This window comes from Vitis vinifera, chromosome 6 (assembly GCF_030704535.1).
Source record: "Vitis vinifera cultivar Pinot Noir 40024 chromosome 6, ASM3070453v1".
Taxonomy (NCBI): Eukaryota; Viridiplantae; Streptophyta; class Magnoliopsida; order Vitales; family Vitaceae; genus Vitis; species Vitis vinifera.
The window spans coordinates 18,630,239-18,702,327 of NC_081810.1; the positions used below are offsets into that span (position 1 = coordinate 18,630,239).

Genomic DNA, 72,089 nt, shown 5'->3' on the forward strand with positions numbered 1-72,089 from the left:
TGACGGCTTGACTTGGTCACTGAGCTAGTTGCACTATCATATCCTCAGGTCTTGCTCGCCAAGTTGTTGGTGAGTCCCCCTAACAAGACGACCCCTCCCCCGTAAGGTGCCTCTTGTGACCGGGTGCCCATCAGCATGTCTTTGATCAAGGCCCTCTAAGCCAGGCAGCGTGCACCAATCATCTGACTAAGCATCTGGTGCATTAGTGTGCCTTCCCCACACTGATGTGTGAGCCTGTGCTATGTTTAAGTGCCCATAGCTTGGGCTTGTTGCTTGCTTCTCAGCTTCCTAGCAACGAGCCATGACATTGCGCCCATGGCTGATCCCTCTTGGTGCATAAGGCATTGCGCCCTTGTGCTGTGCGTAGGCATCTTGGTGCGAGTCAGTTATCGCTTGGAGCCATCAGACCATGGCATTGCGCCCATGGTTTCATCAGCTGGCTCACCGCACAAGGCTTAGGCGCCCTCCTGCCTACGCGGGGAGGGGGTAGGCCGTACCAGGCCTCGTGCCGTTGCGGCCACGGGGTGCACACCACACATGTCGTGGAGCCCATGTGTGCGTGCTTGAGTCGCGTCGTGTGTCTTAGGCATGTCCAAGGCCGTGCCATGGTGCCCCCTTGGTGCGGTCAAGGCTTCTCTTGGTGGCTCCCTCCTTTGAGTCACCTACCCCCCCTTAAAGAGCATTACGGGTCGTTTTCATTGTTTCTTAAGGAGACATCAATATGTCTGAGGAGACATAATGGAATAATAATTTTAATTTATAAACTAAAATTCCAAGTTCCTCAACCTTCATCTGCACCACCTAAGTCAGGTGCGCGTGCGATGCTCATCTGGTGCACACACGGTGCATGTCTGGCTCGCCCACAGTGCGCACGCGGTGCGCGTTTGGCCCACTCGCGGTGCGTATCTGGCTCGCCCGTGGTGCGATCGCGGTGTGCGTCTGGCTCGCCCATGGTGCGCGTCTGGCTTGCCTATGGTGTGCGCGCAGTGCTCATCTAGCTTGCCCACGGTGCACGCGCGGTGTATGTCTGGCTCGCTTGCGGCCTCCTCACATGGCTTTTGGAGTTTAAACCACCAAACTTCTAGGATTTCCTTACTTTCATCCTAGGGTCTCATAGGTGCAAGGCCTACCCATGAGGCCTATTCCTCCATGGTTAAGTCAAGGGGCTAAGGGGCTGACCCTAAGCCTTTAGTATGCTTAATTTTGTCGCACCAGGAATATTTCTTGGATGGGCCAACCTGACTCAACCCAATTTGTAGCTATTAGGGTATAACCTAGAAGGTGACCCACCAAGCCTATTGAAAATTAGGGCGTTACTTAAAGGTAGAGGGCCTATAGGCTTTTAATATTGAATTTACAATTTAAAATAATTCAATTGGCATCTACTTAACTATGTTTGGTTACAAAAAATTTAAAAGAAAATGTAACATAAAGAAATATATATATATATATATATATATAAGAAAAAATAAAGAAATATAAAAAATATAATAAAGTTAATAAATTATTTTTATATATTATATTAAATTCATTTCACCTTTTTTTTTTATAATAAAACCAAATATGAAAAAAAAAATCATTTTTATTTTATTTTATTTCCTTAATGTTTTGATTTTATTTTATAATATTCTACAATTAAATTACAATGGGAAATCAATAATTATCAAAACAAACTTTTTTAAAAGATTTTTTTTTATAAAAATAATAATTTATTTAACTATTATTTATTTTAATTAAAAAAACATATAAATAAGTGGAAAACAAAATATGATAAACTTAGGTGAGATCGTGTTTATTGTTTTTTTAGTAGAATTTATTTTTATATGGCAATAATATGAAACATATAAGTGAGTGGAAAATTGAATATTATAATTCTTATATAAATGTGTTTATATATATTTAATTTGAAAAGTAAGTTGTTTTACTTTTATAGATGGTTAAATGGCCTATAAATGGTTAAATGGCCTATATACCAAATTGGAAATACATATTTGGAAGATGAGGTGCAAGAGCTTGAGGTATATATAACAACATTGAAGGCTAAATGGCCTATATATGGGTGCAATCATGTGTGATGGTTGGAGTTGTAGGACTAAAAAGCCTATCATCAATTTCATGATTTATTATGATAGAAGTATGATATACCATTCTTCAGTTGACACTACCAACTTACCTAAGACAACATACTACATCTTTTCCCTTATGGATAAAGTTGTAGAGGAGGTTGGGAAGGAAAATGTTGTTCAAGTAGTCACTGATAATGAGGCAAGTTTTAAAGCAGCCGGTATGTTGTTGATGAAGAAGCGGAAGCATTTGTTTTGGTCTCCTTGTGCAGCCCACTGTATTGATTTAATGCTTGAAGATATTGTAAACATGAAGTAGATTAAGGAGACATTAGATCAAGCTAAGATGATCACAAGATTTATTTACAATAGCTTGAAATTAGTGAATTTGATGAAAGTGTTCACCAAGGATAGAGATCTGTTAAGGCCAGGAATAACCCGTTTTGCCACTGAATTCATTTCACTTGAGAGTCTTATACGTTATGAGGTTGATTTGAAGAGAATGTGTACAACAAATAAGTGACGTGAATTCAATAAAGATAGGAGCAGAAAAAGTCTAAGAGATGAGGTATCCAACCTTATATTAACTGATCGATTTTGGAAGAAGGCAGGGAAGTTCAAACCATCATGGAACCTCTCGTCAAAGTATTGAAATTGGTTGATCAAGATAAAAAAGCCACATTATCAATCATTTATGAAGCAATGGATAGAGCTAAATTGGTTATCAAGGCATCAGTCAAGCAATGGGAAAAGTATTGGGAAGTCATTGATAGAAGGTGGGAAGGTCAATTGCACAGACATTTGCATGCTGCAGGTAATAAAAAAATTCTTTATATATTTTTTATTATTTTTTTAAGTACAAATTATTATAAACTGATCATTATTTAACTTATGACAACATATTTTTTAAATCCAATGTTCCAATATTCAAAACATTTCTCCAACCATCCAGAAATTAAAGTTGGATTAAAGAAGGTTATCAAGAGATTAGAGCCAGATTTGGATAGACAAGCAAAAGCTATTGACGAGGTATAATAATAGTTTGTGATATTTATATAATGCATTTTGTATATGTAATGTGCATTAACAAAAAAAAATGTTAATGATGTAGGTGAAATTATTTATTGACGACCGAGGAGAATTTGGAAGTGCACTTACAAAGAACGCAATAAATCAATCTCTTCTAGGTACTCAATACATTTACATTTATTACAAATAAGAAATTATCATCATTTTTTGTTAAATATATCATAGTGATTAATAAGTATGCATTTTCTTTATTATAGTTGAATGGTGGAACAACTATGGCGACGAAGGTCCACATCTACAAAAGATTACTGTTAAAATTTTAAGCCAAACTTGTTCTTCATTAGGTTGTGAAAGAAATTGGAGCACATGGTCATTGATTCACACAAAGTTGCGCAACCGTTTGGCAATAAAAAAGTTGTATCAGTAGTTTATGTGCACTATAATATGCGACTTCGAGTTAAGAATTTGATGCAAGAGCTAAACAATGAAGATTTATACAATCCAATTGATTTGAATCATATCTTTAATGATGATGATATATTAGATGAGTGGATACAAGAAGGAGAGGAGCTTATTTTATCATATGATAATTTGGATTGGTTGGATAAAGGTCTTCCCACTAATGAAGAAGGTAGAGAAACAGTTCATGAAGATGATGGTGCCACAAATCGTAAAGTTAGTAGGCGTACAAGTAATGCTACACAAGAAAGAGATGTTGATTCCCGTTGTAAAGGTAAGACTCCTAGAACAATTTCTTCAAGTTTTAGTAGTGATGATGGTGACAATGGGGGCAATGCGCGGGGTGGTGGCACTAGTGGGGCAATAGAGGAGTTGGTGGTACTAGTGAGGGTACTAGAGGATATGGTAGCACTGAGGGCGGTTATGTTAGTCAAGTATATCTTAACATGTCATGGGCACAAGGAGGTGAAAATTACTATGCCACACAAGATACAGATCATGGATATCGACCAGGGATATGGGAACAACGAAAGCATTTGGAAAGACTAACTACATTTCCCAGCGATGATGATTATTTTAGTGGGCATGATTATCATAGATCAAATTATCACCGTATTGATGAGCCCTTATAGAATTTGGGTATAGGATCAAGGTCATATTTTAGAGGGGTAGATGATAGATCATATCACAACTTTAGAGACCGTGATAGCTCTTTCAGTACTTTTAGTAGAAATGATTTTGATCGATTTCCAATGATACATCCAGAGGGATATTCAAATACTAGAACACGAGCTTGTGATTCATACGGATATGATCAATCTTCTAGTAGTAGTAGCATTGCTTATTGAGGTTTTATATACTATCAATATGGTGTTGATCCCGAACAACCTTTGAAACCATATTTTCCTTATTATGGATCGTCAAGCCAATCATCTGAGCCAACATATTCGAGTTATGAACAACTCTTTGAACCATATCATCACTACAAGAATTGCCACCCAATTTGTATACTCGTCATAGGACTAATGATGATGATTTTGAACCCTCTTATCATTCAACATGGAATTGATTGTTGTATGTTTGTTAGTAAAAATGTTATTATATTTGAAATAAAATAATTTTCTTTTGTTAGCATTATTATAAATAACTTTGAGCAGATACTTTTATAACTATTTAAATAATGTTAAATGTGAGACAATTTTATTTTATTAATTTTTTGAGCTTATTTAATTGTATATATTTTTATGATGATTTACATAATATTTTTATAATTTTTTGAATTTTCTAATTAACTTATTTTATGTATCTCCCGATACTAAACCGATATGCCTCGGGAACCTTCGAGTCAGTGACCGATATTGCAACTTTGAACCATGGCCCGAATTGTCCACACCCAACCTAAACTAGCATGTATTCAAAAAATTATAAAATGAGAAAGGACCTAAATAAAGAAGAAAATGTAAAGTATAAGTTAATAATAAAAAAAACTTATATCAAACTAAAGTACAAACCAAACATAAAATACCCATTCTACCATTATATGAATAAAACACTGATTCTCTCAATATCCTTCATATTATTAATTCAAATTTTATGTGAGCATTTATAGTAAGATCATTGAAATTTTTTTATTCAACGGATCACACTTTATTACCTTTAGCATGCATTTTCATTAAAGAAATTCAATCTTTCTATTATATTTTCTATTGAATTCCAATATTTATAAAAAAAAGAAAGAAAGTCATAGTACCTCATTTTCTATTAGATTTCAACACCTATTTCCATAAAAAATTCATTCTCTACATCTCATTTTCCATCACATTTCAACATGCATTTCCATATAAAAACTTCAATCAATATATTCAATTTCTATTGAATTCTAACATGTCTTTTTCATAAAATAGAATAATAACAAAAAATAAAATAAACAGCCACTGCATTTTAATTTTCATTGAATTTCAATTTTCATATACAACCCCGTTAAATCTCAATTTACTTTAATTAAATAAATAAAAACACAAGCCATTATCATGATCACAATTGGCTATATTGATTTAATCCATATATGTCTCATTGAAGAAAATTCCCAATCAAAGACCATTAATAATGATTCTCCAAAAACTAGCTGAGCATATGCATGATCCACTACACTGATTTTTAATTCTATCATTTGGAACTTAAATCTTTAAAGAACCTTTGGGCAAATTTGGAGGTGAGGATGATGGTGGGGTGGGGGTGACGGTGTGGCCATTAGCAGTGGTGGTGAGTAGCAGCGTAGGTGGGAAGGGAATGAGGTGGGGGTGACGGTGATGGTGTCGCCGTTAGTGGTGGTGGTGAGCAGTGGCGTAGGTGGGAAGGTAGTTGATGGATGAAGGAAAAAAAAATGGGTATCTTGTTGATGGTTTATGCATGGTTTTAAAGTGTGCTTTTCGGCAGCTGGGAATGGAGCTGTTGCATGGGATACTATGGATTAATGTAGCTACCAAAGGCTAGGGTCAACTAGATGTATGGTTTTTATTAAAGTGCATCAAATTGTCTAACATATAGAATTAGTTATCAAAGCTTATAAATGACATATTTGTTATAAAAGTAATTATATTCTTAAAGTATAGATTTAATAGTGATATATATATATAACTCAAATCTTTACTTCAATTTATGATTCAATAAGTATTGGGAATTTTTTTTTCATTTTTTTTATCCATATATATATTATCTGATATGTTTATTTTTAAAAGAAATAATCCATATTATTTTACATTTGAAGTGTGATGATACTTGTAGTAACTTGAATTTATTTTTATTTTTATTATTATTATTATTTTTATAATAATGAAATTTTTATTATTTATTATTTATTTTTGGTTCATGAACTATTTAAAAGAAAATTATTTTGGCATGTTCGTTACCTAAAAGGAACAACTTATTTTATCTTATATTTTTAAGACGTGGATTTAATATTTATAAAAAACTCTAAGTTTCATTTCAATTTATGGTTGATGATAATTTTAAACAATCAGAGAATCCTAAACCACAAAAAATAGAAGTTCGTGTGATCACATCAAAATTTTATAGTTTATTCTCCAAGAAGCTCCCAAGGAAGAATTAGAGACTACAAGTCGATGAATTACAATGATTTACTTGGATAGTAGCCTACATGTGTTGTGGGCAAAATGAAGGGTCTACAGGAATGTTTGAACACTTAACAAGAAGCGTTCAAACACAACACCCAAATGCTCCTAGTAGGGTGTTCAAACGCTAATTGTATATTTTGCTCAATTTTGTTTTGATTTTATGTTTTTAGGGGTAATTTGGTAAAATTAAAGGTTTAAATATATTTGAAAATTAGACCAAAGTTTTCTTAAGTGTAAAAGAATCACTTTGTTGGAATTTTGCAACCTTTGTGAAGATAGTCATTCAATAAATTTGTGCCTTCATTTCTTGAAGCTTTCAAGATCATGCTTGAAAGTATCATTTGACTACAACAAATGTTTGTGATTCATTTTATGTAAAGAGCTTTGATAGATCCATTAAGGAGTACATGGAGTATTGCATTGAGAATGTGGTAAAAAAGTATAAGCGTTAACACTATAAGACCCTGGGGGAGTAGTCCGGTCAAAGAAAATCGTGTGTACTATTTTATCATATTTAATGGGTTATTAAACGATTGAATGACCATATGTGGTTTTCTACATGAATGTTAGGTAGTTTTTTCACATTATATCCTATATTTATTCATGTGATTAAATTTTCTTTTGTACGAGGATTCATTAATTCTTACTCAATATTGATATAACTAATAAATAAAACTAAAAAAGTTAAGAAATTAATTTCTTAGTCTATATATTCATCCCTTTTAGGTAGTTTCATATCAAGATATTAAATTCTTTTAGAAGCTCTAACTAACCTCCTTAGGTGACCACGATGGGTGAAGTACAAGATTGACACCAACAACAACCATTGATTGTTCTTTTTCCATTTGAAATTTTAGAACCCTTTCTCTCACATGGATAACTCTATTTCTTTCTCCAGGCTTTTGATTGTTTGAACTCAATATTTACTATAATAAAAGCAATAGTACAAACATTCAAAACCCTAAAGAGAGAAATACAATTACCTAAGAGAGATTTTTAAAATCCAAAAAGGAGAAAAAACAATAAATGATCTTTGTTGGTGTCTGATCTTAGAGTTCCCCAATAGTAGCCACCTATGAAGCTCAGCTAGTGCATAACTACGGGTTAGAGAAAATGAGAAGAGGGAGAAGAGGTGGAGGTTATGATTTAGGGGGCTTGAGATTAGGGTTTGTGAGTTTAAGAAATGAGAGAGAGGGAGAAGAAATAGAGATTAAGGTTTGTGGGTTCACAAAATTGAGAGGAAAGGAGATTTAGGCTATGTTTGGTTCCCGAAAAATCTGAGGGAAAATGCAAAAGAAAGAAAATAAAAAGAAAAAATAGAAAGAAAGAAAAAGTGAAAAAAAATAAAAAATAGATTAAAAGTCGATAAATTATTTATATTTGTTACTTTAAACACATTTTATTTATTTTAATTCATCAATATAAAGATTGAATAATTTAAACATACATGAAATTTTAATTAAATTTGATTTTCTTTTATATTTTTCATAAGACAATCAAATATGAAAAAATAATTTTTTTTTTTTTGTATTTTTTTTCTTTCCTTAGTATTTTCCAGGAACCCAACACAACCTTAGGTTTTATGGGGGCTTTGTGGGATTTATTTCATTTATTTATTTATTTTTTAAGGACATGTAACAAATACCACTTGACTAAGATAGATGCACAAGTGAAAGACTTGGGTAAAGGGAGTATGAAATGGGAACCCATAGACACATGAAGCATGCATTGAAAACTCGTACAGTCGTTTACATTTTGACATATTTCACTCATGCACTCTATTTTATTTTTTCTACTTTGGTATATAAATATGGATTAGTATCATAGAAGCATATACATACCAAGTAAAAACTTCTTATGGTCACCCACAAAAGGGGATATCAATTTAGTGGTTTGCAAAATGTTGAGAATTCTACGGTAACATTTTTTCATGTGTAACCCCTCTTTTTTGAAGAGATGAATTTACTCTACCAATAGTTCAGTAGATGATATTGAATTATAATTTTATTCACCTCCCTCGATATTTAAGTTAAATATGTCTAACTATCATTAGTTTGAAATTTTATGAAATATATTCATTTCCTTTCTCTTTTTTCATTTTCACTTCCCTCATTTTAATTCAAAATATGAAAGATATTTGATAAAATTTCATATTCACGGCACTAAAATATATTTAACTCAAATTGTAGGGAAGATGAGTGAAATTCATCCCTTTACTTTTTATATTTTTTTCATCTTTTTAAAAGACCACTTGACTATTAGTAAACTCTTATTAGTATTTTTGTAGAACTTGTGTGACTTATCTTTTGAAGATAAAAGTTTGATTTTTTTTGGGTTTCTTTTTGGATATTTTTTTGTATTATTTTATTTTATGATTTTTTTAATAAAGAAATGTAATATTGAAAAGATTTGTAACTTAAACTTAATAACAATACTTATTTTAATTCTTTTTTTTAAGTACTATTTTTTTCTCTTATGGCATTTTTCTAATGAAAATATAAAAGTTATGTTTAACCTCAAAAGTTTGAGGGAAAATGTAAGAAAAAAAATGGAAAGAAAAAGTAGAAGGAAATAAAAGTTGAAAAAAATAAAAAATAAAATTAAAGTTTAAAAAATATTTTTATATATTATTTCATATTTTTTTTCGTATATTTAAATCTTTTATATAAAAATTGAATAATTTAAAAATATATAAATTTATTAATAATTTTAGTTATAATTGACTTTTTTTTTAGAATAAAATCAAATATGAGAAATTTTTTTTTGAATATTATTATTATTTTTCTAGTATTTTACGAGAATCAAACATAATTTTAGAGTTAAATTAATAATGATTTTAGGAAAATGAAAAGAAACTAATATTATTTAGATTGAATAAATTTTAGAAAGAGAATATAAATTTCCAACAATTTTATTTTTTATTTAGAATGGATTTTTTAATTTAATATTATTTTCATTTAACGAAAAACGACAGTTAAACGGCGTCGTTGTTTGCTGACTGAAAGATGGTGGTAGGAAAATAATTGGAGAGGAGCCGAACCTACTAAATTACTAACTGCATCTCAGTGATTTGATTCGATTTGATTTTAGTAGAAATTCAACGTACACGGCCTCATCCTCTTCCGTCTTCTTCCCATCTCAACTCCATTTTGTTCTCTGCTGCCAACCCTAAGCCATGGATTCACTGCTCGCGTATCAGCTCCTTCGCATCCTATCCCTCACTCTTCTTCTCTCATCGTTCTCTCGTATCTCTAAATCAAGTGAGGTAATTAAAAATTCTTTCTCATATGATTTCTTTGCTTAGTCTCCGTTTGCTTTCCAACAAAATTTAAGGAAAGTTTAACGACAGAGTGGGTTTTGAATCTTTTGTGTTTCTTTTTTCTGTGAGAAAATGGAAGCATCCACTTCACTGAGCTTACTCGATTCAGTGATTTTTTTTCCTATTAATTTTATATTGTTGAAGGAGAAGTATGGTTGTATTGGGCTCTGTTTGGGTACCAGGAGACAGAAAGGAAAAGGAACTTTGAAGAATCTCAAACGTTGAAGAATTTAATGGTTGTATTGGGCTTTGTTGGTTAAATCATGTGGATGTGGATGTGGTTGTGTTAAGTTTCATACTTTGAAGAATCGAATATTGAAGCTTTTTTCTTTGTTCTTTTTTTGGATATTTTATTGCATCCAAACTGAGGATTAGGGTTAATACGGAATTAGGATGTGATTGTTTACAGTTTTGTGATGCTGGAACTGGATTTGGTGATTCTGGATGTGTAGTCTCGTCGAAGTCTGCATCAAAGCTGTTAATCAAGGGAGGAACTGTTGTGAATGCTCATCATCAGGAGATTGCTGATGTTTATGTAGAGGATGGGATCATTGTTGCTGTGAAGCCTAATATTAAGGTAATTCATAAAGTAATTTATTTAATCCATTGTCTGTTGTGTTTCATTGGTTGAATTTGATCCAAAAATGTTAAATGAGTTGCTCAGAGAGGGCTAATTAGCTCTAGCATGAAACTTGATTGGATTGCCATGATGAGGGCTTTTATGTACTGGATTTGACATTTTAAGATTCTTTAGAAAATTCAAATTTCATGGGAGAATGGTGGGGTAGAATGGTTGTTGTGGAGTCTAGTCATCTAAGTTGTCAAAAAATCTTGGATTATTCCAAAAATATTCAGAAACTATCGCTATCCTTATCAAAGGAAAGGTCCATTCTAGCAATCTAAAAAACAAACATGTGGAGCAGAGACAGACACGCCCTTTCATTTTTTTTTTAATTTTTTTATTATTATTATTCGTGCATATCCCAAATGTAAAAAATACTTCCCAATAGAAATTATTTGTAAAATTCCTAAATTACTCTATTTAATTATTGAATGATACACACATGCCTTTTGTTTTCTCAACATGCATATATTTTCCTAGTTGCAAATTCATTCTCAGATTCTCTCCATGCTATTCCTGATGTTTGCTTCAGCTAGCTCCCAAATTCTGAACCATTTGAATGCCAAAAGTTCTTGAATTCCCAATTGTCATTCTGGTCATTGATTTATTTGATGGTTTGGTAAAGCTGTTAAGCATGATTCTATTTTTAAAATCAGAAAATAGTACTAACTTTTATATAAAGTATAAGAACTCTTAGAGGTTTACATTGAAAAAGTAATGGTTTAAAAACAATTTAAAAAAATTGAGGTATCAAAAAAATTTTATTGCCTCAAATTTAAAAATTTTTAAAAGTGATTTTTAAAGACATAAGATAAATATACTTTTTATGCAAGAGGCTCTACTTTTTATATAAAACTTATTACTATTTTCTGATTTTAAAAACAAAAAACAGGAAGTGTAACTAAATGGACTTTTAACTGTTGTGACAGTAGAATATGGTGATAGATAAATATACTTTTTATACAAGAGGCTCTACTTTTAAATTATAAGCTGAATCTGATGTTGATAGATAAAGGATTTTTTTTTCCTCTATGTGAATGGATGATTAAATGGAAAATGGGAATTTTTTGTTAAAATTTATATAAACAGCTCTTAGTTTCAAGAAGTTGATCTTTGTCCAAGGATAAAACACAACTGCTTCAAGAGGTCATCCAAATTATGAATGCTTCACCTACTTTTCTTATTCAAAGTGAGCATACTTCTGATATATAATATATGTATGTGTTCATGTATGTTATACAACTTATAAAAATTTTGTTATTAGGTGCAGACCTATTTAAATAAAGAACTAGTATTTTCTTTTTGAATAAACTATAGTTCATTGAGAATAACAAGAGAGAAATCAGAAAACTAGCAAGATATACTAATGAAAGACAAACTGGATTTACAGAACAGAAAAGATCAAGAAAGGAATAGCTAGATAGGGAGCATGAAGTTGTTATCCACCAGAATAAAGTTCTAAGAAATGCTTTGTTTAACTTAAAAATGAGATCTATTTTTAAATATTTTTCTATTTCTATTCTCTAAGAAATCTCCCTATTTGTACAGCAAGGGCACTGATCATTGGATAGTCCTGGTGTATCGGTGATCATATTTTGAAGCCTTATTTTACAACATTGGTCCTTCACAGGTCATCACATCATCAAGCAAAAATCAGAATAGAGAAAGCATGAAAACCCAATGCTCTCTAGCCATCAACTAGTGAAGAAAATGATGACCGATAGATCAAGTACCATATCTACAAATGCAATGTTGACTTGAAATATGCTCCAATCAAGATGTTAAATCTCTTTGCCAAATAGAGAAAGAACTATGCTTTGGATGGAGCCAACAGGCACCAAGATTTTTATCTGGAGCTCTTTATCAATAAAATGTTTAACTGTGAATTTACCAATATGATTCATTTCTCCATCATCAATCCTATTTTTCCCTCTAAGCTCAAATTCTAACACCATTTCCAAGTTCAATCACGAAATGCTTCATAAAACTAGGCTACTACATCTTCTCTGCCAATCACACTACACAATCCTTGATGCCAACCTCTTTATTCACCACAATTCCAAATAGCTTTAGGAATTTCTTCACATGAGGGGTCTTCTACACGATTTCCAAGTTCAATCATGAAAATGCCTTACAAAACTCGGCTAGTGTAGCTCCTCCTCCAATTTTTTTTTTTCGATAAGTAAACACATATATTAGCAAAAGGCAAAACGCCGCATAACATACAGGGAGTATACGAGGCAACGCGGGCCTCACAACAAAAAGACAAAAGGAACAAAAAACCCACCGACCCTTAACTGGAGGCTAACCACTCTAAGAAACCTATAAGGGAGCGAGGCTCCGCACCACTATACAATTTTACCCACCCTCACACATTACAAACAAAAGAATTCTTAATTTTCTGAATAGCTAACTCCCCCTCCTCCCCCTGAATGCTAATCTATTCATCTCCTTCCAAATCGTCCAAAAAATAAATAACGGAATGGATCTCCAAATTTTCTCCCTCTTTTTACCCACAAAAGAACCCTTCCAACTAAAAACCACCTCCTTTACAGATTCAGGAAAGACCCATTGGGCACCAAACAAACTAAGAACAATCCCCCACAACACTCTAGCCACTGTACAATGAATAAGTAGATGATTTACATTTTCCTCATCACTACCACATAAATAACAATGATTAGGAAGCTGCCATCCTCTCTTTTGAAGCCTATCAAGGGTAAGAATCCTCCCCCAAGTAGCTTCCCACGCAAAGAAAGCTAGCTTAGAAGGAACGTTCTCCACCCAAATGCCCTTTTTAGGAAACATGGAAACACTAGGGCTGATCATCAAACCATACACTTCCTTAACGCCAAACTTCCCATTTTTTCCTTCCTTCTAAAAGGCCGAGTTCTCCTCCAAGGTAATTCTTTGACTCCTTAAAATTTGGAGTAATTCGCCTATCATGATCAGCTCCCAATCATTGAAGCCTCTAATGATGAACCTTAGATTTCAACCTCCTTAACCAGAATTCTGGTCCCACATATCCCCCACTGTGGCGTTCCTTTAGGCAGCCGCAGAGAAGAGTTGAGGGAACCTCCGAGACAGCTCCACATCCCCACAACAAGGGTCCTTCCAAAACCTAATTCTGGTGCCTTTTCCCACCTTAAAAGTCGTATTAGCCCAACACCAATCAGCTTCTTTCAAGATCTCCTTCCAAACCCCAACACCAAATGCCCCATTTGCCTTTTTAGTCCTCCACCCAAATTCCTCTTGCCCATATTTTGCCACAAGAACTCGTTTCCACATCTCGTCCTTGGCCCAAGCAAATCTCCACACCCATTTTCCAAGCAAAGCTTTGTTCAAGGGGACTAACTTCCTCAATCCAAGCCCCCCCTTCTCCTTACCCACACACACCCTCTCCCAATTGACTAGGTGGGCTTTTCTTTCCGTACTTCCCCCTCCCCACAAGAAATCTCTTTGCAACTTTTCAAGCCTTCTTGCCACTGTCCTAGGCATACGGAAGAGGGACAATTGATATAAAGGCATGCTAGCCAAAGTACTCTTTATGAGGGTGACTCTACCGCCCTTGGAGATGTATTGCCGTTTCCAAAGGGCCGATTTCCACCTCATCCTTTCTTCCACCCCATCCCACACACAAGAGGCTTTATTGGACGCACCCAACGGCAGCCCCAGGTAAGTTGATGGCAGCTGACCTACCTTGCAACCCAACTCCACAGCCAATTAAAGCAAACAATCCTCCATATGTGCCTCCTTATTCAATGCAATGCTAAACAATCTTAGGGATTGTTTGACAAAAGGAGTCTTCTATGCTAGGTGTACGTCTACTCTGTAACCAACCACTTTGAAATTCTTGTCAAGCCCCTTCTACAGTAGCTTTTCAAAGTGCATTTAATGATGTCTAACTTGCACAAATTGACCCTCAGTTCAGAAAATGATATTTGAATTCATCCCTATCCCAGCCTTTGGAATTCTTTTTTAATTTCTTCAAGAAAGCACAATTGGGGACATGAATCTGGAGAAAGTACATACACAGTTTGTAAGCTTCTTCATCAAAGTTACCCTCACTCATTTAGAAGAGCAAATCCTCTTCCAGCCACTTAGTCTTCTTTTTTCCCCTTTTATTCAGTGCCTTAAAAACTGCTCATACCTTAAATACTGATTTGTTGATATATGTTCAAATGGCTGCTGTAATGAGCTGTATTTCCATAGTAGTTTGAACGATATGGAACCTAACATACATTCATGAACTTTTACCCATTCAAGTTTCTTCTAGCCCTTTAATTTTTTATCTCAGCATGCTGGTTTCTCTTGATGTTTCTTTCTTTTCTTTATGCTTTCTAATGTGCATCTTTATATTTTATTGCCATATCTAGGTAGGTGATGATGTTACTGTGCTTGATGCCACCGGAAAGTTTGTCATGCCAGGTGAATTTTCACTACCATGGTCATATGATATTTTGTGCTCAGTTTTAAATTCTAAATCTAAGGAGCCATGCAAGATGAAAGCCTCATGCACATTTGAAAGCCTAACTTGTGAACAAGCCTAACTTTCCAAGTCAATGATGGATACTGTGACTCTGAACCATTCTTCTAATGCTCAACCGTAAACTCATAAGCATATCTGAGCGGTTTGACTCCTCTTTGTTCTTCACTCTTCAGATGAAACCAAAAAACCTAAATAAAAAGAGTGAAGGAACCAGAGAGCTCTCTAGAAGAGCAGGAAATGTCTTCCAAGGAGCGATCATCTCTTTCATGCCTTCATGCTGTGCTCATTTTTCCATTTCCATATAAGCAATTGAACACTCATTCAGCATGGTAAATCTTTTAGCTATCATGATGCACTTATTGGGCATATTTTGAGGTATACCAGAGGAACATACTGTAATGTGATAAGAATCCATTGGTTGACCCAGCTGCTGGTGATATTATTCAAGTTTTTAGAAGGAAGACTGTAAATCAGTCTTTTTTCCTTGCTATTGATAAGAGTAAAATGCATTTCCTGTTTAATTTCTTTTAGTTTTTTACTTGTGAAATCTATGAAAACTCATTAATCAGTAAGCTACATGACATGTTAAATTCGAGAGCTTAAAATTGAAGTCCTATGTTCTGAAGTTTTTAGTTTTAGGTCATTTTAATTTAATCTGGAAGTGCAGTTCACCCAATGATTTGACTCCAAGGCATAGGCGTTTGAATCACAAGGCTATTGCCTTCGCCAATATGCCTTTGATAATCCTTTTATTTTGACTGGACTGTTAGTATCATATTGAAGCAGCATTTATGCCTTGACCAATCCAAGAGCTTAAGAGTTCTTGATCTTAATCAGTGAGCCTGCACATAGCTTCACATAGTTTTGAGTTTCCTAATCAATCATAGGTTTTGGAATCTAAATGGCACTGATAAACTATTCATTTCCTTCTCTATCTATTTTGAACATAATACATAAATACAGCAGAAAGAATTATCATGCTGTAACCTGCACTTAGTGACTTAGTTCTTTCGTTTGTATGCTTGCCAGATCCTGCAAATTTGTATTATTAGTGTTATGGTTTTCCATGATTTCTGACTAGGAATACAACCTTTGGAGTTCCAATCCTTCCTCACATGTTATACCTATAAAATGTTGGTCTCTTGTCTCATCCATTGTGTCCATGTGTTCCGCTTTCTTTTCAGAGTGGGTTAACCTCCTCTCTTCCCCCATTTTCCTTAACAGAGCCTTGGATGCATGCCATGGGGTTTTTGAAATCTATAGCTGGTAATAAGGAGTACATGATTGTATATCAACTGTAGGTGCAAAAAGCACTAACTATACATCCATCCTAGGCCTTGTAGGTGGATTCAACAGGGTGCAATGTGGTACGGGGAGCCAAACCCTTTAATACTGCACTTATTATAATTAAAACCTGACTTGTTGGTTTGCCATTTTTTCCACTGTAGACTTGTTAAGTTTAATTAGCATGTCCATGTCCATGTCCATTTCCGTCTCTAAGAACTACATATATTTGATCCATATATATTGCAACATTAAATTTTAATGTTTACAGGTGGAATTGATCCTCACACACACCTAGCAATGGAGTTTATGGGTACTGAGACCATTGATGACTTTTTCAGTGGTCAAGCTGCTGCACTAGCAGGTGGAACAACAATGCACATTGACTTTGTCATACCAGTCAAGGGCAGCTTATCAAAGGGTTTGGAAGCCTATAAAGACAAAGCGAAAAAATCTTGTATGGATTATGGTTTTCATATGGCAATCACAAAATGGGATGAAAATGTTTCAAGGGAGATGGAAATCATGGTTAAGGAGAAAGGTTAGCTGTTTTTTTCAAGTTTATTATAATAACTCTACATAGATTATGACTTGATCTACATTGGCAAATGTAAACCCCATTTGGATTCTTCTCTAAATCTGTATGAAATCCTTACTTGTCTTCTTTTCAACTTACAGGCATCAACTCTTTTAAGTTTTTCCTGGCCTACAAGGGGGCTCTCATGATCAATGATGAGCTTCTACTTGAGGGATTAAAAAAATGCAAGTCTCTTGGTGCTTTGGCCATGGTACATGCTGAAAATGGAGATGCTGTATTTGAAGGGCAGAAAAGAATGATAGAACTTGGCATTACTGGTCCAGAGGGACATGCACTTTCAAGGCCACCCGTGGTAATTCCTTAAAGATGTCCATTTTTTCTTTGACCCTGTATTGCCCTCTGGTGTTGCACTTATAGTATTTTACATCATTAAACCTATTTTTGAACTTTTGCAATGGGGAATCCATGATCAGCTAGTACCCTGGATGAGTATCCTCACCATTGAAAGCTCTCCTTCGTTCAAACTTTTCATTTTACCATATCATTTTGTTGTACCATGTATGGTTGAATTTTTGCAATGAATAATAACCTAGATTTGGAGTTCTTAGGATCTTTCTCTCTCTCTCTCTCTCTCTCTCTCTTTCTATCTCTCCTTTTAATTTTGTTTTTAAATTTTTTTATTTTGTTTTTTTGTTTTTTTGTTTTTTGTTTTTTTTTTTTTGATGAATCTTGAAAGATTTACTAAACCAAAAATAATGTGGAGAGAAATACAAACATGGGCATTCATTTATTTTCTCTCTTTTCATTCTTTTGCTTCTCTAGCATATTTCAGACACATGCTGTAGGACAGAGTATTCTGGTGGGGGATGCATGTCAAAGAGATGGTAGAGAATGTAACATATTAACATAATCCCTTGACAAGTTTACTTGTAATGGCTTTCGGGGAGCTAGTGTTTACTGAAATCATTGTATAGTAAGGATATTCTTTTAGTAGTTAATACTTACTAATTTCAGTAAACCATATAAGATTATTCCTCAGTGAATCACTCTTTATTCTGTTGTTCTTCTAATTGTCTGACAGTTCTTTCCGTTTATTTCCTGGACGTCATGCTTTTATATAATCTGTCTTTTTTTTGGCCCTTATGCAGCTAGAAGGAGAGGCAACTGCTAGAGCTATTCGGTTGGCCAGTTTTGTTAACACGCCTCTCTATGTAGTTCATGTGATGAGCATTGATGCGATGGAAGAAATAGCTAAAGCTCGAAAATCAGGTTTTTTTAACTCTTATATTTACATTACGTGTTTGTTGTGTTAAATTTACACCACCATGGAGCAAAATCTCATGTTATTCTTAATTTTATATAAGTTCTATCTTAAAGATACAACCTTCTTTTATTTTATTTTTGGTTTTTTAGTAATAACTTTTTGGTTCATCGATATTTTGATATTATATTTGTCAGAAAATTGGAAGTAGTAACAAGTTAACTCCAATACTGTTTATGTGGCTGAGTGAGAGAGAGAATGTCTGAAAAGGTCCTGATCTTTATCAAAAAAGGTCTGGGCTTCCCCTATCTTTAACAAATGGTTCCCAACCACTTGAAAATTCCAACTTTATCCTTTATTTTATTTTTGGCTATTTTAGTTTATATATCTATCTATTTGTCTATCTATCTATCTATCTATCTATCTATATATATATATATATATATATATATATATAAATTTCAATGGAAGGAATATCTTACAGTGTTAAATTTCTCAATAGAAAGCCTTGTAGTAGGGTAAATATCTTGTTAGTTGGAAGTCTTATAATCATATGGTTTACTTAGGATTTGAGGACTGGTTTTTTTTATTTTTTTTATTTTTATCAGAAACGAAGAAAAATATATTAATAGAAGAAAAGATACAGGAAAAAGAAAAGTTACAAAAGAAAGAGAAGAAAACAAGGGAAGGATGAGAGGTCCTTCCTACACAAATTGAACAAAGGAGAAAACTCCCAACAATAGAACTCTAAAAACAAAGAGAAACCCCACATTCTTCAAACTTTTGAAGCACAAACCGCAATCCAGTTGAGTTGTAAAACACTTAGAGGAACTCTTCTAAAAGCTTCAGTACAAGAAGCCCATAGAGAAGAATAGAACCGAATCAAATCCCATAACATCTCTTTCGTTCTCCCTTTATCCTCAAAGATCCTATTGTTCCTCTCTTGCCACACCATCCAAATCAAGATAAGGCAAGTGATTTGCCAAAGTGTCTTGCCTCTTAATGAGTTCCCCAAGCCTTTAAAAGTAATAACCAACATGTCCTCAAAACTCCTTGGAGGGACCCAAACCAACCCTGTTAGATTGAACAACTTGTGCTAGAGTCCAATGGTAACAGGACAATGAAGAAAAAGGTGATCAATTGACTCTCCATTACCTTTGCAAAGAATGCACCATTGAGGATAGAGGGATTCATAGGGTCTTCTCAATTGCAACTTATCATTGGTGTTTACCTTCCCATGTGCTACTAACCAAGCGAGGGCCTTAACCTTTGAAGGGGCTTTTGAACTCCACAAGAACTTGGCCGGAAGGAACAAGATAGGACTTGAGACTTTTGACAAGGCCAAGAGAAAAGATTTCATTGAAAACAATCCTGACGAAGACAAAGACCACGCTCTAGAATCTACCAAAGAAGGAGAGAAAAACACAGAACTAAGAGAGGACATTAATCTCTGAAGGAGATCAATTTCTGATTCTGTAAGATTGCGGCAAAAGTTAAAATTCCAAGACAGTGGAAATGAATTGCCAAGGACATTTGAGACAGTGAGGTTTTTCGCAGAAATAACTTTGTAAAGATCAACAAATTGAGAACACAAAGTTTGTTTACCCCACTAGAGATCTTCCAAAAAACGAATTCTCTCCCCATTGCCCACCACTAGGCGGACAAAAGGGGAAAAAAACCTGGAAAACTTGAGCAATAGCCTTCCAAGGACATCTGTGTGACCATCTAACCACCATGTTGGCGTCCCATCCATTAGGATGTGTCCCATATATACTCGCAATAACCTTATGCCAAAGACTACTCCTTTCTCTAGGGAACCTCCAAAGCCATTTCCCTAAGAGAGCAATATTTCTCATAGAAGTCTTCCCAAAACCCAAACCTCCTAACTCCTTTGGTCTACTAACAATCTCCCATCTGATAAGATGATCTTTCTTCCCTTCTTTCGTCCCAGACCAAAGAAAATCCCTTTGCATCTTCTCAATCTTTGAAGCTATTGATACTGGGATTTTAAAGAGGGAGAGGAAGTAGCTAGGGATGTGAGACAGATAAGACTGAATTAAAGTAATCCTCCCTCCCAAAGACAAAAAGGCCTTTTTCCAACCATCCAGCCTCCTCGAAATTCTCTTGACCACTGGATCCCAAAAGCCTATTATCGTTGGGTTCCCTTCCAATGGAAGGACTAAATAAGACAAAGGCCACTTTGACACTCTGCAATCCAAAACTGAGGCCAAACTAGACAACAACTCCTGCCTAGTGTTAAAACCTGAAATGATGTTTTTTTCTAAGTTGATTTTTAAACCAGATACTTGCCCAAAAACCACAAGGATAATCTTGAGGTTTTGAAGATGTTCCATAGAGGTTTTAGAGAAAAAGATAGTGTCATTAGCAAACTGTAGCAAAGACACTCTAGTCCTATCCCTCCCCACAAAGAAACCCTCAGTTATCCCAATTTCCTCTGCTCTGATCATCAACCTACTTAGAACATTTGCCACCAGAGTAAAAAGGAAAGGAGAAAGGGGGTCTCCTTGTCTCAAACCTCTAGAGGCCTTAACCCAACCCTTTGCATTCCCATTAACTAGGATTGCAAAACTTGATGAAGACAAACAACCCCTTATCCAAGATCTCTATTTTTGACTGAACCCCTTCCTTTGTAGCACATGATCTAAAAAGACCCAATCCACATGATCATAGGCCTTCTCAAAATCGATTTTGAAGACTACCCCTAGCCTTTTTTTTCTCATCCACCACTTCATTGGCTATCAACACAGCATCCAGAATGTGTCTCCCTTCAATAAAGGCTCCTTGAGAGCCAAAGATTGTTTCATGAAGAATTTTGCGTAAACGTCCTGATAAGACCTTAGCAATTATCTTATATAAACTTGTAACCAAGCTAATAGGTCTATAATCTGAGATTTTAAAAGTTTGGCTTTTCTTAGGCACTATAGCAATGAATGTCGCATTTGTACTTTGATTTATTACCCCCTTGGTGTGGAACTCAAGAAACACCCTGATAAGATCCTCTTTTATCACATCCCAACACTCTTGATAAACTACTATAGTAAAGCCATCAGGACTAGGGGCCTTTTCCTTATTCAATTGGAAAATTGCCATTTGTACCTCCTCTTCAGAAAAAGGCCTATCCAGCCAGATTGCACTCTCTCTAGAAATAGGGACCCAATCAATTCCTTCAATCCTCCAAGAATCACCTTCAGGTTTGGAATAGAGTTTCCCAAAAAAATTTACAATCTCCTCAGAGATAACCTCAATGTTACTTAAAGTCTCCCCCTTCTCAGAAATTAGAGACTTAATGAACTTCGTGCTTCTTCTTCCAGTGGTCATTCTGTGAAAGAACTTAGAGTTGCAATCCCCTTCTTTAATCCAATACAATACAAGAGACATTCAAAATTTCAGAATGGAAGAAGGCAGTACAAGATGAGATTGATGCACTTGAGAAGAATGGGACATGGACTATCATAGATTTGCCGGTTGTGAAGAGGCCCGTGGGGTGCAAGTGGATTTTCACCATAAAATACAAAGCTGATGGATCAGTCGAGAGATTCAAGGCTCGTTTGGTAGCTAGAGGGTTTACACAGTCCTATGGGATAAACTATCAGGAGACTTTTGCTCTTGTTGCAAAACTGAACACTATCAGGATTCTTCTCTCGTTGGCTATCAATCAAGATTGGTGCTTGCAACAACTGGACATAAAAAATGCGTTTCTAAATGGTGACCTAGAAGAGGAAGTCTACATGGAAATACCACCTGGTTTCGAAGGAAGTATGGTAAAGAATCAGGTTTGCAAACTCCAAAAATCCTTGTACGGCCTTAAACAATCTCCCCGAGCCTGGTTTGATAGATTCACAAAGGCAGTCTTGAAGCCGGGCTACAAACAAGGTCAGGCTGATTATACTTTATTTGTCAAGAAGTCTCATGCTGGGAAAATGACCATATTGATAGTCTATGTCGATGATATTATTCTATCTGGGAATGATATGGAGGAATTACAGAATTTGAAGAAGTATTTGTCAGAAGAGTTTGAAGTTAAAGACCTTGGAAATTTGAAATATTTCCTTGGTATGGAAGTGGCTAGATCAAGGAAGGGAATTGTAGTCTCTCAAAGAAAATACATACTTGATCTTCTTAAGGAGACCGGTATGCTTGGATGCAAACCAATTGATACTCCTATGGATAGTCAAAAGAAACTTGGTATCGAGAAAGAGAGTACACCGGTAGACAGGGGGAGATATCAACGACTCGTCGGGCGCTTGATTTATCTCTCACACACTCGGCCAGATATTGGCTTTGCAGTGAGTGCTGTAAGTCAATTCATGCACAGCCCCACTGAGGAACACATGGAAGCAGTCTACAGGATTCTTAGATATTTAAAAATGACACCAGGGAAAGGTCTATTCTTTAGAAAGACAGAGAATCGTGACACTGAAGTATACTCAGATGCGGATTGGGCAGGAAACATCATTGACAGGCGGTCCACTTCTGGATACTGTTCTTTTGTCTGGGGAAATCTTGTTACCTGGAGGAGTAAGAAGCAATCAATTGTAGCCAGAAATAGTGCAGAAGCTGAGTACAGAGCTCTAGCACAGGGAATCTGTGAAGGGATTTGGATAAAAAGGGTTCTTAGTGAACTGGGACAAACGAGTTCATCTCCGATTCTGATGATGTGTGATAATCAGGCAGCTATAAGCATAGCAAAGAACCCCGTGCATCATGACAGGACCAAGCACGTTGAGATTGACAAACACTTCATCACAGAGAAGGTGACTAGTGAGACGGTTAAATTGAACTACGTTCCTACCAAGCACCAAACCGCAGACATTCTCACCAAAGCTTTACCTAGGTCTAACTTCGAAAACTTAACTTGCAAGCTGAGATTATATGATATATATTCTCCAGCTTGAGGGGGAGTGTTGAAATTTGACATTCAAAGTTAGGATTTTAATTTAGGAAAGTATTTTAGGAATAAAAAAGGAGAGATCATTTAGGATATTTCCTTATGATTCAGTTTCCTATTTTTAGGAGAGAATCAAGCTAGATTGATATTTTCTTATTCAGTCATTTGTGTATATATATGTGTATGGTGCGTACCGAATAAATCAAAAAAGGAATTCAGAAATTCTTCAACCACATAAAAGCTGCATTCCTTAGAGGGAGATCCAACAAATCACTCTCCCTTATAAACTCGTCAAAACACCTCATGTTGAATGTTAACCTAGAATCACCCATCTTCTTAGAGATCCTCCTGATAACATTAAAATCCCCTCCTACACACCACCTTAGGAAGGTCAGACCATACAGGTCTTGAAGCTCCAACCAAAAGTCCTTCCTCCGTAAAGGCTTATTCGGGCCATACACTGAGGTTAACCAAAAAGACCCTTCCTCACCAGAGTTCAACTTCACAGTTACAGAGAAAGATCCTAACACCTTCTCTGTACACTTGAACTTATTTGAATCCTACAACATCACAATCCCCCCTGAAGCCCCACAAGCAGGAAGAGCAACCCACTCCAAGCTTTTGCCTTTCCAGACACTGCTCACAAACCTCCTGTCCCAAATTACTCTCTTTGTTTCCTGAAGCATCACAACATCTGGACTTTGAGTACTTAAAAACCTTCTGACAATCCTCTTTTTCTTCTTGGAACCAATCCTCTTGTATTCCAACTTAAGATCTTCATGTAAGCAAAAACAACCCAGCACAACCATCAATCATACCTAATCCTCTCCTCGGGTTCCAGAGTCATTTTTCCTCTTCCTTCTGAAATAAACCTTATCCGTAGAAAAAGTACTCTTGCTCTCTACTTCTGCACCTTTTCCATTATCTCTAACAATTCTAATCCTCAAACTCTCCAAAATCAACTGAACCTTGACCATCTTCCTAGGCGTAAGTCCCTCAACCTAAAAACCTTCCAACGGGAGGGTGGGAGGTTCTGGCTCTAGGGATGAAGCCTTGCCTGAGACACAAAGCTCCTTTGGGTTATTGAGTGATTCCTTAAGGAAAGGGCAGTCTTTAAAATTTCGGTTAGAGGTTTCTAGGGGAAACGCCACACCTTCAGAACAGGACACGCCACGATGACGACTGAGATCAACAATAGGAGAAATCGAAAAAGGGCCACGCTGAAAGGCAAAGCTTAACTCCAACAGAATTGGAAAAAAAGGTTGACAATGAGAAGGACGAACAGAAGAAACATAGGAGTCGGGAAGAAATTTTGGATCAAAAGCCCCAACCAAAGGAAGACCCTGCTCGGAGAAAGCTGAGAAAGGAGGACGCACCTTGTTTACCAAATTGCAGTGTGAAATCCCCTCGTCTCCCTCTGTCTCCTTGATGAAATCTTGGGAGGTTTTTGGAATAGGAGAAAGAACACCCTTACTGGAGAGTGATCTGCCTTGAAGAATGGCTAGATTTGCTTTCGATGAGCCACCCCCTTCTAGGTTACGCTTCGGGACAGAAGACGACACCTTTAAGCTCGGCGGCCAGCTTCTTGCTTTGCGCTTTGCGGAGATTGAGGAGCCTTTTAGCTTTGACAAATCTTGAGAATGATCTATCGGTATTACCTCCTTTGCAGAGGACCCTGAGCGTAGGAGCTTTGAAGACGAAGGCGTTGCTGGGCCACCATTAGAAGAACCTGCCTCTATTTCGTGGACTGGACCCGCTAGGGGCCCAAAACACTTCGCCCTAAACTGGGCCCTATCAGAATGGGCTTTAAAAAAGGCGACTGGTTTTGTTGGCCCGATAACGCTTCCCGCTGTTGGGCCCAAAATACTCCTTCCCCTTCCTTTCTCCACTTTGGAAGCCGATTTTGAATCTGAAGAATGAGAACAGGAACAATGATGAGGCCTCCAGCTGTGGCACTCATTGTCCCTAGCAATAGCTCGTAGCCCCTCAGCGTTCTTTGGCTTTTAAAGGACGCAACCTCTTGTTGACATCAACTCGTCCTTACTGCGAGTTGACTCAGGCCTGAGAGGGTCATCTCCTTTAGCTTCTCCGGCGACTGTAATTGCAACCGTAAATGACCAGGCTCCATCTTCCACCTCTAGTAGCGCTGGAAGCACGGCATTTGGAAGCATCTCCACCCACAATTTTACCTTCGACAAGTCTACAAGCTTCAGCGATTCCCTCGCCACCTTCGTTACCTTCCCCCACTTCTGCAAAATGTAACTCAGCTAAACCTCATCCCACGGATGAAAGGGAAGGCCTCTTAGTTCTAATCAACCCCTTCCAAATTTTCCACAAACGACAAAGTTTTCTTTTGGCGACCATCTCCTTAGAGCAATAACCCCTCCTCTTACTGTTAAACTCCCTTGATCTTGAAACCAATGAGCTCTCCTTGCAGAATCCACGAAAAAGCACCCCTTGTAATCGGAAATGGGGGTTACAGACACCATTCCTTTCATACCCATCCTTCTCGCGATAGCTTTTCCTACATCAAACCAATCTCGTATTTTTCCTTTACTTTCACAAATTACAGCTCTTGCCCATTTTCCAATTGGCATCAAAGCACCGTTTCTAGGTCCTTCCTCTACAACCACATCTGCATAGGACCGCCCTCCTCTATACATTCCCTTGCTCACTCGAGACTCTTTAAACATCTCCTTCGAGGCTCTTTTAGCTTGAACATACAAGTCTTGGACTGAAGAAATCGCCTTCCTAAGGGTTTCCCACCCATAGCCTTTAACACCCTCAGGAACAAATAGAACTAGAGGTTTTCTCTTTGCAACGATTTCTGTAATTTTCATAAATCTCCCTTTGCCATTAAAACAAATCTCCATCAAATGAGTCCTAGTCTTGCCCCTCATCTTTCGAATGAAACCCTTGGAAGCCTCCAACTCCACAACTTTCTTCAAATGCTCCAACAACCAATCCAACTCCTCCTTTCCAAAACCTAACGAAACCACAAAACCTCGACTTCTCTCTGTTATTGAAATCCATGTACCCCCATTGAAGCCTTCAAACTTTACCTGGAAAGCCTTTCTCTCCACTTCAAAAAACTGATTTCGAAACATCCCTCTCCTGGTGCAACCTTAAGCTCCTTTTTCAGCAACTATGATGTTTGTTCCGCAATCCTTTAGTCTTGCATCCCGTGCTTCCTCTACTTCATCAATGCCATGTATTGGCGGAGCAATATGTCACTTCCCCATCTATTGGTGATCAATGCTTCCTTGTTTGATGGAAAAACTAGTACTGGTTTTTTCTTATTATTCAGTAACCACAATTGTTTTAGCCTTCTCTTTTTTTATTCTCCATATCGTTTCTTGACTATGAATCTTGTGTTATCCCAAAGCATGCAATCATGTTTCCTAGGCAGAGGGGATGCCTTGTGATGGCTGTTCTAATGGATCCCAATTCAACTAACCAATTTGAGGCAAACCAACTGAGAAGACAATATGAGTTGTTAAGTTGGTATTTAGCTCAACTTGAAATCTTGATGCAAGAAAGGGGTATTTTGAAACCGATATCTTTGTGGAATGTTTTTTCCTTCATAAGTCTTGTCATAGAGCAACATCATAATGCTCAAAAATGGGAATTGAACTTTAAGTTTGAGATTTGATGAAGAATACATTGATTGGTTGAGAGTACTGTATAGTGGACTTTTAACCATCGAGAAATCTTAGATGAGGTCCAAAGCCCATAATCTTTTGGGTCTATGTCAGATGCCTATCAAAGAGTCTTGGTAGATGAAAGATTACAAAGCAGAATCATGCAAGATCAGGCCTTAATTCTGCTAGATTTCCAAACAATGCAGCAATAGTAGTGCATGAAGAGCAGACAAAAAATGCATGAAATACTAGACATGTTAACACATCCAGAAACAAGCCAAACAGAACCCTGTCAGCAGCCCAAAATTGTGGTTAGGAGCCCAGATTTCGAAGTTGTGAGTGTGTGTGTGCGTGTGTTTTTTGAAGAAGAAATGGATTATAGGACATATTATAAAGAAGATCATGTGGGAGGTGGCTGTCATAAATCATCCTAGTGACTTTTAAGTTATCATGGAAACCATTGTTATTTGAAGAAGAGAAATGGATTATAGGACATATTATAAAGAAGATCATGTTAGGTAATGGACCAGTGATGTATAACAAGACAACTTGAGCTGAAGTTCTAATACCTTATCTCATTGGTAGCCATTTTTGGGCTTGCATATGGAGCTCAATAAGTGAACAAGCATTGAGGTTTAAGTTTATGACCTCCTGACAACCAAGACTTTGATACCATGTTAAACTACCACATTTGACCCCAAAATCTAAATTGACAAGTAATAGACCAAAAATATATATCAAGACAAATTGAGCTAAAGCCTTAACAATGGTGATGCTTGTGAGGAAAACAGCAAAAATGTCTTACTTGGTTGTGTGCAAGACCTTGTTACTTCCAGAACAACAAAATAAAGATAACTAGTCTCAAATCAGTATGTTTTATAGTACTTTCACCATCAGCAGGTTGATGTGCAGGATGATTATTGGATGCAGTTGTGAGAATGGGGTCTCACAAGAAGCTATTAAGAAGCTTAAGATCAAAACTCGAAAACATTCTAGGCTCTCTAAAGAATTGGTTTTGTACAGTGTTATTAAAGGTGATCGCCTAGGTCGCCTAGGCCATCAGGCCAGATAAAAGTTGCCTTTTGAAGACCTATGCAAGACCTAGTTCTAAAAGGTGCAAAAGTCTGCAAGTCTTTGAGGAATTTGTCTAGCCTCCAGAAAATTCCAACTTTATCTTCTCTCTCTCTCTCTCTCTCATATATATATATATATATTGCTATTTAAGATTAAATCTAGTTTTATTTATTTTTTCAATGGATCTCTTTAGATATCCAGAAGGTAATTTTATAGAATCTCTTAGAAGAAAGTCTTGTAGTAGTTAACACTCATTAGTAGGAAGTTCTAGAAATAGTCTTGATTAAGATTGGGAATTGGTTTTTTAGTGTTAATGCTTCACTTTAAGTCTTGTGTTGTTGAATTGAGTGACAAAGATATTCTGTGCTTGTAGGCAGCATCTTTTGGGCACCTTTAGGTGATATCTGAACTGAACTTCTGATGCAACTATTATCTGATCTAATGATTTTGAGTCTTAATCAGGAGTAACCATTCACTTTTCTTTTGAACTGCAGGACAGAGGGTTATTGGAGAGCCAGTAGTTTCTGGGTTAGTCCTTGATGATTCTGGGCTCTGGGATCCTGACTTCATCAACGCAGCAAAGCAAGATCTCATACTCCTTCCATTTTCTTCTTCTCTTCACTTTCTATCACATTTTTTAACCTTTGTCAACATTATGATCTTTTCATGTTTCAGGTATGTAATGAGTCCCCCTATTAGAGCATTGGGACATGACAAGGCCCTTCAAGCTGCTCTTTCAACTGGAAATCTGCAGGTTTTTTCTCTTGTTATGGGAAAGATGGCTGTAAGATTATTTACCCATAAAAGATGAAAACTTTCTAAGTGGGCAGTCACATCGAAGAACCATCCAAGTACCATCTGCTCTCACGGTTTAAAAAATCAAGTTTTGGGAAAGGCTGGTGATGTTTTCTTTGGATAAAAGTGCTACACTGTGTTGTATTAAACAAAGTAAGAATTTATAAAAAAGAAAGAAAGATGAGAAAACTTCAAAAAGAAAAGAAAATGTTAAAGATTGCACAAAACTAAACTAAAAAAGTCCTTGCAATATAAAACCTTTGCCTTCTCACCCTTACAGAAATAGTCTCAAATAAAAGCCTCAGGGGACATGAAATTCCCAATAAAATGAATTAAAGGTGAGGCTTCTTTCCTTGCCAGCCTATTGACTTCCTGACTAGTGTATCTAGGCTTCAGAAGAAGGAGCAATCCAATCCTCTATCCAGTTTCACGATCCTTTACATAAATGACTATCTCCAGAGCCCTGGATGACTTTTAATCACCTAAGACAAAACTCTTTCTGTATCCAATGGATGTTTCTTGGCAATTCAGGTGAGATGGGCATTGGAGGACTCATTTGGGATTGTACTAGTGAGATTATTTGAGCTTTTTCAAAGAGAGTCAAGTTTAGCTAGCTATTGAAGTGGAAATAAATACTCTATTTGAGGGTCTCAAAATTCCACCTTAGTTCTTATTAACTAAACATCAACTTCCATATTGTCTTCTGTACAAAGAATTCTAAAAAAAATTGGTTAATAAACTATGATATATGTGCAAAACATATTTTCTACATTGAGGATAATGTTGATCCTAAAGCATAATCTTGATATTGTTACTTAAAGTGATCTTTGAATTTTCTTTCCCATGATGCGTTTCCATTTTGCAGCTTGTAGGGACTGATCATTGTGCCTTCAATTCCACACAGAAAGCTTTTGGAATTGATGATTTCCGAAAAATTCCTAATGGTGTCAATGGTAATACAAGTTATCATCACCACTGATATTTGGGAAGTCAATTATTATTTCCCTAGTTATCAAGTTGGTCTCATTTTTCCGTTCTAATTCTTATATTTGTTGCAATCCTGGGAACAATTAGGTATTGAGGAGAGGATGCATCTGGTTTGGGACACAATGGTGGTAAGTTGCCTGGATTTGTTGTTCGTTACTTCAAAACTAATAGCTCAAATTGGAATGATAAATTCCCTAAATAGCATTTTTTTTTTCTGCTTCTCAAACTCTATTTATCTTCCAGGAGTCTGGCCAAATCTCAGTCACTGATTATGTCCGGATAACAAGCACTGAATGGTATGCTTTCAAAGTGATCATTTATGTAGAGGTTCCCTAAACTGAAAAATGTATAAGATAGTGTGTTTTACAATTTAATCTCAGTTTACCTATCAAACCATATGGAAAAGTGAGTTTAACTTTTACATTATTTTTTCAGTGCTAGAATCTTCAACATGTATCCAAGGAAAGGAGCAATACTTGCTGGATCTGATGCAGACATAATCATATTAAACCCAAATTCAAGCTTCCAAATAACTGCAAGGTCCCATCACTCTAGATTAGACACAAATGTCTTTGAAGGAAGGAAAGGGAAGGTAATTTGGTTAAATATTCTGATTAGCAAATTCTAAGTTCATATATACTTCTAATTTCATTTGATACACCAATAGAAAATTTATACGCCATCTTTTGTGGTGGAAATGTTGAGTGATGTTCAACAAAAGAGTGACTTAACATATGGTCACAGGAATTTTACCACTTTAGAACTAGAAGTGAAGGTGCGGACGAAACCTAAAAATGGGAGGCCATTTCGATTCTCCTGGATCACTTGGTCATAGGGATGAAGAAATTGATTATGGTGCTCATATATTTAGAACAAAATGAATGAAGTGGAGAAGTGCCTCTAGGGTGATTCTTAATCATAAATTGTCTAGCAAATTAAGGAGAAAACTTTGTGAGATGAGTGTAAGACAAGCCACGCTTGCCATAAAGAATAATGGAAAATTACAAAACATACATATGGATCTTTCTATTACATGTTTACTAGGTTTTGAAAAAAAAAATGTTATATTCTTTCTCATTATGTTTGTATGTATAAGATAAACATTGATATTCATATTGCATATATATTAGGGTTTGAAAAAGAATGTTATGATTTTCTCAGGGAAAGGTTGAGGTGACAATTGCTGGAGGAAAAATTGTTTGGGAAAATGATGAACTGAAGGCAGTTCCTGGATCTGGAAAGTACATAGAAATGCAACCTTTTAGTTATCTTTTCAATGGAATTGACAAGGTAGATGCTAAATACCTTTCTTCCCTCCAAGCCCCAGTACAAAGATCCAAAGCTGCAAGTTGAATCACAGGTATGATACTTCTACTTTGGCCTTTTAGCTACTTACATTAAAGTTAAAAACACAAACAAATAATGTTCTGGAGGATCTGCGCATCCCAGTTTGTAAAATCTATATGAATTAATCCTAGTACTACTGTCCTTTACCATCAAGAAATGATCTGATGATCATTTTCTTTTCCCCTCTTGTAAGCAATAAATGAAAAACAAATTCAGAGGTTATAAGGTTAAAAAAAGATTCACATCAGGTCACTCTAAATGATTACAGAAGCTTTTGATTCATTCTGAAAATGTCATATATAAATTTTAGGCACACAATATAAGTCTCACAATTCAGTGTGGTAGCATGAAAGGATCGCAAATACAGAGAGAGAAGACAGACTTTTGAAGACATCAAGGCCTAATACAACAATTAATGTAGGTCAGGAACTTCCTCTTCCTCTGCATGTAAATAAATTTAAAAAGCAATAAGAACAATGAATACTCCATACACTTGCATTGCATATTTAGAGTGTGTTTGGCACTGAAAAACATGTCTAACCTTTATAACATTTGAATGATAAAAATTTTCAAGTGTTAGAGAGGTGAAAAATGCTTCCAATAATCACTACCAAACGGGTTCTTAGTTATAATCTAGAAAACTGGTTGGTACTCAAGGCAGTGATGATCCATGTGCATTGACTGAGGGGATATGGATCAAAACAGGATTGAGTATTGTATTTTGCTTTAACTTCTTCTACTATATGATACATATTCTAAAGAGTGATTAGAATAGTTAGGAAAAAGAGAAATGGAGTCTTACCATGACTGATTCTTCTTGTTGTTGATGAGGATATTGCCGTCGAGGAGTGAGCTCCCGTTCATTTCCTAGACTGTTGTTTATGTCAGCCTTCTGCTGCTTCTTATTAGCTCTAGCCTGAGAAAAAATCATGGAATAATTGGTAGCTCCTCCAGTCTTTTGGTCCCACCCTCCAAATTGTGGAACTGACATCCAAGCATTCTTCTGGAAATGGCGGATGATAGGTTAGATATTTGAATCAAGTTAGGGTTAAATCTTCTGTGCAGAAAATGCTTTATCACTTGAACAGGGGATGTTCTACATATAACTGTCATACTCAAGCTTGTATTGGTTAATATCCCCTCAGCCAATGCACATTAACCAATGCAAGCTCGGGTATCGCTGGAGTCTTATAGTGTGAGAATAGTTTTCCGACAAATAATCAATCAAACCTTAAAGTTTAAGCTGTTAGATAATGAGTTACAGAAAGATTAAAAATAACGGCTTATAAACTAAACATAATGATGATTCACTTTCCTGAAAATATCATAGGAATTTAGTATCTGCTAAGATGTATTCTGAAAAATAAAAAAGATGGAGCTACCTCCTTCCGGTTCTCCATGGTGGCTTGAAGAGAGAGGAGGGTGGGAACAGAGAGGCTTAGAATCAAATTATGGGAATGTGAATATCCAATGCTATATAGTTGTCTATATTTAAGGAATTTAAGGGGGTTTTGACATATGGCTTCATATAAGTCAGTCATGTTTCAATGTGTTCTTGCCCTTCAACCATTCACCAGGCTGTCTCTGAGACACAGAGGCCTAATTTACGGTGTTTGGTTACAGAGAAAATGCTTAAAATTAGATTAGATTAGTTATAGAAAAAAATGAAGATATACATAAAAGCCTCCAAATATAGTGTATTTGAAGAAAATAATAGATGGTTGAAAAGGAAGAGGTGCTGCTTCAGCGCTCAGATCCCAATGACCACCCCTCTTTTATGAAATCACAAAAAAATTTCTAACAAAATCCTCCACCAACTGAATCCTATTTAAGAGAAAATCAAAATGTTTATTTTTCTATTGCTTTGCAGCTCATGTATTTCAGATTTTTGTTGAAATAAAATATTTAATAATTAATATATATATATATATTTTAAAATACACGACTTTAAAATTTTAGATATTTTTAGTTCTTTATTTTAAAAAATATAATTTTATCTTAATAAAAATATTGATAAAATTTTCATTCAAGAAGTGAAAGCTACAACATTAGAATAATAAAATTTAGATTAAAAAATTCTCAAAAATAATTTACACATCTAAATATCTATAAGAATAAAAAAATTTCGATTAATTTTGAAAAGTAAAAATTAGAAATTAATACTCTTTATCTAATTAAAAATTAAAAAAAATTAATGAATTAATATAAAAAATTAAACACACATTCCAATTCCAAATCCATAAATACATATATGCATGAGATAAAAACTAGTGAGTAATTAGTGAGACTTAACTTTGAAAATTATATAGGTAACTATTATAAAATTTTTACTATGAAATAGATTTTGATAGTTTTGAGATATTTGGAAATATATTACATTACATTTTTTTTTTCAAATGAAATATTTTTATCTTAGTTAAATAAAATGAGAAGAAACATAATAATTAACCGTATATTTTTAGCATATAAAAATTAATAAATAGATTAAACGTTTAACAATGTTTAGATAATAATAAAAATAAATAGCTGAATACTTAACAATATTCAGACACCAGACAAAAAAAAAAAAAAAAACCCCCAAAGACTTAGATATTCAATTCTACTTAAATTTAATTTAATTAATATTTATTCATATTTTAGATAATAAAAAATAAAATAAAATAAAATAAAACCACTTAAGTTTCTTATATCATGGTTGGAGCAAATAAATAAAAAAATGATTAATTTTGTAAACGGGCTATCTAAAATAATTCCTTAGATTGAGAAAGTGATTAGTAATTAAACTTAATAACTTAATTTATCTTGTTAAATACCATAATTATGTTTGATAAAATAACTTACTATCATGACTTAAATTAAAAATTGATTTAAATAATAAATTAAAATACTTAATTTTTAAAAAATTCTAAACCTCTTTTGTGTTATTAGCTTTTTTTTTTTCTCTCATAATTTCATTACTTAGGCTTGTTTGGTTCGACTTCCGAAAAAAAAAAAAAAATCATTTCTATGCCAATAAGAGCTTATATTATGACTATCAAACAAATATCTTATGAATGATTGGAGCAAGTAAATCAATTTACGAATAGAAAATGATTAATTTTGTAAATGGACTTTCTAAAATGATACCTTCAATTGAGAAAGTGGTTGGTCATTTAACTTTAATTTATCTTATTAAGCACATTAAGTATGTTTGATAAAATAACTTACTATCATAATTTAAAGTTTTAAATAACTTAAATAATTAGTTAAAATAATTAACTTTTTAAAGTTTTGAAACATCTTTTGTGTTATTAGCTCATTTTTCTTTCTTTCTTTCTTTCTTTCTTTTTTTTTTCTCATAATTTTGTTACTTATGCCTTGTATGGTTTGACTTGTGAAAAAGAAATTCATTTTTAAGCTCAATAAGAGCTTCTATGATGTTTGACTTTTGTTTTTTGTTTTTTCAAAAATCTTATGCCTTAAAAACGAGCTTAATATAAAAGTTAGGAAAATATTGTTTCTCGTAAAAACTCTATTTTAGCTTATCTAAGAAGCTTTTTCATGTTTAATATACTTTGAGAATAACAATAATGTTCTTTAAAAATTGTGACTTTGGCTTTAACTTTATTATTAGTTAAAGAAAAACACAAAAAACTCTCTGAAACAAGGTGTTAACATCATTGAGGATAAATATGACAATTTAATGATCTAAAAAAAAGTTTTGAGTTGATTTTATGAAACAACTTTGATGCTTAAAGTAAAATTAAGTAGTAAGTTTAAGTCAACAACTTAAAAATGATTTAATTTAAAGTCATTCTAACGATGCACTAACAAATTGACATGAGTCAAGAAGAGGTTGATCGGTTTGAAGGTATAGATTTGGATGTTATCAACCTCCCTTGGGAGGATGCATAGAATTTCCAACATGTAGTCAGAAACAAAAAAAAAAAAAAAAGTCCTAGGAAAATATCTTGAGGGACATGTCTAAATTATCGTCTAAATATTCAAACAATTTATTAAAACTCTAATGTTGCAAAAGACATTCAAAAGGTCCAAAACAAGACAAAATTTCAAGACATGCATAAACCAATTTTTTTTAACTAATCCAAAAATGTGATAAAATCTTGAAAAAAAAATCATACAATAATCTCAAAATGTCTAATTTACGAGAAAAATTATGGCAAGGTAAGTATACATACAAATCAATTTCAAAATCAAGCAAACAACCCCTTTATTCATAATCAAGTCAGTGCATTCGCTATTGCAAGGGAAAAATGTTTATCTCAATTGGGAAAAACATTTTTTTTTAATATTTTATTTGTCTAAAATAAACTTTAAGAAGTTTAAAATGAAGTAAAAATATCAAAACAATTTTACAAAGTCATTTAGCAATACATTTCGGGTGTAACTAACCCACCAAAATATGATTTGATATCTTACTTTTTGAGTCAGCCAAAATTCTAAAGTCAAGTTCAAAGAGTCTACAATACCATAAAATCATAGAATAAATTTAGGAGCATCCTAAGTTAGTCAAATCAAAATTTTGTTTCATAGGTGTAGTGAATCAAATTTTATGTAGGGGTCTCGCCAAATCCCCATTTAATATACATGAATCTAATTTATGCATTTTCAACCTCACATGAGTATTGATAAACTCATCAAAACAAAGAATTATCCCATTTATTTGGAACCACAAACTTGGATTCATGTTATACTTAAAACCAAAATTTTATTGAAAATAAAAAGGAAAATGCAAACGGGATGAAATTTGATTGCATATCTTTAGAAAAAGATTTTTGGACCTTAAGAACTCTAATTGAAATTTTGAAATGGATTTTAATATTAATCTTTTGAGATAAAGATTTCTTTTTAAAAGAGAAAATATGTGCAAATAACAAAACATAAGAATCAAACCAAGTAAACCAAAGGAGTAGATGAACTACAAAGTTAATGTTTTTTTTTTTACTTTTTTTTTTACAATCAACAAAGACTAAAGATGGTGAAAGTAGAGACCAATATTCATTATTTTTCAATGGCCTTTGAAAGTCAAATTAAAAAATGGATCACCAAGCAACGAATTATTAATTTTTAGATCAAACAAACAAACAAAACATCAATAAAAAATTAACAAAGATCAATCAAACACATAAACTGAGGTAAACAATCGAGAACTAATATAAGATAAACCAAATGCATATACATGTGATTATAATAATATGAATTTAGTAACACAAGCACACAAAATCCTAAAAAACACATGAACTAAGTAAGATGAATCAAGAACTAAAATTACCTATTTTAAAGCTTGAATATAATAACATTAGGATAAACTAATTAATGGAAATTCTAAAAGCACAAACTAGAATTGAATCAATCAAGAACTAAGATTAACAAACTTAAAACATGAATACCATTACATGAGATCAACTAAACTAATTAATTAAAATTTGTAAGAACACATAAAATAAATAGGATGGACTAGAAAATAGAAAAAAAAATACTATTTTAAAACATGAATATAATAACGTGAGTTCAATCAAACAGATAAACTAGAATACAAAAAATACATGAACTACATAGGATCAATCTAAACTCAAAAAAAAAAAAAAATGACAAAACTTAAATCATGAATATAATAGCCTGAGTTCAATCAAACTAATAAACGAAAATTCTAAAAACATAAACTAAAATAGGATCAATTAAGAACTAAAATTAACAATTTTTAAATAAGGATAAAATAGCATGGAATAAATCACATTATCCAACTAAAAGTTAAAAAAAAAAAAAAACACATAAACTAATAAGATGAATCAAGAATTAATAATTAACAATTTTGAAACAAGAATAAAATATCATGGAATCAATCACATTAATCAAATAAAATTTTTAAAAAACCACTTAAACTAATAAGGTGAATCACAAATTAAAAATTAACAATTTTGAAACAAGAATAAAATAGCATGGAATTAATCACACTACCCAATTAATTTTTTTTTTTAAAAAACACACATAAACTAATAAAATGAATCAAGAATTAAAAAAATTAACAATTTTAAAACAATGATAAAATAGCATGAAATCAATTACATTAATCAAATAAAATTCTGAAAACCACTTGAACTAAATAGATTTGATTAAGAACTAAGAACTAAGAACTAATTATTTTTTTATTTTTTATTTAAACAAACAATGTATAAACTAAAGGATCGACATGTGATTACAAAAATTTTAAAAAAAAAAATATCGAAACAAAATACTCAAGAAAACTTACCTTCAATCATGTAAAAGATGCTGCTGATCAATGGTGCGTGCTGTCCAAAAGAGGTGCAGCCTGGTGTGTTTTTCTTTCTCTCCAATGGTGCGTGCCCCTCTTTTTTTAAAAAAAATCTGATGCATGATCCCACGTCTCAAAGTGGCAGCCTCAGTGGTGCGACTGTAGGAGAGTTTCTTTGTTCGATAGTGTGTCAGTGCTCTTTCCTAGTGGATGCACGATATGCATGCGTCTTCGAAGATGAGGGCATGGCTTCTCTTAAAGAAATCTGTGATGATGAAAGTAGTCCCCTTAATGGATGCGTCCCTATTGGAGAGCCCCCTCTTATAGTGTGTGTTGAGCCCCCTCCTTCTCTCCCGTGTGTGTTGCTGAAAGAAGTCGCCTATGGACGCACCCCACTTAAAAATCCAGTGTGAAATCTCCTCCCATTTCCACAGCCTATACGTCATCCCAAAAAATCTAGTGGTATACAGCTCGATCTTCCACTTTTTTTTGGTAAGTCGTAGTTCCACCTTGGTCATCAATATTCTCTCTCTCTCTCTCTCTCTCTCTCTCTCTCTCTATCTATATATATATATATATATATATATATATATATGTAATTTGATATAAATTATTTCATTTAAGCCATTTATAAATAATATATAAGATGACATAATATACCAATAATTCAATTAAGAATATATGATATTAATCAATAAATATTATTTATGATAGATATATCAAGTATATTATCTAATAATATTTTGTTATATTAATAGATAAATAAAAATTTATGATGATAATTTTAGAAATGTAGAATACCAATATTTTTTAATGTTTGAAATTGTAGTTTCATTTTAGTTTTTTCTTTCTTGAAAGTATGTTTAATTAAGAAAGTAAAAATTGTTTTTAAAAAAATAAATTCATAAAGTCTTGTTTGGTTTTAAACTTTCATTAATGTAAAAATTTGTGAAAAAAATATAAGTAAATTATATAATTTATATCTCATGTTATGAAATATATTACTATAATGAATAATATTGTTTCTTTATAATATACATAATGTGATATTATGTAATAGTAATAATCTATATTATATTGTTATATATTATCATATTATAAATTATATCTTATATATCTTAATATTATATTAAGGTTATTTTTTACTATATTTTAAATTTTAAATCACTTTAGTAAAATTTTATAATATATTTATAATAAATTAATCATCTAAATTATTTTAATATAAAAATATATTCTCTAATAAATAATATTTATAACGTTTTCAAATATATATATATATATATATATATATATGAGATAATATTTTATTTATATTATTTTGTACTGGATCTCAAGTCTTTAATTTATATGCTTTTATTATGTCATTTGATTTCTACCTTTTTAAAAAACCGTTTTTTTTTCCTCTGAAGTTTTCTAGAAAATGAAAAGGAAAAAGATCATTCAAACATATTTTGAGAGATGATCTTTGTTTTCTTTGAAAATGAACAAATCTTAAGTTTTAATAATAAATATTGATTTACGACTCTTTAAAGACACGTTTATAATTAGTAATTATGAAATTTTGAATTTTGATGGAATAAATTAAATTAAATTTTAATTTTCTATAATAAAAGGCAATTTGTTTTAAAATTTATTTAAAGTAAACAATTTTTAGATATTTTAGAATTAATTAAAATAATATATAAAATGACATAAATAATTATTTTATGTGATTATACCATAAATCATTTAAAAATTTAAAATTATTCATTTATTAAGTAGTTCAAATTTTAAAATCCAATACAATTCTAAGAACCAATCCAATATTATTTTTTATCCTTCCACAACATGAATGTAATCAAAGTGAAATCCAATAAATCCTAAGAATAAATAGAATCCATTCTTTAATTCTTCCACAACCTCAATATGATCAAAATGAAATGTAATAAATTCTAAAAATGACATGATCTTTAATCATTCCATAACATCACTCCAATCTAAACTCAATGCAATATTGAAGGAAATAGAATTCTTAGTTATTAAGGATTTTTTTTATAGATGTCTATTGAGAGTTTAAGGTTATGTTTAGTTCATGGAAAATACAAAGAAAGAAAAAATTGTTAAGAAAAATGATTTTCTTATATTTGGTTGCCCTATAAAATATTCCAAAAGAAATTAAATATAATTAAAATTAATTAAAAATATATTTTTCTTCGCTTTTGTTTTCTTTTTACTTTTTTTTTCTATTTTCTTTCATTTGTATCTTCCCTCAAATTTTCTAGAGAAGCAAACATAGTGCATTTTTTTTATGGATATTTCTATTTTCTTTCATTTGTATCTTCCCTCAAATTTTCTAGAGAAGCAAATATAGTGCATTTTTTTATGGATAAGTGTTAATTAAGAGGTTGACAGGATTTTTTTTTTTTTGGATAGGAGTCAATAGAAAAGGTATAAAGAAAGAGTGTCCATTCAACTTTATTATTATTATTTTTTTTTATTTTTTATGTGGTTTGTTTTTTTAAAAGAAAGTCATATGAATGGACATATGATGATCGATAAATAGTTTTGAAGAGGGTGTATTTTTATTATTTTTTCTTCATATGATGAGAAAGATTAGATGGATAAAAGACCTTGATTTGATTTCAGTGGAATTTTCAAAAGGAAATATGATTAGGGGAATAGACTACTTTCAACTAAAAAGTTATAACAATGTGGATGGTAGGAACTTAAAACATCACCAATATATCAAAGGAGTGTAGAATGAGAGGTTTTTTTTTTACTTATACAATAATAAATTTTTCTGCAAGAGTTTTTTTTAGGTACAAAAACTTATGAATTAAAAACCATTATTACGATGAGTTAATTAAAATAGAATTAATTTAGAAAATATAAATAAAATTGCATGAATTATTATCATGAGTTAACTTAATAAGAATTAATAGTAATAAAGTTGAATGAAGTTGTGGACCCTGCATTTTGGTTCATGTGTTTTCCATTCGTTGACGAACTCGATTTTTATTTAAAAAATGATTTTTATTCATTAAAAATCTAACTTAGAATCGCCACTTATTTTTGTTTTATTTTTAAAAGGGTAAACAAAATAATAAAAAAAATCCTAAGTGTGACTCCTTATTTTAGAAAAATCGGTTTGTGAAAAATCGGATCGGGCTCAGGGATCAGGTTACTTATCGATAAGATACGGTACGAACTGTAGCACCTCTCTAAGTCCTTAAAGTCGGTCTCTACTACCTATATCTGCTCCCCCAACGTGATTGTTCTGTGCGTTATCTCTCTCTCCCATATAACCATTCGCTCCTGCTCACTCCTCCTTCGTGTAGCCTTCTTTTTCTTTTTCTTTTTTTTTTTTCTTCCTTCTTCACTCAACCTCCTCTGTTTTAGTCTCTCCCGCAAGCCACGGACCTGCTCCAGTGTCCTTGGAGCATGTCATCAGCATCTACGCACGTTCATGGCCTCGGTCAACCTTACAGCTACATGTTCTAAGTTGCTTCCCCAGCAAACAGGGGTCCCCTCCTCGTTTTAAAAAAAAAATATGACAGCTCACCTAAACCTTTCCCTTCAAGAAGCTGCCACCTATCCAGGGGTCTACAGAAGTGAATTTTGAATGGTAGATATTATTGATGATAAGATTTTTTAATAATAAAAATATTATTTGGGTATGAAAAATAGGACAAAATTGACCTTTCTTTATGTTACTGGTTAAATGGATAATAGGGATAATCAAGTAATTACATGTGGTGAGGTTACCTAAGCTAATTCTGTACTTACCAGCTAGCCCAAAAGCTAAGAAAAATCTCCATCCTCCATTCATGGCTCCCTTTTCTTTTCCCTATTTTTAGAAAATTCAACCAGTTTTGGTAAATCAATCTTACAACGTCCTTTCAGTCCACCAGATGTCCCTTTGATTTTCGTCTTATTTTCTGATTCCTCTTCTTTTTCTCTCGTTTCTTCCTTCAAAATCCATCCCTCATCTCTCTCACAATTTTCTCTTTACCTTCTTCTCTTCCTTCCAGTTTCCTTTTTATTTTATTTTTCATGCAGACAGAATCCCCTTACTTTCCTTTGTTTCTCTCTTTAAAAAATTCTGATTTTGCCCTAAAAAAAATTGATTTTTCTCTTTAAATATTTTAATTTTCCTCCTCCAAATTCTGATTTGCCTTTCTAAAATTTCAGATCTTCCCAACCCAAATTAAATTCCGCTTTCCCCCGGTAAAATTCTGGATTTTCTCATCCAAGATAGTCAATTTTTTATTTTTTTTCAAAAGACATTATGGGTGTATTTTGAAAAATTGAAAAGGTAATCATGCATGGCCATGTGAGGAGAGAAGAAAAAGTAAAGTAGATAAGTTGGAAGACAGCATTGATGGGAGAATAAAAGTTCAAAAATCAATAAAATAATATTAGAATAAAATAAAGAAAAGAAATAGTGAGTAAAAAGAATGTAACATTCGTAATCTAAGACATATATATATATATATATATATATATATATATATATATATATGTGGGGAAATTTAATTTATAAAGGAAAATTGGGTTTTAATTCACTAATTTAAGAGAATAAAAAAAAAGAACTCTAAATTATAAATTAATTTTATTTTCATCAATTTAAAAATATTTTACAATATATATACTTTTTTATAACTCAAATAATTATTTCTTGAAATAATATTTTTACTTGTTATGTTAATAACACCAATTAATAAATAAAAACTATAAAATATAAAATATAAAAATAAAATATTAATTTTCATTAGTTAAACACATGTTGGTAGAAAATATAGATATCCAAAAAGAGTTGGAAATACAACAAGAATTAATATTTATTTTTAAAATTTTAAGTTTTTTTAATTGTATTTACTTTTTATATATTTTAGATTTAATTGTATTTTTTATTTGATGGTTGATTTTAACTAACAAATTTTTTTATTCAATTTTATTGAAAAATAAGAAGATGGGCTTTATATAATATAGAATATAAAATCATTATTATTTAAAGGATAAAAAAAAATTTTATTTATCACGATTTGAATAATTTTTTCACAATGATTTGCATCTTATAATAAAAAATTTATAATATATTTATTTGTACTATACTTTTATCAAATTAAATTGATCAATTAATTTTGGATTATTTATTTAATATTATCAAGTAAAATGGTATTTAGAAAATAATTATTTGAGTTATAAAAAAGTATATGTATTTTAAAATATTTTTTAAATTGATGAAGATAAAATTGATTTATAAAAATTAAAGTTTTTTTTTTTTTAAAATTAGTGAATAAAACCCCCATTTTTTTTTTTAACTTTATAATGTAGCCATGGGATTTTATAACATAAGCAAATTTTACGTGAAAGAGGAAAAAAATCAACTTTTCAATTTCCAATAATTATTATTATTATTAGAAATATTTGATTAAAAAAGATGAAATAATCCCCAAAATCGGAAATCTAACCCTTCCTATGCTTTTTCTAAAAAAGTAATCCATTTTTTTTTACATAAATACCATTTTCTATTTCAAGTATCCAATTTGGCTGATTCTTAATTAGTTGGCATCATTACTATTCTGTAATTAGTTAGAATAGTATTAGGAGTTGAAGGTCAGTTGGAATACAGGCTTATGGAAACAAATCTATCCCATTAGTTGGTTCTTATTATTTTTATTATTTTCAATATAGGAGATGGGCAGCCGCGCCCTTTTGTCTGGGGGCCATCCTCCCAACTTATTAAAGGTGATATGAGATTAAGATTTTAACACTTCTCCTACCATCGTCATGACCTGGCTCTCCACAAGCACACCCAGTGCTGACACGTGACTAACAAACCTTCGCTCATCTACCAAACCCATGGCCTCATGCCTTATATATTTCCACAAACCTAGCTCAATTTTCATAGCCACCTTCACTATCCTATACTCACTAAGCCATGGCCATAGATACAAGCCTCTTGCTTGAGTTTGCTGCAGCAACTCTACTCTTCTTCATCACCCGCTTCTTCATTCGTTCTCTCCTTCCCAAACCTTCCCGGAAGCTCCCCCCTGGCCCCAGAGGGTGGCCGCTCCTCGGCGCTCTTCCTCTTCTAGGTAACATGCCTCATGTTGCATTAGCAAAGATGGCCAAAAGATACGGGCCTGTCATGTTCTTGAAAATGGGCACTAACAGCATGGTGGTGGCCTCAACTCCCGAGGCGGCTCGGGCTTTCCTTAAAACGCTAGACATTAATTTCTCTAACCGCCCGCCTAATGCCGGTGCCACACTCTTGGCCTATCATGCCCAAGACATGGTTTTTGCGGATTATGGGGCAAGGTGGAAGCTACTGAGAAAGCTAAGCAACTTACACATGCTTGGTGGGAAGGCTCTTGAGGACTGGTCTCAGGTCCGAGCTGTTGAGCTAGGCCACATGCTTCGATCCATGCTTGAGTTGTGCCAGCGAGCGGAGCCGGTGGTGGTGCCGGAGATGTTAACTTTTTCCATGGCCAACATGATAGGTCAAGTGATTCTAAGCCGCCGGGTGTTTGAAACAAAAGGGTCGGAGTCAAATGAGTTCAAGGACATGGTGGTGGAGCTCATGACCAGTGCTGGGTACTTCAATATTGGCGATTTTATTCCGTCCATCGCATGGCTGGACATCCAAGGGATCCAGCGCGGGATGAAGCATTTACATAGGAAGTTCGACTGGTTATTAACAAAGATGATGGAGGAGCACACGGCGTCAGCCCATGAGCGGAAGGGAAACCCAGATTTTCTGGACGTAATCATGGCAAACCAAGAAAATTCTACAGGGGAGAAGCTCACTATTACCAACATTAAAGCACTCCTCCTGGTATGCATAGTTAAAGCTCGTCTTTAATTTTGTTTTCCGATATTTTCTTTCCGGAAACAGCACTTTTATTGCTTTTAGATATGTATGTTTTTATCAGGTAGCCATTTTAGGGGCACATCACTGTTCTTTATTTGGATTTTTTTTCTCTTTTTCCACTTGCATGATTGTTTTCATATGCTCAGCTGCATGGTACAGGAAAATTGTGAAAAATGATTGGTTCTCTGATCAGACCTTCTGCACCAAGACACACTTCTCTCTATTTTATAAAATCAAGAACATTTATGGTTTACATGATTTTTCGAACTTGAACTTTTGCTAGGGCTAATGCATGGATCTCAATTTTCAATTGCTTTTGATTACATAAATTTCAAGTATGTCACCATATTTTTGTTTCCTTGGCTAGAATTTATTTACTGCAGGAACAGACACTTCATCAAGCGTAATCGAGTGGTCTCTGGCTGAGATGTTGAAAAACCCGAGCATCCTCAAGCGTGCTCACGATGAAATGGATAAAGTGATTGGAAGGAGCCGGCGGCTCGTGGAGTCTGACTTGCCAAAACTTCCATACCTACAAGCCATATGCAAGGAAAGCTTCCGGAAGCACCCATCCACACCACTGAACCTTCCTCGTGTCTCAACCCAGGCATGTGAAGTGAACGGCTACTACATCCCAAAGAACACTAGACTTAGTGTGAACATATGGGCAATCGGGCGAGACCCTGATGTCTGGGAAAGCCCGGAAGAATTCAGGCCAGAAAGGTTTTTAAGTGGAAGAAATGAAAAAATTGATCCTCGTGGAAATGATTTTGAGTTGATCCCGTTTGGGGCTGGACGAAGGATTTGCGCTGGCACTAGAATGGGAATAGTGCTGGTTGAGTACATTTTAGGGACGTTGGTACATTCATTTGACTGGAAAATGCCGGATGGAGTTGAGATCAACATGGACGAAGCTTTCGGGCTTGCGCTGCAGAAGGCAGTTTCTCTTTCGGCCATGGTGACACCAAGGCTTCACCAGAGTGCGTATGCAGTCTGAGCTCAAACCGCTCAGACCAAAACCCAGGCCTCGCTGCTATATGGCATGGATGCAGTTAAGTAGAAAATATTTTGGGATGTTGTTTTAGTTTCCTGTGGCTTAGTATAAGATGTATTAGCTCAAAGATGGTCGTTTCATTCTACCACCAAGCCATATGCATCTATGCATAATCTATTGATTTAGGCTCGATTTGGTTATAGTTTTTGTTTTTTTGTCTTCCAAATCAGTAAATAGTAGGGGTATTTTTGTCCTATGTAGTGATTCTTTTTGTTTGATTGATTATATTTGGATCCTTCAAAAATATATGGTCAGAGCCATCTCCATCTTTTCACTTCTTGTGCTGCAGAATGGGATTGGCTTAGATCGTTAGTCTAATGTTAACCCCCTTCAAATCTAATTATTCATACCCAATTTTGACACGAAAGAGCCATTGTCATGAAAGGGGGACCAGGGACCTCAGCACCCTTGGTCCATCATTTTGGTACGATGCCAACTCTACCACATAACCACCATTTAGATATCTATCCTTTTATTTTTGGCATGTGAACTTATAGTGGGTGGCTGACCTTGAATCCAATAGTTATCATGATATATATGGCTGAAATTAAATCCAATAGAATCCAATATGTTTTCTTATATCTCAAGTTTCAATCAAAAAAATATTTATGATTTGTTTTTATTAATTTGTGTCTTGTTTTCAATTTAATTAATGAAAATTTATTTGATCAAAAAGTTCATTACAAACCAATTTTAAAAATCTAATCCTTTATTATATTTTGATATCGTTTTGATAAAAATGTCTTTATTATTATTATTATTTTTTTTTTATAAAAATAAATTTTTTTATAAATATATTGTAAATATTTAAAATAATTAAAAATATTTAGATCAAAAATCGATTATTTTTCAAACAAAAATATGAAAGTGATAAATTTGTAAATATGGGGAATATTTAATCCTTTTAATCGATTATTTCATTAATGAAGTGGGTATAATGATGAACACAGACTTGGTTTTGCTAGGGCATGCAGAGGTTTTGCAAGAGAGAGAGATCATTTCTCGACTCTGAGAAATCAATCTCCTTTTGGCCCGGTGGCGGACTCCAAGTAAAGCCTTGAAGGAGCCTTGCTAACATCCCTGCACACCCACGCCTTCCAGTACTGAAGGAAATGAAGCGAAGGTTTGGCTCGTTCAACTCCACTGCTTGAACTGTACTAGCATTCAGATGCCGCTCTGGATTGAAATTTAGCGGTTCTTCCCAGATTCTAGGGTTCCGGCCCAGCCCCAGACGGCTCAGAAGGACATGACTGCCTTTGGGGATAGAGTACCCAGCAACACTAGTCGGATTCCTGAACTCGTCTATCCTTTCCAACCACTCCATCAATTTCTTCACTGCTTTGCTCAAAATCCCTGGTTGCTTGATCATTGCCTACTCAGTTGCATTTGATGGACTATCGACGCCTGCAAGCATCAACTCCTGCAAATTATGGAAGGATCATAATCTGATGATTGATCAAGTTATTTGCTGGCTAGGAAATGATCATCATGCAATGTAGATCAAAAGGTAAGCACAACACTACTACAAAAATAATTTATGGTGTCATTTTTAAAATAATGACACCATAGGGTTTATAATTAATAAAGGTGATACATCATATGAAAATTCTTCAATTAAGGTAGTTAGATTATGTTAGTTTTATATTTATAGTGTCATTTTTTGGGAAGTAACATCATATAAAATAAATTTTTTTTTAAGTATTATAACTTAATGAGCCCACTTTTATAATTAATAATGAGGGATAATGTATAAAAAGCCCATTGTTTCCACATGCCACCCATAATCCAAAAAATCTCAGTATACAAATCTTATATATAAAACCATAATCTTCTTCTACCTTTTCTCTTACTTATAGTCAACACACTTATAACCGACATTTTCCACTTTGTGGACTCCCAAGTTATCCAAATTCTCTTAGATCTATCATATTTTTTTCTTTTATTAATATCATTATATTGATTGTTTCAGCATCTTTGTATTATGGTTTTTGTGAACTGTGTTTTTTTGAGTTGTAGGGAAGAAAAACTTAGGTTTAAACTTCTAGCATAGACGAAGAAACTTGTAGATTAATTGATTTTTTAATATGAACCAAACACATGACCGACTTTTGTTGTGTGTATTTATGTGAGAATGATAGGTACAAAATTTTGTTGAGATATACTGTCCCATAATCTTCATCCCTTCCCTAAAATGAGAGGGGAAAAAAAAAGGGATGATTTTTTTTGTGTGTATCTAAGTGGGAACGAGAGATATAGAATTTCGTTGTGATGTAGTGCTGCCACATGATCTTTATCCACCATTAAACCTAACATATTAAATCCACTAACTCTCTCCCCAAAAACGAGTAAAAAAAAAAAAGGAAAAAAGTATGAGTTAAAAAACAAAAACGGAAAATATGATTTTTTTTTAATGTGTTTCTAAGGAGAATGAGAGATACATATTTTTGTTAAGTGCATTGCCACATGTTCTTCATCCTCTCCATTAAGCCTAATATATTAAACCTAATAGCTCTCTCTTTTAAGCTTTCCAATGAAGTGCCTACAGTATCCAACTCAAAATAAGACAACTTATGCCCCATTAGCCAACAACCCATATTTTGTGTACATCTTGATGAGATTATTTTGTGAGAAAATGTCATGAAACAATCCCAATTTGATAATCTAGGCATGTATTTGAGTTAAAAATAAATTTCTATTCTATAGATCAAAGAATAAAATCATGTTTGAAAATTATTTTTAAAAACTTATTTAGAGCAAAAATAGTTTTCTAACATAAAAATAATTTTTTAACTGAGAAAATATATTTGAAATTATTTGATAGAAAATTGGGCATGTATTTGACTTAAAAACAAATTTCTATTCTATAGCTCAAATAATAAAATCATGTTTGAAAATTATTCTTAAAAACTTATTTAGAGCAAAAATGGTTTTCTAACATTAAAATAATTTTTTAATTTAGAAAATATATTTGGAAACATTTGATAGAAAACTGGGCATGTACTTGACTTAAAAATAAATTATTATTCTATAGATCAAAGGATAAAATCATGTTTGAAAAATATTCTTAAAAACTTATTTAGAGTAAAAACAGTTTTCTAACATAAAAATAAATTTTTAACTTAGAAAATATATTTGAAAACATTTGATAGAAAACTTTTTTTTTTTTAATGTCAATAAGTTGTCTTTTTCTTAATTTAATTGTAATCAATTTGCTTATACGCATTTAAAAATATATATTAACATATTTAGTAATATTTTGATTGTTAGGCAAATTATCATTTTTGAGAGGAATTTTTGTAGCTCTCATAATTATAATTGTATTTTAATAACCATTTCCAATAAAAAAAAAAGAAAAAAAAAGTTAGACAATTATCAAAATCTGATTTTTAGGATTTTAAAAAAATCTACAAGCCAAAACTATCTATAATTTTGATCATGTGAGAACACTTCTTTTTTAATACTTTGAGTTATTTTGTTTTTTTTCTTAGTATCTGAAAGTATAAAAGAATTTCTCTCATTATATTATATATATGTGCATGTGTGTTCTCATGGTTGTTTATGTCATGTCTTATTAAAGAATAAAGTGAAATTTCCTTTGAGTGGAAGGTTTTAGTCCACGCTAGTACACGGTATGAATAGTTTGGGTGGGTTGTATCTATGGTAAAAAATAATAAAAGACACCTTTTGCAAGTCTCCAAGTTGGTTGAGATACATGGCATCATGTTGACTAAACCTTGACTTTTGCAAGTCTCCTAGTTTCCAACTTTTTTTTCTTCTTTTTTTTAATATTAAGGTGTGGGGCCATGAACTCCTTTCTTTCCTTTTTAAATAACAAAAAGGAAGATAATTTTATTGTGAGAAGGCTATTGCTATCAATTGTGTTCACGTCGAGAATTTTTTAATTTATGGAGGCCATATATATATATTTATGTCTAATTTAGGAGGGTAATTTGGGTTTGTTTAATCTATTCCATTTAATCATACTATACAATCATTTTTTTATTTGGATTATTTTTGTATTAAATTTCTTCAACCCAAATTTTGTTGAAAAGTTACAATGTATTATTAAAAATATAACTTGATAGTTGATTATGGATATGTGTCATTTTTAGTAAAAAAAAAAAATCTATAACATTTTATATTGATAATATATTATTCTTGTAACAGGTTCGAATAGTAAGCAAGTCATTATCAAAGAAGTTATTGAAAGTGTAAGTGTACGTTTATTTATTGCATGCTCTTATATTGTATCAATTGTAAGGAAGATAAAATTACCTTGTAAAGGTAATTAAATCTTTCTATATTTTAAAAACTTTTTTCCTATATACTATGCTTTTGAAGCTTGTTTAATTAAACATATTAGTTATTTGACAAACTTTTCACAAATGTTTTGTATACTTATGTGTTCTATTTTGTTCCATAGTTTTATTGCATAATACTAATGTATATTTTTTCACAAACTTTTTACAACTATTTTGTGTACTAATGCATATTAAGTTTTGTTCTTGCCTATATAAGCTACATTTAGTTATTTAAATATATCCAATATTATGTTGAAGAAAGATGTACTTACTTAACTTTTTTTATTCTTAATATTAGCAAGTTTTTCAGTTCTCTTGTCTCGAGATTGGATGTCAAAAGATAGAAGGTCAGTTGAGTATGATGAAAGAGTTGAAAACTTTATCAATTTTGCATTAGCACATTCAATCAACCATTCCCCTATAAAATGCCCATGCTTACGTTGTGCAAATCTTTTATGTCAAACTCTTCAAGTCATTAGAGAGCATTTGTTCTTTAATGGAATAGATTTCAGTTATCGAGTATGGTATAGGCATGGAGAAAATGGACCCAGTGGAGGATTTTCAAATGTCTCACAACAACATTATGACAAATGCAAGTATAATGATGTTGTTGACACAATAATGCTGCACTAGTTAATTGTATGAATGATCCCTAAGTGTTTGGAAGGTTACTTGAAGACGCAGAAAAACCTTTATATCTTGGATGCATGAAATACACAAAATTGTCAGCATTGGTAAAACTTTACGACTTAAAAGCACGTTATGGTTGGTCTGACAAAGGATTCTCAAAATTGCTTCAGTTGCTTGAAGATATGTTGCCATTGAATAATGAGATGTCATTGCCCATGTATGAAGCTAAAAAGACTTTCAGTGCACTTGGTATGGAATATCAAAAAATTCATGCATGTTTTAATGACTGTATTTGGTATAGAAACCAGTATAAGGATGCTATTGCATGCCTAACTTGTGGAAAGTCAAAGTGGAAGATAAACAATGAGGGGAAAAAGATTAAGAAGGGGCTTCCTTCAAAGGTTTGGTGGTATTTCCCACCAATCCCTAGATTCAAAAGGACGTTCCAATCCTCAAAAACCGCTAAACATCTTATGTGGCATGCCAAGGATAAAGAATATGACGATAAACTATGCCACCCATCAGACTCCTCAGCGTGGAAACTAGTTGACCATATGTGGCTTGATTTTGCTTCTGAACCGAGAACCTTAGACTAGCACTCTCAAAAGATGGTACAAATCTTCATAAGTCTATAAGCAATAGACATAGTTGTTGGCCTGTTATACTGATCATATACAACCTTCCTCCTTGGTTGTGCATGAAAAAGAAGTTTATGATGCTATCATTATTGATCTTAGGACCACGACAACCTGGTGAAAATATAGATGTTTTCTTGAGTCCATTGGTAGATGACCTTAAAACTTTGTGGGAAAAAAAAGTTGAGACTTATGATGCACACTTACTTGAGGTTTTTACTGTAAAGGTCATCATTTTATGGACAATCAATTATTTCCCTACATATGGAAACTTGGCCAATTGCACCGTGAAAGGATATTATGCATGTCCAATATGTGGAGAAGGAATATATTCCCAAAGATTAAAGTATGGTAGGAAGAACTTGTATATGGGTCATCAACGATTTCTTCCACGTAACCATCCCTATTGGAGACAAAAGAAGGCATTCAATGGTGAACAAGATTTTAGAATTCCTCCTAAAATTTTGAGTGGAGAAGAAATACTTGAAAAAGTTGATATCATTCCTATTTCTTGGGGAAAAAGGAAGATAAAATCTCTTGAACTGATGTGAACACAAATTGTTGGAAAAAAAAGTCCATATTTTTTGAGTTAGAATATTGGAAATATCTTCATATCCTTCACAACTTGGATGTTATGCACATCGAAAAGAATGTATGTGAGAGTATTATTGGTACTTTGTTTAACATCCTAGGAAAAAAAAAGATGGACTTAATGCTCAACTTGACCTAGTTGAAATGGGTTTAAGGTCTGAACTTTTCCCAAGAGTTGACTTGAAGCGGACCTATCTCCCCCCTGCATGTTATTCACTATCCAAACATATATGACAAAAAATTAGTTTGTCAAACATTGTCTAATTTGAAGGTCCTTGAGGGGTATTGCTCAAATTTTAGAAATCTTGTTTCCTTAGAGGAATTGAAGTTATTTGGTTTAAGATCCCATGACTACCATGCACTTATGCAACAACTATTGCTAGTGGCATTACGTTTTGTTTTGCTAAAGCATGTGAGATATACTATATCAAGATTGTGTATCTTCTTCAATCAATTATGCACAAAAATGGTTGATGTGCCAAAATTGGATGAAGTACACAATGAGTTAGTGGTCACGCTGTGCTTACTTGAAAAGTATTTTTCACCTTCATTTTTTGATATTATGCTTCATCTAGCAGTGCATTTGATAAGGGAGGTGTGACTATGTGGTTCAGTTTACTTTATGTGGATCTACCCATTTGGGATATGAAAGTTCTTAAAGAATTGTTCGCAATCATAATTGGCCTGAAGGATGCATTACTAAGTGCTATTTAGCAGAAAAAGCTATCGAATTTTGTATTGAATATTTATTAAGGACTCATGCAATTGGAATTCCAAAAGTAACAATTATGACAACAAATTTGGTAGACCTATAATTGGTGGTCGTTCTACCATCATTGATCATAAATCATGGTTACAAGCATATCATTATCTATTAGAGAATACAACTATCGTCCAACCATACACTGAGTAAGAAAAACATACCTTTATCTTTTTATAATTTCATAACATAATGATGAAATCCTAAGTTTGCATTCCTTGTCTTTAACGTCATAGGGAACACATGAATTAGTTGAGGTCTCAATACCCTCGACAATCTAATAGACAAATTTGGTTGCAAGAAGAACATATGAGTTGTTTTACATATTGGCTTAAAGAAAAGGTAATCTCTTAGTTTTTAGAAAATTTTTCAATATGTTGAAAACATCACAAGTTTCCAATATGTTTTGATTATACATAGGTTGAAGAGGCTATCCATAATGGGCAAGATATTCCCGACACACTTAGGTGGTTAGCACATGGCCCTACTCTCCAGGTAGTCAAATATCCTGGATATATCGTTAATGAGTGTCATTACCATATTAAGAAACGCGATATGACATGCATAACCCAAAATAGTGGTGTTAGCATTTTAGCAAGGACTATGCAAATTGCCAGTTCTAAGGATAAGAACCTAGTTTGTGGTGAACTTTGCTTTTATGGGGTCATTAATGAGATATGGAATCTTGATTACAACATGTTCACAATTCTAATTTTCAAGTGTGATTAGGTTGACAACAAGAATGGTATAAAAGTTGATAAACTCAGGTTCACATTAGTTGACTTCTCCAAAATAGGTCACAAATTGGATCCATTTATTTTAGCATCACAAGCCAAGCAAATCTTCTATGTTGAAGATCAACTTGATCCTAAATGGTCAATAGTTCTCTCAATTCCTCTAAAAGATTTCAAGAACATAGAAGGACTAGATGACTTCACCGATAATTGCATGGAACATCACCCCTTTATAAGTTCAATGCCAGAATTTGAATCATTTGATGCTATGGATGAATCATAGGCAATACACATGAGAGAAAACTGTGAGGGCATATGGATTGAAAATAATTAGATAACATATTGTACCCTTGAATGAGATATAATAAGGCATTTCACTTATTAGTTTTCATGAGTTGCACATTAACTTAGCTTCTATATATTGCTCATGATATATCTATATATTTTAATCATCCTAAATTTCTTTCATGCATCATAAACATATGTTATTCAAAGGTACCACTTCAATCTTCATTCAACTATCGTTTTGTTGTCCATAGAACTAGATTTATATTATTTTTTATTATCATGTTTTGATTTTATGCTCACATAACTTGAAATTCTCATTCCTAAATTTCTTTTTCATTAAAACTATAAATCATAATTGAAACTATGCACTAATTTATTTTATTATTATCCTCACAAATAAATTCTTCATTATTGATAAGAAATCAAAAAACAAGACAAATTTTGAAAGAAAATTTCAAAAAATATATTTGTGAATGACCAATTTAATTATAGAAAATATATGCAAGGCTATACTAATCTTGCTTTTGAGTCATTTTATAGGTTTGTTGGTGAAGTACTAGTTTGCACATTTACTTGATATCTTCCGCACAAATATGGATCTAGAAGAAGGGGAAATGCTAAAAATAAAGCATAAAGGTAGTGCATTGAAACCAAAGATTGCAAAAAATCGAAGTAAAGGGATAAAGCTCAAGATTGAATACAATAGCCTTAGTAGTCACATTGAGGAAAATTCAGTTGAACTAAGTAGTTATCTTAGTACAATAACTAGAACCCATGTGCCAATAATTATTGAGAGTTGGGGGAAAGTGCCTAAAGAGACTAAGGAGAAGTTGTGGGATTTGATCACGGTAAGCCTATCTATAACTTTAATATATAATTATTGTATACATTCATTAACATGAGCTAACATGGGTTGCTATTTTGTAGACAAGCTTTAATGTGAATAAAAAATCCAAGAGGAATTGTTTCATACTAATGGGCATCAGGTTTCGAACCTTTAAGTACAAGTTGACAAAGAAATATATATTGTCTTTCAAGAATGACTAAAAAAGCTGAAAAAGTCACCTCCTATTTACCCATTCATACAAGAGGATCATTGGAGACAGTTTGTTAAAGATAGACTTTTAGAACATTTTAATGTTAAGCATTATTTTTATTACATCTTCAATTTTCACATTTACGTAGTTTCATTATGTACTAATTTTGTGTCTATATTTTGTAGGAATATCGCAAAGTTCAGAAATCAAGAAGAGATAAACACATTTACAATCATTATCTTGGAAGAAAATGATATGCACGTTTTGAGCATGATATAGTAAGTTATCAATATCCATAAAAAAAAATGGAGTATATATTTTGTTTATAGGAAAATGATTCTAGTTTTTAAATATCATTTATTAACTTGATCATATTGAACTAATGAGTTTTATTGTTAAAAATTTTATAGCTACAAGCAGAAGGGGCTATTGGTAGGGTTGATAGAAGTGTTTATGAAAGAAAACACGTGAGAAGAAAGGAAAGTTTAATAAGATTACAAAGCCAATGATTAACTAAGTTAGCATATTTATGCCTTTTAGAGCCTATAGTGTTAGTATGTCTATGTGATTAGGGTTTGTGATGATATCGTTAGGTGTTAATAGGGAAGAGGCTTAATGCTATCATTTTTATGAGTAGTCATGTTATATTAGTGCAAATATAGTAGCCTAATTTGAAAATTAATTTTGAAACAATATACATTAATTTATCTATTATCATTTTTATTAAAACAATTCATTTTATAGCTACCTTGAATTGGTCCTCTTGAATTGGTTGTCTTTGATTGATATGTTAATCATCTTCATCAAATTATTACTAATATATGTTTTGTTATAGGATGAATTACTAGAAAAGGCAAGGAGACTGGACTACCTCCACCTGGTCCAAACGACATATTATGTCAGGCATTGGGTAAGCTTGATCATCTAGGACGTGTGGTAGGTCAAGACCGCTTGGTTAGGCCGAACTCATACTTTCGTCAACCATTTGATGACATGAAAAAAAAAATCAAAGAAGAAATATGGGAAGTGGTGTGAAAGGGGATGCAAGATGCTGTAACAAGACAAACTATGTCTCCTCCCACACCCCATTCTGATATAGGTAGTAATAACATGAGACAACAACTTGTTTTACAACTAGTTGTAGCAAAAAAAACCAATGTTTAAAATGATGGAAGAGCCCCAACCACCAGAACCACCACTGAAACGTAAGGTATACATTTATTTACTAATAATACAAGATTAATATAAGTGATATATAGCCTATGTAAATGATATTATTTGTTGTATTAAAGGTGATTAAATATAAATTAGCAGTGGAATGAAAATGAAATGTTGTTGCAACCGGTACATTAATAGAAGAAAATTGATCAAATGGGTTGGTCATAATAAATGTTGCACACAAGCTAGATGCTAGACTCCCATTTCCAAATCCATATGAGATTATCAATGTTGGGGATGCTATTGACTTTAAGCTTGACTGGCCAACAAACCTTGTCATACTTGAAACTAAACATCCTCCGGTATGTCATTTTATACTTGTAGTAAATTTGATTGTAACTTGGTATTTTATTGTTTGGGAGTATATATTACTAACATTCCTTCATTTTTCATAGGTGTTGGATAAAGGAAAGAAGTAGATAGTGAATGCACCAATTATTCGAAAATCTAAGCCTCAAAATTATTCGGTCATTAAAAATTTTTAGAAATTTATGGGTGGTTGTCTTAGTAATGAGAAGACATACCCAATACAGCTCCCCATTTCACTATTTGGTGTCGAATTCCAAACATATATATCTAGAGAGGATTGTGAATACATTATTTCATCTTTAGAGGTGTCATCAAAATGCATCTCCTTCCATTTATGGTGTGCACCTTTTATTTTCATTTGTTTTTATTTTTTTAATATGAGTTGCCCATGTTGAACAAGATTGGATAGGACTAATGATAATTTTCTTTTGGTGTTTTGATAATATAATAGGTACATGCATGATCAACTACATATTGCCAAAAAGGAATCACAATTTATATTTGTTAATCCTTTTACAATATCATGAGCACGCTTTAGTAATCCTCAAACAGAGAAAAGAACACAATTGTTGTCAAAACACTTAATAGAGTGCCAAGATGTCGGATATGTTTTCATGCCCTACAACCCCGAGTAACTGACGAATATTATGCTTTAATTTGAGGTTTTATGATTGATTTATATTTCTAATTAGATGCTACTTTTGTTTTTAATGTTTTAGCTTTCATTGGGTCTTGGTAGTGATTGAGCCAAGGAAAACGATAGTCCACTATCTTGACCCTGTGCATCACAAACCATTTGAGGACTTAAAGGATATCGTAAACATGTAAGTTCTTCCTATTATTTTTCATAGTATTATTTAAAAAAAAAATTACATTCACCTCAAACACATTTTTTATTGTTATTTCTATATATTAAAACATATAACATTTACCTATTTTAAAATTGTACCCATTGAACTTATTTACATAGGGCTCTTTAAATATTTGCAAAGAAAACATCTAAAAGAGAGCCATCTTGGAAACTAGTGCAAGTGACATCCAAAATTTTTCTTTACACATTTAGCTTATGCATTTGCACCATTTATATGTATGAGTACTAATGTTATTTATAACTGATCACTTAGTGTCCAAGACAAGAAGGAGGGTTCGAATGTGGCTACTTTGTTATGAAATTCATTAAAGAGATAATTTTTTATCCTACAATGATTGCTTCAAAGGTATTACTTATTTAATGAATTGTACATATTTTTAGGCTTCCAAATGTTATGCATTTTAATGTTATTTTGTTATTTGATTTCAGTTTGGTGATAAAAAAAACATATTCTCAAGTAGAATTCAATGAAATTAGAGGGGAATTGACTACTTTTGTGCTACAACTAATCATGAATCATGTTGATGCATCATGATCACCATGCATGGTGAGTCCCTTAGCTACTACATGAATTTTTCCATAGATATTGTATAGTATTGCTTTTCTTTGAACAATGTTTTTATTTGAAAAAAGAAAAAAAAAGTTCTTAGATTTGTTCATTTATGATAACATCGATCCATATTTATTTTCTTCAATGAAATCTATAAAACTCATTAAACTATGAAATGCAGGTATACACTCTTAGGAGGGTGGAATAGAGAATAAAAAGAACAAAGAAGGCAACCAGATTTTGGGTTTTTAAATGCAGCTCGTATGTCATACGTCGTAGGACATAAACGTTACTTTAATTGGTAGTGAGAATTTTAGATTTTTAGATGCTACTTTTATGTCATTTTATAGTTAGTCGGTTTTATGCTTATGAAATGAAGGTATACATGAATCTTGGGATGCTTAACATTTCTAAATCATGTTTTGGTATGTATTCACTTTTCTTTTTCAGTTTTGGTGGGTTTGATATGTTTGATGTACTATCTTTTTGTGAACATTTGATATACAAATATTATTAGATGATCAATGTATTACGAGTTATTCCATAAACATTACCGAAAAATGAGTTAAATGTAATATGATTGTTATATTTATGGACAAAATATACACAAGTTAATCCTATTTGTTAATTCATAAGCATTACAAAAATCTACAACTAAAAGAAATCATATCTTCCATGATAATTTACAATGATGTGACACCATAACTCAAAGGTGATGCATTTAATGTGACATCATAACTCAAAGATCACGCATATAATGCGACATCCTATCATCACTAGAAATATATGATGTCACTTCCGAATGCGTCACCATTTATCTACTTTGGTGTCACTTACAAATACGTCACCAATTGGTACCCTCTATGGTGTCAGTAGAGAAGGTGACACTATGTTGTAGTGACACCCTATGTTTATGGTGACTCGCTATAAATGTCACCATATATCTTTTTTCTTGTAGTGCAAATTACTTATCTTACTATGCATTGGGCTTTGATATTAGCCAGAGATAGTAGTGGCTCCTAATTTTTATCCTTAACTGAAATGAAAACGCCAAGCAGGTCCCCACCCTCTTTTTCACCATTCTTCCACTATTCTACTATTTGGTCCATGATTGGATCATGGTACTTGTTAATGGTGTTCATAGCCTCCCTTATAGTCTTTTCATGGCCATCTAAATTCAGCACTCTCTGCCATGGGAAGTAATCAGATAAAGAGAATACATATAGATGAGCAAGTATAGTAAAGAAGGATTCAACATGTTGCTCCACTTCAACTCCAAGGCCTCCATCTTTCTTTCGTTGGCCAAAGTATCTTGTGTTGAGGATCATCTTTCGGATGACATTCCCGTTGTATTGACGGACTTTATTTCTGTCACACCCCAAATACTAGGCAACCCAGAACTTGACTCGTGGCCCCAGGTCAAAGGTTTGACCCTAAGAGTTACTCTTATCCATGTTGGCAATCAATCAAAACACCCTGGATTTTTTTTCTTTTCAATAAAGAGTTTAATCCTAAATAAATTTATTAAGCTAAGATTTACTATAACATATCATTTTATTTTTCCAAAACTAACCATCACATTATCTCCTGTTCACAAGTATTAAAAAAAATAAAATTCCACCAATCGTCTTCCTACCCAAAAGCTAAAATATTTACAATAATCTCTAAGTCAAAAAGAATATTTCCAAAAATGTTTTCCAAACTAATAAAATATAATTTAACTTAAAAAATTCCATATAACTCAAATTAGTAGATGTCAAAAAGGTAATTAAAAAAAAAACAACAACCATTATTATGGTTTTTTTGCTTTTTAGAACACTTCATGATCTTCTTATGGTCCCTTAGAAACTATATCTGCATCTAAAATTTTTAGAAAATAAAGGGATGCACATTTCCACGTTACTCTTTAGACCTAAATAGGTTAGAAATTCTAGGTCAATAAAACACAACCATATGCCAAAATATAATATTACATTTACATTATACACACTAAAAGAAACTTCAACCATACAAATTTAAATCAATCAAAATTATCATTTTCCTTATTTAATCATATGTTTAGCATATCAATAATTTTAAATTACAAAATAAATAAGTCACTTTAGTCTTGAATAATATATTCAAACATACACTTGATAAATAATACAAATCATTTTTCCAAATGCAACCATGATACAAATGCTTACACACAATCACGCAATGCAATATCGTTCTCGGGCTTTCACCGAAGGATATGCATTTATACCCAAATACACTCCCCATTCGGAGTCTTCCTGGGGTAAAATTTTGAGTCTTTCACCTTAAGGATCTCACTCCCTTCTTAACTCACCATCTCTAGGGTCATTCAATTTCTTATTTTTCTTTTCTTTTCATTTTTGGTGTCTTTTCATTCTCATTTCCGTTTCACACAACCATTTCTTTAATTTTTCTTTTTCTTCACACAATCAGGATGCATATGAAATGCAACTGAATCATATTTTAACATCCATAATTTTCCAAGACATAATTTTATTTACTCCTATTATGTTTCATAATTTCCAATAATCCACACAACGATTTTTCTTCACTTTAATCGTCACAAACATAAAAGAAAATTCACAATTAATTTGTATAGCATCAAAACATAGTTTTAAACATTGACCACATAAATTCTATTTATTCCTGACATGCTTAATAATTTCCAAATCCAATATAACCATTTTTTTTTCAATTAAATAATCACACATATCCAAGAAAATTCTCGCTAATACAAATATCAATGAAAATGTAATTTATGTCATAATTTATTTGTCTCCAATAATTTCAAAAATTTTGACACCCATATGACAAATTTCTACAATTAAGCCACCCCAACATTTGGGAAAAATTTTCCAATAATTCAAATATCAACAAAAACCCAATTTATATCATCATTTTATTTATTTTTAAAAGCATTAATAATTTTAATAATCAATACAACACTTTTCCACAATTAAGCCACCACAACATTCTAGGAAAATTTTCCAATAATTCAAATATTAACAAAACATAATTATACCTTAAATTTTCTTATCTCCAACAACATCAATAATTCTTAGTACTCAATACAACTATTTTTATTTTTTCATATTTAATCTTCTCAAACATTACCAAAATTCCAAGAAAAATCTATAAATCACGAAATAAAATTATTCACAATAATAATCACACTTCAAATACTAAAAATAACATCTATTATATTTCAACAACACAATATATAAATTTTTTTCAAAGAAAATATTAAATCAAAGTTTTAGGGTTAAATCACCCTACCTTAAATTTGAAAAATTTAACCATTAAAACTAAAACAGGACACCGTAGGAGTGTTCCTCACATTGAATAGAATATCTGTAGACCCTCAATTTTGTCCCTTTAGCACATGTCTTTAAGTTCGTTTTCAGTGTTCCACAGTAGTTCCTTGGTGGCCCATTGCTACTCATACTACTTACCCTTTTTTGAGTCACCTCGGAGACTTTGGTTGAGGGATTATCTTACCCCTTATTGTGACCCTTGGCAGCCCTAACTTAGACTTAGGCTTTTCTTGCTTTTTTTTTTTCGGGATAGCTTTTAGATACACTTGACCCATTAGGCACCACCCTAGGCCCACTTAGATTCACCTAGGCTCATTCAGGCACATCTAGGCCCATTTAGGTTCACTAGATCCACTTAGGTATCTTAGCCCTCCCATGTCACCGTTGCGGTAATTCCTACATGACTTACATAATTTGCATTTTTTTAACACTTGTATGTACTTGATTTCCTATTCATTTATTTATCTACTTATTTTATTAACATTTAGTTAGTTATTTGTTTTATTTATTTATTTTATAGAATATTGCATGAGATTGATGTCATTAATTGCGTAAACTGATGTATTAATTTGTCTGTGTGTAGCTATGATAGATATATTGTTTTTGATTGCATATATTTTTTTTATTAGTTTTAATTCTCAATTTCATGACCTCTACTGCTTTTAATTCTTATTTTATTTTGGCATGAGATTTGAATGCACACATTGGAGAAGATCTTTGACGTACACGGCTGCGTATAGAAAGTGGGCACATCACGGCTGAGGCACATCCAGGAGTATATGGAAAGAAGATTAAAGAGAATCTAATTACTTACCAAATGAGAGAGGGGCTGCATCCTTGGAAAATCTCCAAGTAAGCTGCACATATGTAGACTTCCCATATCCACGCGTATAACAAAAAAAGGAAGTAAAATATTCTACAAGAGTGGGCTGCCATATAAAAAAAAGTGGGGAGAAAAAAAGGATATGAGGATTTCGGAAGGAAGGAGGATTTCGGAAGGAAGGAGGAAGAAGGAGTGACCGGGCAAAAGAGGATTTTTATCTGGGGAGTTGTCTTTAGAGGTGAGAGGAAAGCCGGAAGCCCAGCGATTGCAGGCAAGACTGCCCAAAATTTAAAATCCATTGGGTTTGGAGGAGAGGCACAGAGGAGAGGGGACTTTCAGCACGCATTGAGAACGGAGTGGAATCAGAAAAGAGAAGCAATCTTTGCTTCTTCAGAAAAGTTCTAAGGTAAGTCTACTGATATTTTGTTTTGGTTCGTACTCCCAATTTATGTTCCTCATTCTTTTTTTGTGACCTGAGATGCTATTTGCTGGTTGGGTTGGAGATGACATAAATTCCATGTGAATCTTGCTGATTTCTCATATATTGTTACAGATATTGTTTCATTCTTTACTATTTATTTATTTATTTATTTTTATCATTTGAACTCAATGAGACTCTGTTTTATGGTGTACTATTTCAAGATTTTGGTTGCCCAGATTCTCTTTACTCCTCCCACCAACCTAATCTCGTGGATCGAAATATGAAACACGACTTTCTCTAGATCATTCTGTTTTCATCCTTTATGCTCTCTTTTCTTGGTTGCCTTCTTTTGTTCTTGTGTGTATTTTCAAGGGAGACGTGCATCACCAATTAATTACGTTAGAGAGGAGCTTTCGAATACTGCTGAAATTTGAGACTTAGAACCCAAATTCGGAAGCAACAAGTTGGATTGATGACTCTAATGAGAATTTTGTTTCATGGGAAAAATGACTTGATAGTGATTGAATATGGATTGATAGGGAATGGATACTTCAACACGTTCTACGGTGGATTACAAGTTTGGTTCCCCTTTAGGGAATGCATGTCCAAGACAGGGGAGAGCAAAATTTTGTGTTTATGACATCCCAGGAGCAGTCGGGATGGCTAAGACCTTGTTGATGGATCTCAGTTGCTGTTCTAAATAATCCGAATTCAAGCCTGTGGAATTTAAGCAGTGTTATTGAGAGTTTGAGACTGTGGAACAACTACAGCTGATCCAGCTTATTTTGCATCATTTTGCTCTAACGTCAACTTGAATCCAAGGCTTCCTCCACCTCTTATTTAACGGGAGAATCAATGCCTGTTCCCTATCCACTGACAAAGAGGAGTCTGACGACGATAGGCCATCCCGAAAAATCTCAGATGATTGACCAGAAAGCAGCAGTGCAGTTATGCCCAGACAGAGGACAGTTTCTTCAGCAGATCGTCATAAAAGTTTAGTTGATCTGATACAAAAGGACTTCCCCCGCACCTCATCACTTGCATATAATCAGTTTCCTTCCTCAAGCTATGCAGCAATGGAGGAACTATTTAATCGCATTACCTCTACCTAAAGATCCCTCAAGGAATGAGCCATCCTTATAATGACATGGAAAAGCTTCCCCATGCACTCCCCAAGTTCTCTTCAGTTAAGGTACAATCTATGATGCAGTCTCCTAGGTTCACCCCTCCTTTGTATGCAACAGCAGCAACGTATATTGCTTCAAGAAGTCCATTTTATCCTAATTTGCAGTCAGTGATGGATCCTCATTCGCAACTGTTAATCTAATATCAGAGGGGAAGCCTATTATCCTTAGTCATGCAGGAATTGAAGATTGCATTGGCCTTCCCCCAAAGCTGCAATTCCCCCTTTTATCACAGAACTTGAATTTGGATGGAATTCCAAAATTTGACTTTTTCTCTGTTTATGCCTTTTAAAGGTCATTCAGCACATTGTTATATTTAAGCCCCTTTGAGTTGGAAGATTTTGTGGAAGCATTAAGATGCAATTTTTTTCTAACCCTTTGTTTGATTATGTCCATATTTCTTTATTACAAACTTTGAGAAAGCATTTGGAATTTCTATCAGATGAAGGTTCCTAATCTGATTTTAATTGTTCAAGGTGTCTTAATTGAGGTTTGTTGGATTCAGTTCGTGGTTAGTTTTCATGGCTGATTCCCTACTGATTCATGGTTCAGGTTCGAAACCTGGTTTTGATTTTAGTTGATTGAAGCTATTTGACAATAACCACTGCAAACGACCTGTGGCCGTAAAGTTTGAGATATTTCGATGTCTGTGTGATGATGTGATTGCAGTGGAAGCGCTAAGATCAGAGCTCAATAGAAGATCATTGGCAGCTGAGCCTGATAAGGAATTCAATCAGAATGTTTACATTGAGATTTGCAAGAAAAGGAAGGCCTGATGTTAAAACGGAATGGATATCGGAAGACCTGTCACTAAGACATTTGGCTTTATCATTTGTTGGTGAATCTATCATATATCCAGAAATAAACTTACTCATAGATGAACTATGTTATAAGGCAGACTCGTACCCTTTCTATGACAAGTGCACAGTTTCCTAAGAAGATTAGAGAACTACAATCTGTTACTCAGTCTTACGTCAGTATAGATGCTACAACAAAGGACAAAGCTGCCGCCTTGGCTGCTGCTCGCGGTCTTGGACGCAATGCAAAGATTGAGTCTGTAAGGCTGCCAATGTTGACAGTTCTTAAGCTTCATAGTTGTGAGGGCATAACTTCAGCTTCCATGGCTGCAATATCGCATGGTTATATGTTGAAGGTAACAACAAGTAGCGTTGAGATTGGATCAAGGGAAACTGCATGGGAGGCGGATGTTTCTGTCAGCTGTTGCACAGAAATTGATAAGACAACTGAAAATTCAGTGGCGCCTACTCCCACAACTTTGGGATCCATAAATGTCGAAACTATCCTATCCAACCAAACCAAGTATTCTGATCTTCTAGCACGCTCCTGCCATGAAGCTCACTGTCAAGACCTTGAAGGGAAGCACAGCAACAGCGAAAGCAACATCTTCTACAACCGAGAATACACATGGTTTCATGGCTCCTCCCAAGCCTCACAAAATTCTAATGGTGGCTGAGAAGCCCAACAGTGCTCTTTCTATTGCCTCGGCTCTCTCTAGTGGTCATATGTCTACTAGGTGTAGTAGTACAGAAGTCCATGAATTTAATGGAACCTTTCGTGGATCTAATGCACAATATAAGGTAACAACAGACAAGAAAGCTCCAAAGTTGTTGAATTAAACAAAGAGCAGTCCATGTTTATCAGACTTTGATGGTCAGAATTGCTCCTCTGCTTCAAACTGCATAATCATAGAAAACTCAGATATAGGCTCGGGGAGTTGTGGACCTGCAATTGAAAAGAGTACAGGGGACCTAGTTATGGGAAGAAAATATTCATGTACATCTATGACAATGTCTCTCAGAGATACAGATATGTCTTCACACAATGTCAATCGTATAGAGTCCAGCATTTATCTAAATCCTGATGTTGTATATGAAACTAGTGAGGATTATGCAGCTATGTAGCCCAATATCAGTGTAGATGGCTCCCTTATTTTCGATTTTTCAAGTCAATATGTGCCTGACTGTTTTGATCTTCAATTTATGCCGAGCAGTGAAGAAATACTGACCAACATGAAGGATGAAAATGAGAAGCTTTCGAACAGAGAATACATGCTTAAGCAGTAAGATGAATTTATCTCAAGATGCAATAACAATGATGTTGTCAAGGCAATGGAAATTCATCGGAAAATAGAGAATGCCTCAGTTTTCGAGTCTGAGAAGCTTGGTGTTGCTATTTCTTAGGAGACATTTCAGTGATAAAGTAGAGCATGCACCGATTAAGAAAAGGAGCTTTATATTTCAGTCTTCATTACCACCCCCATGAACTCCTTCTCCTCCCTATGAGGATTCAGAACAACTTGTAGATAGTCAACATTCTTCCGAGACGACAAATGAAGAGATTGGCGATGGTAAAGACTTCTCTGGTATTGAGATGTTCGCAGCAGCTGCTTGCAATAACAACATAGGTGATGATGTGACGGAATCAACTACAGAGGATGGTCCAGTTATGACATATAAAGGAAACAACTCATCTATTTCTGCAATGCCTATAAAAGAAACTATGCTGTTGTCTGTGTTGCTATTACGGTTGATAACCAGGATGGTACTAAAGGGGATATTTGTATTGATAAAAGCAAAACTGCTGGTCTGATTAATAATGAGGAGAAACAAGAAACAGAAACCAAACCAGAAGTTGATCCTAAAACCACGAGGAATGAGCCTATTACAAAGATAGTTGCTGATGGAGTACAATCTGTGTATAATGGGAAAGAAGCTATTGGCAATGAAGATCAGGTAGTGGAAAATGGTGTTGAATCTACCATAAGGAATCCAACACTTGAGTCAGAATAGTCAGAAAACAATCTTACACATGTTAATGCGCAGGGCGCTGAATCGGGAAATGTGGTCTCCTTTATCAGTTCCTCTGCTTCCATAATAAGGAAAAATAGTACTAAAAATTCAGAAAAGAACCCTCCATTTGAAGGACATGCAAGGCTGAAGTGTTGAATTAATTCTATGGAGAAATTTCTATAATGCGGAAGGACAAAGGCTGCAAAATATGTGGGTATTTCCTGTTCTGGTTGTGAAATCTGCTAGAATCAATGCTTTCAATGGGAAAGCAATGGGGACTATTTCTACCAGCTAGCTATTCGAAGATCCAAAATATGTTAGGCTTCTTGCAGCTCTCACTCTTGGTCACCTCCCTCAATATGAAGGATTCGCTAGAGCTAGTGGTTTTGTATCAGCATGTCGTGCACTGATAAGCCTGCTTGAAGACCAACCAACAAAAGAAACGAAATCCATTACCTATCAGAAAGACCTGTCTCAAATCCGTCCAACAGAAGCTGAATCGGTTGAAACTCGAATCATCATACTTTTCTCCTCTGTTGTGGCTCTCAAGAGGTCTTTATTTGACACTGGAAGCAATCCCACTTCTGAATTTGTAGTTAAGCCCTTTGCTGAGAGAGAAGTGATTTCTTTTGGTTTGATTGCACACCTTGAAAGTCAGTGTTTCAGCTGGAGTTATTAACTCCTGAGCTGCCGAGTGTGAAGGATGAAACCCACAGATTTACAAAAAAACTGGGGGCACTTATTTAACAGCTTGTGAGAGGAGTAAGCGATCATAAGAATCTGAACTCCTCTTGGAGATGTTTCTCAGGACCAGAAGCTGCCCCACTTCCAGCTATATTTATTGGTGAAAATCTTGAGTCACCCAATTGCCTACGGATAGGCATCCTTGCTTACAGGTAATCCTGAACATGGTGTGCAGCTGAATTAATAATCCATCATCTGACAAGTCTTGGAGATGTTCCCTGCTGCTGTTGTGTTCAGAAAGGTCAGAGTGCACAAAGAAGCTTGCTGAAAGTATCTCAAACATGCTACAACAAAACAATCTGTATACGAATTTTGATCAGCCTCGGAAAATGCCAGAAGAGGGCAGAATGCGTTTTTGGGATTCAATGCCAGTGTCACAGCCTCAATCACACCTCCAGACTCCACCCACATAATTGCCACCTTGCCACATATCATACTCCTAATGTTTTTTTTCCTTTATTTTGTGATTATATACATCTTAAATATGAATTTCAAAATATTTTTCCATCAAAATAACTTTGGTTTTCTTCAAAATTCCTTAGGAGCTTCTAGATATAAAATCCAAATTTTAACATGCTATTTGTTGCCACTTTCCTTCGGGCATGCACTATCTTCTTTGATTTTTAACTATTTTCGTGATTTCCTTGATTTTCAACAAAGCATGAATAAACTTCATGATTCCAAATAATGGAATTCGTAGAATCAATTCATGCAAAATTAATTAGGGCTTTGGTGGGGGCCCGACATTCATGATATTCACTTCAATATTGTTTGCTTGATATCTGATTGATTTTTTTTTATTCTTCTCGATGAAATACTTGAATTCGCTTTATATTTATTGTTGAGATATCCTTGTTTCCCATAGACGTGTGGATGCTCGCTAATCAGGTACGCTCTTACCACCCTACAACTCTAAAATTCTATGAATGTGTACGTTATCATGAGCCATGACTATGTTTGACGCCATAATTGATTGCCTTGATGCTTGTTTGATCATCTTTGATAAAATACATATTATGTGTCATATTTTCAAGCTAACCTCTCATGTTTTATGATAGCGCTTGAGAAGCCGTTCAGGTACGCACTTCGACTCTCTCTTATGGTTGGTTTTCCTGTTAGGCATGCAATATTCAAAATCACCTAGCCTATTTAGATACCTATAACGTACCGATTAATTGCCACACTTCCCTTAACTTAGTCAGTAGAGACCTTTATAGGGCTTAGAGGGGTGCTACCTTTTAAAGGTACCTTCCCAATAGGTAACCTGATCCCCGGACCTAGACTCGGGTTTCTCAAAGACATGCTTTTTCCAAAACTATGGAGTCACTTTTTAGGGTTTTTCTTTCTTGTTTTATTTTCCCTTTAAAATAAAAATAAAATAGGTGGCGACTCCAACTTTTTTAAAATTAATTTTTCACAAATAAAAAAGCGAGTCTCGTCGATTGAGTGGGGACGCACGTGAAAAATGCGGGTCCACAATATCCTTCCAAAATTTCATGCGAAATGGACTTCATTTGGTAGGTCCACCAGCATCCTAAAGCTGGCGACCCATTTTTCCCACTCTTTGCCGACGACTCCCCTACATCTCTCACTCGATTTCCTTTCTTCATTTTCTTTTCTTCTTCTTCTTTTAAACTCTCACGCCAATTTCACTATATATATATATATATATATATATATATATATATGTATATGTATTATTAAAACAAATCCTAAAATACCACGCACATCCATTTCTCAATAAATTAAAACCATTATTCTTAAATTCACCTTCCGTAATTATGAATTATACCAAACTTATGATTTTCCATTTCACGAAAAATACCACCGTATTCGTAATTTAATTTACTACAAGTCTACTCTTCAAAAAGTATAATTTGATTATAATTACATGAAACATTGTTTTTTTTACTTTAAAATTCATTTAAAACATGATATAATTAACTATTAACAAAATTCAATTCCATAAAATATTAAAAACATAAAATAATTTTTTGGCAATCAAGAAGTTGAAATTTGTAATAATAACCCTTAACCCGTTAATTTTACCTATATTTATTTACCAAAAAAATTTAAATAATATTCTAAAATTTAATTCCATAAATTAATTAGTCATTCAATTAATAAAAATCAAATTCTCTACCCTTTGGTATAACTTTTATTTAATTTACTTCATTTTTCAAATTATTCAATCGCATCAAAATTTCAAAAGTTAAATTCACTAAATTCACATTTAATTAATTTATCCTTTTGTATTTTTTTTTTCTAAATTCGCATATCATAATTTAATCTTAATTTAATTTTGATTCAATTTTGTTTGATGTTTTCTAATTTTATGAGGTTTAATTTCAATTATAAAAATTAAATTCAATTTCTTTTTAATTATCCATTATCACAATTTGATATAATATAATTTTTTATCAAGTTTTTCTTACTATGATTTTTCTTATAATTATCCAATAATAATTAAATTAATTCTCGTAACATATTTAATATTCAAATTTTAAAAACTTAATCTCAATTATTTGATGGTTAATTTTTTTCTCAAAATCTAAATTTAATTTATGAAATTCTCACTCCTTACATCTGACGTGGCAAAATTTTCAAACTATTGACTTTTGACCAACTTTTCCTAAATTTATCCTAATTAAATACTAACACATGGATTTTCACCACTCTTTTTGACCTTTTGACCCACAAATTTATGAAAGACTTTATGCTTGGAGAATCTACAAAAACCTGGGTATTACAATTTCTCAAGTTGATAAGTGTCGTGGTTATGAAGCCACCACTTGAATACTCAGTCGCCATTGTAATGGGCCTGGATGCAAATAGTACATCATGTTTCTTCAAAAGTTCTCTGCTAATCTCTGGGAAAGTTGCAGGGACGAGATGAAATATTTCCCAATTGAATACATGCAATTTCAGTGTTCATTTCTTTCATAAAGCCAATGTATCCACCAGAAAGTTGTCTTGTTGTTGAGTAAATGAGGTAGATATTGCACTAGTGGCCATGGAGCTAATCCTGGAGGAAGTTGTATCGGCTTGCATTTGGTACTTGTTTTGGATTTTAATTTAGTGAAGATAGGAAAGATTGATGTGATGAAAAGCAGCAAGAGGAAGTTGAGATGAGACAACACATCATCTGTGGTAGTAGAAGAAAACAAGGTTGAGTTACTACTACTACTCTCTGCAACAAAACCATTTACACGTCTTTCATAGCAAAACCATGTTTGTCCTATCTTGGGTCTGGATGCACATTTTTAATATTGGGGAAATCATGCAACCAAATGTCACACACAAAGAGAGAGAAAAAAATACGTTTTTTAGAACTTGAAAAGGTAAAGTGGGACAAAAAATATTATCCATTCTTGAACTCTAAAAGTAAAGTTATAAAAAGCTTATTTTTTTTTTTTTTTTTGTTATGTATGATTGCATGATTTCCCCCTTTTAAGATTTTATCTCATAAAATTTTTTTCTAGAAGGTTCAAATAAGTTTGATGAATATTGTTTATTTTAGTAATTTTAATTTTATGGGGTACTTAAAACATTAGAAGTTCACAAAAAGCAACATTTATAAGCTACCTATCTAAAAAGCTTGCCCTAATCATTGAAATCCAAAATATAAAGTGACAACACACTTTTTAAAGAAATTTTCAAAATAGTTTTTAAAAACACATTTATTTATGATATTTTTAAAATAAAAATCTCAAAAATAACTTGTTTATATAGCGTTTTATTAGACAAATACTTGATCTTTATAAGATCACCCTAATTATAGATTTATGAACATGTAACACAACAATTATCTATATGTATACTTAGAATTATTATATTTTAAGTTTTTAACTACATAGGACATCATGAGTTTTTCCACCATTTATCTTATAATAAGTTTATTTAAATATGATAAAGGATATATTATCTCATTTCTTATTATATCTGATGCTATATATATATATATATATGTAACAAATCAAATACAATTTAAAGATTTTAATTAACCATCTATTAGCAACAAAGCAATCTCTTAATCTCATTCATAATATTAGGATAATTTAGTATTTCCTTTTATAAAACACTAGCATATAAATCAACACAAATCATATTAAGGGTGTATTTGGTGTTGATTTTAGGAAGCGTTTTTAGTATTTCTAATACTTGAAAGATAAAAATTATCAAGTTTTAGAAAGATCAAAAGCGCTTTTTAGAGTGACTATCAAATACATGCTAAATATTACTTTTGGATACTTATATTTTTAAATAACTCTTAAAACTTTTAAGGCAAGTCTCTACTATTTATATAAATCCCCTATTATTTTTAATTTTTAGAAACAAAAAATAAAGAATAGAAACTCCATTTAAACATCGCCTTATTATTTCCTATTATAAAATAACACAAATCAAATGAATTATTTAAAAATAAATAAATATAAAATCAAAGTTGAAGAGAAAAAACTCTTGTGCATTAAAAAAACATCAAAATAAATAAATAAATAAAACATCATCAAATAAATATAAAAATAAATTAATGTTATGGAAAAATGAGAATAGGCAACAAGAAAATAAGAACACAGATTTACATGAAAAATGCTAGATGGGAAAAACCATGGATAGAGGAGAAGAAAATCCACTATATTAAAAATTTGGTATAAAATGTGAGAGAATCAAGCGAGTATTGTATAGGCATAATCACTATGACCCTAAATCCTATACATCATCGCATATGTATGGTGTATGCGATAATATTTGTGATAATAAAAATATTGTCGCATAAAATAACTATGGGATGTAATATTTGTAATAATATTCTTTACAAAAAAATATTTTTTCTTTGCTTTATTCACTTTGATCACAAGTTGAAATAAGACAATAAAAATATTTTCTTAATTTTTGAAAATTAATTGAGGACTTAGAGCTACTTGTTACTGAGTGAATTTGCTGAATGGTGAAGAATGCGTGTATAGTAGTTTTGCAAATTTTCAAACTTGTAGACATATTTTGTGAAGTCTTTTTCTCTTTGTAAAGCCCCATTTTCTATGTGAAGTTATTTTTTCAATATTCTCTTTGGAAGGAATTTACCATTAGTTATATAGGTAAGATTAAGGAATTAAATTTGGAATTCTTAAGATTTGATTGCTTAATTCAAAGAATTTGGTTCAAGGGAAATTTGCCAACAAAATAATATTTATTTTTAATTCTATGATGACTTTAATTATTTGATATAATTTTATTTTGAAAGACTTGATGTGGGGGACTCATCACTTATTGAGTCCAAATTTTGTTGCACCCAAATTTTTATGAGCTAAGAAACCATAATTTTAAAGACCAATTCAGTGGTAAGTGAATATGCTAAAATCTTCTATGTACAAATGACCTCACTTCAAGGTGCAACACATACATGTATTATTATGTGTATGGGATGAGTCTTGAAGTTAGTCTTCATTCTTCTTTGATTTTTTTTTTCTTCAAATAAATAAATAAAACATCATCAAATAAATGTAAAAATAAAATATGTATCGGTTAATTGGAGAGGAGAGCTTTAAGGGCATTTCTTCTATGAAATTCTATGCTCCACGTACCATAAATTTGTACTCAACCAACAAAATTACAGAATGGGTCCATGCACAAACAAAAATAACCTAAATGTAAATATCTAAAAATGTATAAAGTTCACAATAGATATTCAAGCCCAAATTTAAATTTCAAATTAGTCCAACAGATTTCATCAATCAAA

At 33.2% G+C, this 72,089-nt stretch overlaps 2 protein-coding genes and 1 pseudogene across 3 annotated transcripts; 2 read left to right on the forward strand and 1 right to left on the reverse strand.

The window, feature by feature from the left end:
• The first annotated feature begins 9,673 nt into the window (after positions 1 to 9,673).
• Positions 9,674 to 31,543, forward strand: LOC100249986 (dihydropyrimidinase). 2 transcript variants are annotated; one of them, XM_010653228.3, is made up of 14 exons: positions 9,674 to 9,950; positions 10,414 to 10,581; positions 15,003 to 15,054; positions 16,671 to 16,940; positions 17,078 to 17,289; positions 18,086 to 18,206; positions 28,317 to 28,404; positions 28,498 to 28,576; positions 29,483 to 29,570; positions 29,692 to 29,732; positions 29,848 to 29,900; positions 30,040 to 30,196; positions 30,766 to 30,964; positions 31,262 to 31,543. In XM_010653228.3, the coding sequence occupies exons 1-13, from the start codon at positions 9,861 to 9,863 to the stop codon at positions 30,955 to 30,957; spliced, it is 1,611 nt and encodes a 536-aa protein (XP_010651530.1). In that variant the 5' UTR covers positions 9,674 to 9,860; the 3' UTR covers positions 30,958 to 30,964; positions 31,262 to 31,543. The 2 variants fall into 2 exon arrangements, with proteins under 2 accessions (XP_010651530.1, XP_002273526.2); XM_002273490.4 differs by lacking the exon at positions 31,262 to 31,543 and having other exon boundaries at positions 30,766 to 31,132.
• Positions 31,544 to 43,096: 11,553 nt separating this feature from the next.
• LOC100232896 (flavonoid-3,5'-hydroxylase) lies at positions 43,097 to 45,289 on the forward strand (the record flags this gene model as incomplete). The annotated part of the gene is given in 2 exon segments (NM_001281228.1): positions 43,097 to 44,027; positions 44,431 to 45,289. Coding segments are annotated over 2 exon segments (1,527 nt in total). The 5' UTR covers positions 43,097 to 43,130.
• Positions 45,290 to 46,037: 748 nt separating this feature from the next.
• On the reverse strand, positions 46,038 to 58,369 carry LOC100853601 (phenylalanine N-monooxygenase-like; annotated as a pseudogene).
• Positions 58,370 to 72,089: the final 13,720 nt, after the last annotated feature.

What these genes read in the sequence shown, in the direction of transcription:
- LOC100249986 (XM_010653228.3), top strand. Translation starts at nt 9,861, where the DNA reads ATGGATTCACTGCTCGCGTATCAGCTCCTTCGCATCCTATCCCTCACT. An exon ending in CGGAAAGTTTGTCATGCCAG is followed by an intron (nt 15,055 to 16,670) that starts GTGAATTTTCAC and finishes TAATGTTTACAG; the next exon opens with GTGGAATTGATCCTCACACA. An exon ending in TTGAAGGAAGGAAAGGGAAG is followed by an intron (nt 30,197 to 30,765) that starts GTAATTTGGTTA and finishes TGATTTTCTCAG; the next exon opens with GGAAAGGTTGAGGTGACAAT.